Genomic DNA, 71,921 nt, shown 5'->3' on the forward strand with positions numbered 1-71,921 from the left:
GGTGGTAATTGTCCCCAGGGCCCAGCTGTCTTTTCTTCTATCTCTTTGTCTTGTGTCTTTATTTCTACGATCTCTCATCTCCACACACGAGGAGAAAAACCCACAGGTCCTGTAGGGCTGGACCCTATAATGAGACAATAACCAACTTAAGATGGACTATAATAAGTCAAAGATGCATATTATAATGTCTAAACCACTGATGAATCACGTAAAATATATCTAAGAATATAACAAAAGAAAATACGAGAAACATTTAACAAATCCAAAAGAATACAGTAAAGGAAAAGAAAGAAAAAAAACAGCTGGGAAAAATAAAAGCAAACAGTGAAATGGAAGATTTTAACCCAACTATATTAGTTCTCACATTAAATGTAAATGAACTTATTCTAATTTAAAGACAAAAAGTTTTAGGCCAAATAAAGATAATAATAAACTGGTCACAGCACTCATTTTAAAACGAAGGACACAGGCTAGACATGGCGGCTCATGTCTGTAATCCCAGCACTTTGAGGGGCTCAGGTCGGAGGATCTCTTCAGCTCAAGAGTTCAAGACATGCCTGGGCAACATAGCAAACCCCTGTCTCTAAAAAAAAAAAAAAAAAAAAAAAGTCACTGAATGAAAAGAATGGGAAAAGATACATCATGCTGATAATATTAGGCAGGAAATGCAGCTGAAATAAAAGGATATTTATAGTGATAAAAGGGTCAACACAACAGGACAATATTTTAATACTACATTTGTACATACCTAATAACATAGCTTCAAAACATTTAACCACAATATGACAAAGCTGAAAATCAAGGCAAATCCACAATCACACTTAGGTTTGTTTGGTTGGTTGGTTGGTTTGGTGTTTTTTTGTTTGTTTGTTTGTTTTTGAGAGGGAATTTTGCTCCTGTTGCCCAGACTAGAGTGCAATGGTGCAATCTTGGCTCACTGCAATCTCCACCTCCCAGATTCAAGTAATTCTCCTGCCTCAGCCTCCCAAATAGCTGGGATCACAGGCATGTGCCACCCTGCCCAGCTAATTTTGTATATTTAGTAGAGATGGGGTTTCTCCATGTTGGTCAAGGCTGGTCTTGAACTCCTGACCTCAGGTGATCTGCCCACCTTGGCCTCTCAAAGTGCTGGGATGACAGGCGTGAGTCACCACACCCGGTCAGGTACTTTAATACGAATCTTTAAGTAACTGATAGAACAAGCAGACAAAAAATAGAATACATGAATTTATACAAGATTATAAATATTCACATACTGAACATACATGGAATGCTGTACCAAACACCTGGAGAATCCACATTTCTGTAAGTGAATGTAGAACATTTGTCAAATGTGTCCCATGCTCAACCATGCAATTAATCTATAATTAGAAACAAAACATATAAAGGTTGGAAAGAAATAAATGCAATATGGAAAGAAAAAAGATATGATTAGAAAGGAAATGAAACTGTCATTATTTGCAAATGATATATTTGCATATGGGGAGAAACCAAAATAATTTGCAAACAAAATATACATAAATTTAACAGGGTTCTGAAGGTCAAGGTACAAAAATCAAATATATTCTATAGACTGACAAGGTAAAGTGAAATGTTAAAGACAATATCATTTATATTATCATCAAAACCAATAGAATGTTCAAAATGAAACCTAACAAGAGATGCAGAAGACCTCTATGCTGAAAAACCAAGAAAATACACATGAGGCCAGGCGTGGTGGCTCACGCCTGTAATCCCAGCACTCTGGGAGGCCAAGGCGAGTGGATCATGAGGTCAGGCGTTCAAGACCAGCCTGGTCAACATGGCGAAATCCTGTCTCTACTAAATATACAAAAAATTAGCTGGGCATGGTGGTGGGCACCTGTAATCCCAGCTACTTCGGAAGCTGAGGCAGGAAAATCACTTGAACCCAGGAGGCAGAGGTTGCAGTGAGCCAAGATCGCACCATTGCACTCCAGTCTGGGCAACAGAGTGAGACTCCATCTCAAAGAAATAAAAATAAAAATACACATGAGAAAAAAATGGAGATCTATATAAGGAAGGACATACAAAGGCATCTGTTGGAAGAGTTACTACTTTTAAATTGATGTATAGATTTGATGCAATCAGGATCAAAAGGGTATCAGGAATGATGATAATGATGACGATGTCAAAATTCGCCTGCTAAGTCTATAATTTATCTGGAAATACTAAAGTTTTAGAATAGCCGGGGCAATCTTGGAGAAGAACAAGGGCTTATGAATCACATGTCAAGATTTTCTGAAACTTTCTGTTGTTATGACAGCTTGGTATTGGCGAAGGGGACAGATAGCTGCTGAGTTGGGCCCGTCCCCTCCATTTATTAGCAGCACTTGATCACCAGGCTGGAACAAGTGGACTGGTTCTGCCGAGTTCACAGGGCTCCTGTTCAGAGCAAGCTTATGCAAAACATGAAGAATTTGTCCCACTTGAGTATGTTTAATAGTTGGCTTTCTACTAAGAGGCACCCCAGTAACCTGAGACAGACTAGCAGCAAAGGGTCTCCCATATATGATTTCATAGGGACTTAACCTGATCCCACTTCTGGGGGTCACTGTTACCCGGAACAGTGCAAGGCCAAAGCTCTAAATCCATTTCGGTTGAGTTTCCTGACACGGTTTGGCAAGAACTGTTTTTATGGTTTGATTTTTCCTTTCCATCGGTCCAGAGGATTGTGGTCTCCATGCTGAATGCAGCCCCCAATTTACTCCGAGCGCCCTGAGTACTTGGGACAACCGCAGGGCTCTTGTAAGGGCAATCAGTTCTGCCTCCTGTGCGGAGGTTCCTATTGGTAAAGTCCCCGCTTCTGTTACCTCGGAAACAGTTACCAAGGCATATGCAGCATTTCTTTTTCTGTTGGTTACCAGGCTGCTCCCATCCACAAAAAATATCCAGTCTGCATCTGGCAGGGCTGTGTCCTTTAAATTAGGGCAACTGGAAAACACCTGGTTGATAATTTCTAAGTGATTGTACGTAGGTTCTTTAAGCTCTTCAGTAGCAGGAAGTACATTTTCTGGGTTTAGGGCTCCAGCAGTCTGCACTTTTACTGCAAGGTCATCTGGGAGTGTGGTCTGGCATTTGCTCAGCATGCCCACTGTCAGCCAGTAGCCTCCCGTCTGTTCTAGTAACACCTGCACCTGGTGAGGCTCATGGATCATGATGCGCTGTCCCCAAACCAACTTTTCAGCTTCCTTTAACAGCAGGCAGGTGGCAGCGACTGCCCTTACACAAGGAGCCAGCCTTTGGCCACAGCATCCAGTAAGCCACTGGCTGCAATATTCTTCCTAATTTCTGTGTAAGGACCCCTAGTGTTTGACCCAGTCTCTCAGGCACGTACAGGGCTCATGAAAGGGTTTGTGAGAATTTGGGAGCCCCAGGGCTAGGGCAGAGGTTAACTTAGGTTTCAGTTATTCACATGCGTGCTGATGTTTTGTTCACAGTCGAAGGGGCCATTGTTAGCTCCCTTCAACAGTTTGTCCAGTGGCTTTACCAGTAGTTCATGGTTAGGAATCCAGATTAACAAAACCCTTTATGCCTAGAAATCCTCTTAGCTGCCTTCAGGTAGCGGTGGCTGAGATGGAAGCAGTTGCATTTCACCCTTCCACTGTTAGAGCTCTGTTTCCCTTCTATAGAGAAAACCTAAATATTCCACAGTTTGTTGGCATATTTGAGCCTTTTTACTTGAAACCTTATATCCACAGGTTGCTAGATGGTTTAGGGTTTTAATGGTGTTATTCTGATAGTCCCATTCAGAGGGGCTAGATATTAGTAAATCATCCACATATTGTAACTATACCCAGTTTTTCAATTGTAAGCTCCTCAAATCTTGAGCCAAGGCTACTCCAAATATAGTTGGAGAGCTTTGAAATCCTGGTGGGAGCACAGTCCAATGATACTGAAATTGTGTGTGGCTTTAGGACCTGTCCATTCAAAGGTGAACAACAATTGGCTTTCTGTGTCTGTGGGTATGCAAAGAAAGCTTCTTTTAAATCCAGTACTGCAAACCATGTATGATCTCCAGGAAGAGAAGCAGGCATAATATACAGGTTACCTACAGTGGGATGTATGTCCTCTACAACATCCTAGTTTGGGTCCATGTGGGGAATTGCTCCAGTCAGGATCTGGAGTGTCATCTGGATTTTCATCATGAAGGTGCTGTGCCTCTTCCTTTGCTTTATTTAAAACCAGCCGTGGCTCATCTGCAGTGAGCATAATGTCCCAGAGAGCCTGCACGTCTGCTCAGGTGAGATGGTGGGCAGCAAATAGTGGCAAATAATTCAGCCATCTTTCAGGGATCCTCTCTGTCTGTAGGGAGGGTTAGAGTTCTTCCAATTTAACAAGTCCTAGATGGAGCAGAGATTACAGGCCCAATCATTTCGGGCTGGAGCTGCTTGCTGATGGATGTTGTCATCATGGGAACACTATGCAGTGTCCTGCTCTGGACTCCATGACTCCTCAGCCAAAATTAGTACCTCGCCCAGTCTGCAAGGAAGACAGTAGCCCTGCTGCTTCCTCGTACTCTGGGGGTGACATTCCCTCTCTTTTCTGAGGTGGGGCGGGAGCCGCTATGGGGTTTAGGGTACTCACTGTCGGGTTTGGGAGGTTTTCTCTTCCTCCCCTGGGAGCAGGACAGACCTTAGCAGTGCCTCACACCATGAGCTCATTTCCCTTTTCTTCAGCATCCTCGTTATGCAGCCACATACATGCCTGCATGCAAGGTGTTCTGCCCCCTTTGCCTGACCTCTGGCAGAACAGTTTTAATGGATAAATGGTATGAAATTTTGAAGATCTTAAAACTGGCCACCGTTTCTCAGACCCCCAAACAAACATTGGCCAAGCTGTGTTGCAAAAGAAGATTTTTTTTTGTCATGGGTGGATAACCAAAGTGCTTCCAATCTGACAGAATTCTCCTCCTAGATGACTGTGTAGGGAGAGACACAGTATTGCCTGTACTGGAGCCGAAAGACTTAAAGACTCCCATGCTGGGCGCAGGACTTGTGTGTGGCCGGTTGTCTGTCTGTCTTTCTTTCTTTCTTTCTCCTTTCTTTCTTTCCTTTCTTTTTCTTTCTTTCTTTCTTCTTTCTTTCTTCTTTCTTTCTTTCTTTCCTTTCTTTTTCTTTCTTTCTTTCTTTCTTTCTTTTTCTTTCTTTCTTCTTTCTTTCTTTCTTTCTTCCTTCCTTCCTTCCTTCTTTCTTTCCAATATCCATTTTATTTTTCTCCCGAGAACAGTCCATCTTCAGTCTTTAAGGACTCAGTTCCTCACATGGGCTTTGGTAGGGGTCGTGGGGCAGCACCCACAGGTCTAAATCAGGGTGGGGGTGTTCAGTCCTTGTGGGCTTCACAAGATCCATTCCTGACCTACCTTGCTGTGAACTACACAACCCACACAAGAATGTAGCTTCACATACGGCTTGGGTAGCACATAGGCATCAAAGACGCTGGCTTCAGAAATGTCCATGACTGCTGCAGCCTCCACTATGTTTCCAATGATCAATTTCTTTTCCTTTTTTTTTTTCTTTTGAGATGGAGTCTAACCCTATCACTCAGGCTGGAGTGCAATGGCACGATCTCAGCTCACTACAACCTCCGCCTCCCAGGTTCAACCTATTCTCATGCTTGCTGAGTAGCTGGGATTACAGGCACCCTCCAACATGCCTGGCTATTTTTTGTATTTTTAGTAGAGATGGGGCTTTGCCATGTTGGCCAGGCTGGTCTGGAATTCCTGACCTCAGGTGATCCACCCACCTTGGCCTCCCAAAGTGCTGGGATTACAGGTGTGAGCCACCACACCCAGCCTCAAATGACGAATTTTTTAATGGCCTTGACCTTGGCCACACATCAGGGACTGTCTGTGCAACGAATCGGCTGCACATGGCTGTGGCCCTTTTTGGCATGACCACTGTTCCTTCTTTTCTTTGTCATCTTGGAGGCATAGACCGGAGAGAGGACAGTTGTCCCTTTCTTTTGGCCAATTTCTCCCTTTTGGAATGGGAATGTTTACCCAATGCCTGCATCCCCATTTTATCTTGGAAATAAATAACTTGTCTTTGAGTTCATAGGCTCATAGGTGGAAGGAACTCATTTCCAGATGAGACTTTGAACCTGGGACTGGAGGCTTTTGGTTGTGTTGATGCTGGGACAAGTTAAGACTTTGGGGAACTACTGAGAAGGGACGATCTTACTTTGCAATGTGAGAAGGACATGAGATTCGGGAAGCCCAGGGTGGAATGATATGGTTTAGATGTCTGTCTCTTCCAAATCTCATGGGGAAAAGGCCTCAAAGGCATTTCAGAAATCTCCGGAAGTGTAATCCCCAGTGGTGGAGGTGGGCCTGGTGAGTGGTGTTTCGATCATTGGGGTGGGTCCCTCATGAACGTGTTGGTGCCATCCTCATGATAGTGAGTGAGTTCCCACTCTGAGTTCATGTGAGATGTAATTGTTTAAAAGACTGAGGCGCCTCCTACCCCCAGCTCCACTCTTGTTATCTGAGATACCTGCTGTGGGGAAAAGAAAGAGAGATCAGATTGTTACTGTGTCTGTGTAGAAAAGGAAGACAGAAGAAACTCCATTTTGACCTGTACTAAGAAAAATTGTTCTGCTTTGAGATGCTGTTAATCTGTAACTTTAGCCCCAACCCTGTGCTCACAGAAACATGTGCTGTATTGAATCAAGGTTTAATGGATTTAGGGCTGTGCAGGGTATGCCTTGTTAACAACATGTTTGCAGGCAGTGTGCTTGGTAAAAGTCATCGCCATTCTCCATTCTCTATTAACCAGGGACAAAATGCACTGCAGAAAGCCACAGGGACCTCTGCCCCTCCACACCTGTGAGTATTTCTCGTCAGGTGGAGATGAGAGACTGAGAAAAGAAATAAGACACAGAGACAAAGTATAGAGAAAGTGCTTCCAATCTGACAGAATTCTCCTTTCTTTTTCTTTTTATTTCTTTCTTTCTTTTTCTTTTTTCTTCTTTCTTCCTTCCTTCCTTCCTTCTTTCCAATATCCATTTTATTTTTCTCCCGAGAACAGTCTATCTTCAGTCTTTAAGGACTCAGTTCCTCACATGGGCTTTGATAGGGGTCGTGGGGCAGCACCCACAGGTCTAAATCAGGGTGGGGGTGTTCAGTCCTTGTGGGCTTCACGAGATCCATTCCTGACCTACCTTGCTGTGAACTGCACAACCCACACAAGAATGTAGCTTCACATACGGCTTGGGTAGCACATAGGCATCAACGATGCTGGCTTCAGAAATGTCCTGGGAGTTGGAAACAGAAGTTGACCCATGGTGGTTCTGAGCTCCTGCTTCTGAGCCAATAGGCAAAGCAAGGGGCTGTGCCATCCTAGCTGGGGCTGTTTTCGACTCACCAAGGAAGCGAGCTGGCCCTGCGCCATGGGGTGGGGGGAATTGTCTCTGGGCTCAAGGCTCTCTGTCATCTCTTACGTCTCCCACATCCAAGAGAAAAAGTTAATGGGAACCAGAGCTCCTAGAAAGAGACAAGGCTGCAGAAAGTCCAGACGCTTCCACAGTGAGGACTTGATCACCCTGTAACTGAGTGGCTGGTCTTCAAAATGCATTTTTAAACTTGTTTCCTTTCTCTTGGGTTTCAAGATATAACCTTGAAGCAAACTGCAGAAGCCTTTTCCATTAGCCTTGAAATACACTCCTCATCCCTCCCTTTCTCACCGTAAATACTCCCTCACAGTTCTCCAACTGTCCATTAGTATCTAATTATGTGCCTTCTTAGAAGTGACACAGGCTAATCTTGAGACAGACAGGCCAAGCCTGGGGACCCAGCTGCAAAATTCCAGAGATGACTTCAAAGCAGGTAATTAACAGCCCGGCCACAGTTGCAATGATGCCAGCCCGCGCTCCAGGTGGACTGGGACCCAAGACAGCCACCAGGACAGGACACACAGGTGCCGTGCTCAGCAGGATTCCGGCATGCCTTCCATATCCAGTTTTCCATTTGTGAACCCTTGCCTTTCCCCCCACATTTGAAGTGGTTGCTCTGGGTCAGAATCCAGCTACTTCCTTTCACTAGTCTTGGCTAATGAAGACTCTTGCTTTCTACCGGCCCCTGCTCTTGTTAATTAGACTCTGCAAGCAGAGAACACCTGAACCTGTGGCGTCCACAAGCCCACCAGTAAAGAGCCCTTTCCTGAGGACAAAATACACGTGAATGAACAGGGGACAGGGGATGTTACAGCGGCCTCACCCAGCTTCGTGGGAAGCCCCAGGCATTAGGGTCCAGCAGTGCACTAGTCAGCTCCAGCCGCCAGAACGAACACCACAACTTGGGGCTTAAGCTACGGGAATGGATTCTCTTGCTGTCCTGGAGGCTGAAGATCTGAGATCAAGGTGTCAGCAGGGCTGGCTCCCCCTGGGGCACCTCTCCTTGGCATGCAGATGGGATCTGCTCTCTGCATTCTGTCATGGTTGCCCCTCTGTGTGTGTCTGTGTCCTCATCTCCTCTTATAAGGACACCAGGCATGCTGGACTAGGGCCCACCCTAACGACCCCATTCTACCATAATCACCTCTTTAAGGACCCTATTTTCAAATGCTATCACATTCTGAGGTAGTGGGGGTGAGGGCTCAACATGTGAATTTGAGGGGGGCACGGTTCAGCCATAACAAGTGCCCATGGGCTTTCTCCAGCTGATATATATATATATATATATATATATATAGAGAGAGAGAGAGAGAGAGAGAGAGAGATGGAGTCTTTCCCTGTCGCCCAGGCTGGAGTGCAGTGGCGTGATCTCAGCTCACTGCAACCTCCGCCTCCTGGGTTCAAGTGATTCTCCTGCCCCAGCCTCCTGAGTAGCTAGGATTACAGGTGCGTGTCACCACACCCAGCTAATTATTTTATCTTTAGTAGAGACAGGGTTTCACCATGTTGGCCAGGCTGGTCTCGAACTCCCGACCTCATGATCCACCTGCCTCGGCCTCCCAAAGTGCTGGGATTACAGGCATGGGCCACCGTGCCCGGCCACAGTTGCCCTATGTTTTTATGTATTATTTCATTTCTTCTCTCACTCCTCCTCTACCTTATTATTTTATACAAGGACTAATGTAAATTAACAGACTTAGTATTTATGTTACACAGTATTCTAACAGGATTGGCTGGCTTCCTAGAGCACACACTTTCACCCAGAGAGAGATCGTGTATTGATCAGAGTGTGGTGGGGAAAGGAAGGTCACTTGTTTTTACACATGATGGAATAAAGGGTAGAATATAGACTCAGGAGGAGGCATGGCTGGAGGAAGACCCGGCACCATGGATGTTGGGGAAGCTGTCCCCACAGTGAGAAGACTTGATGGTGGACATGTCAGCTAAGCACCCAAGAAGAGGTCTCAAACATTCCCCTGGCAGCAGTGGTCAGAGGGCTATGGGATAGAGGGGAGGGATGAGTGGGTGGAGCAAGGGGATTTTTAAGGCCCTGAAACGATTCTGCAACATTGTAATGGTGGACGCATGATGTTACGGATTTGTCAAAACCCGCAGAATATACGACACAAAGGGTGATCCTGGTGTAAGCTATAAACTTGTGTTAATAACCACGTATCAATATTGGTTTATCCATCATACCACATGAATGCAAAGTGTTAATAATAGGAGAAATGTGAGAGAGAGGAGGATACACAGGAACCCTCTGTACTATCTTCTCGATTTTCTATAAAGCCAAAACTGCTCAAAGAAATAGAGTCTACTGATAAATACATAAGTTTTCCTGGAAGCCGCTGCAATCCCCAAGGTCCCCAAACAGCTTCCACCCACTGTCACTCTCTATGGCAAAGTGCATCCCCACAAGCTCACAGGAGGACCTCTGTGAGGCTCTGGTCTACACACGTGCCCGGCTTCAGCCACCCCGGGAAAGGAGGGGCTCTGCTTAATCTTCCAAGTTCTAAGTGAGTTTCCCTTGGAAAACTCTAATTCAGAGCCACACAGGAGGGAGTCTGGTGGTTCTTCAGAAGAGGGTGTGCTGGGTTCAAGGTTACAACAGAAAATCCAGCACCATCCACCCCAAAGTCAACACACCATCTAACACAACCTCCCCTCACATTTACCCTCTGAAAAGAATGTGGCACCCCCATGCTTCCTCCTGACATTGCAGTTGGCAGCAATTCCTCTCAGCTTTTATTTATCTGAAAAATGCCTTTATTTTGCCCTCATTTGTGAGGGGAATTTTAAATAGTGTCGGAGTCCAAGTTGGCAATTTGATTTCTTACCAGTGTCTGCTTCTGTCTTCCAAAGTTCCTGTTTGAGAAGACAGCTGTCATTCTGGGGATATCTGTTTGACGAGACAGCCGTTGTCCTCGGGGTCCCTGTTTGAGAAGACAGCCGTCGTTTCATCCATTTTGTTCATCCTTTCCTCCATCTCATTTCATGTATTTACAACAATATGGTAAAGCACTTGGTCTGCTAATTCTTTCACATGGGTTATCTGTGCGTCTGCTTCTATTGCATAGCTTATCTCTTGGTTGAAAATCACACTCTCCTGTAATTCTTATAATTTTTGGTAGTGTGCTAGAAATTATATGCAAAAGAACCAAGAAACATCAGTCTCTCCCTGTAGATAGAGCTCTGCTGATGACTAACCCACCCTCAGCACCATTCAGCTCCACTGCAAGGAAGGGGCCCCCCCAAGACTGGCAGTTCCTTCAGATTTGCACCCACCATTTTCCAATGCATTTGAAAGAAATGATAATTTTTGTACATAATTCCATTTTTTCTCATTGTTGAAATAGAAAGGATGGCGTCACATGCCTTCCTCATGCTAACTGGACGTGAAACTCTTATATTTTTGCATTACAAAATCTGGGAGTTATTTGTCATTATGACGCTTTTTTTTCATTTACATTATTCATCTGTGGATCTTTTTTCCTTTTTCAGTCTTGCCAGATATTTGTCTAATTTTTGTTCCTTCAAACACGCAGCCATGGCCATGCTGACTTTACCTTGGTTTTCTGTTTTGTTAAAGGCATTCTCAGTCCTGTCTCTTGTCTTCAGTTGAGTTTTGGAATGCGGAGGTTGGACCCTGAGCTTGCTAACTTCAGGCTTCCCACCAGTTTCCTGCTAATAACTCCAGCATTGATCACCTAAGAAAAAAGTCTCCCTCCTACTCACCAAATATCACTCTGATGGCTGAGAAAATTATTAATTCAAAAATAAGGCCAGGCACGGTGGCTCACGCCTGTAATCCCAGCACTTTGGGAGGCCGAGGAGGGTGGATCATTTGAGATCAGGGGTTCGAGACAAGCCTTGGCAACATGATGAAACCCCATCTCTACTAAAAATACAAAAAGTAGCCAGGCGTGGTGGTGCACAACTGTACTCCCAGCTACTTGGGAAGCTGAGGCAGGAGAATCACTTGAGCCCGGGAGACAGAAGTTGCAGTGAGCCAAGATCGCGTCACTGCACTCCAGCCTGGGCAACAGAACAAGACTCCATCTCAAAGAAAAAAAAAATTAACCTTTCTTATTTCCCAATGCAAATATATAGGGTTAGATTTTTCTCAGGTACAGCTTTTACTGCAGCCCAATAGTTTTGATAGTAGTATCTTAGTTTTAATCATTTCTAGGTATTTTAATTTCCAATATGACTTCTTCGTTAACTGTGGTTTATTAGAATAGTGGTTTTCTATCTTTTAATATGTGTAACTATGTCACTGATGCTTTTGTTATGAACTTCTGTGCTGGGTCAGAGAATATTGTCAGTGTGGTAAATGTGCCAGTTTGAAAATGATAACAAAATCCTTGCTCACTGTTGCCTTGAAAAAAAATGAAAATGATAACAATCTGTACATTTAGAACAAAATGAAAGTACTGGACTCTCTGGTTCAAGGGCTCCCTGGTGCCTGTGTGTTTGACTGATTTTGTAGCATGAACAAGAAGGATTGTGCACCGGGGGGAGACCATTCAGGCTTACTGATGTCACTAAGCCCAAAGTCAGAAACAGAACACAATTGCACACACCTGTCCGTCTAAGAAAGCGAGCACCTGATGAATTGCTCAGGCACAGGGAGTGAGAGGCCGGAGTGTGAGGCCCCCACTGCTGACCCAATTCTCTCAGCACCTTCACGCCTCTCTGGGGTCCCACTGTTGCTCCTCCTGGGAGCCCTGTCAGCAGCAGAGAGGGGTCTCACTGGGGACGCCCAGACACCTGTCCCCAGATTAAGACAGGGCAAGGAGAAGACCTGTTCCCAGGGAGAGCTGTGCACGGGACCCCCAAGGCAGGGCCAGGAACTGGAGCGTGAAAGAAGCCAAGTCACCAAAACTATGTAGAGTCAAAAGGGCTAAAGGTCCACAGCCCTAAGAATCAGACACTCAAACCAGGGTTCCACATGGCAAGGGGAGGAGAAAGGCAAGCAAGCGATGACCTGGGCAGAGCCAGGAGGGGCGAGCAAGAAACCTGCCAGGCCCCACACCTGTGCCTGGGGCAAATGGTTACGATCTGAGCTTCCCGACAGCCAAGGTGAAAAGGAAAAAGGGTCAGAGGTATAAGTGTAGCGGGAGCACGATGATCTTCCGTGTCAACAATTCAGCCTGGCAAGAGCACAGGGATGGAGACTGTGGGACTCATTCAGGACACCACTCGGGGAGGCCTCTGGACATCACGCCAAGATCCCCTTCACTGGAAAAATTCCACAGTGTGTTTCTGTCCGTGCCTATGCCGGGGTTGGCGCACATACCCACACAGCAGCTTGCTGGCACCCAGCTCTCTGACGGTGAATACAATAAGGGCAGGAAGGAAGGTCGTCCACTTCATCTAAACAGGAAGCTTTCACATTTTCCTGATCGAGATCTACACTTTAAAAAGTTAAATAAATATATACACACCCAAAACACTGACACATATAACATTTATATAACACATTCACCTAGATTTATAACCGATAAACATATTTATAACATAAAACATAAATATAAATATGAAATAAAATACCAAACATACTTATAACATATATATTTGTATATCTAAAACATTATATACACACATACATACACAAGCAAAAACATATAGGCATAAATAAAACATTTTTATTTAAATTACTTTCTTCATTAAAATATATGTGTCCTAATTGTGCATAATGTACTCTGATTTTTATTATTCAATTCAATTCTATTCTTTCATCTTCTAGAACACACAAACATGGTTCCCATTTGCCAGCTGGGTTTTATGACCCGGGCTCCTTGGACAGCGCTGCTCCCAGTGCCGCTCAGAAGCAGTGCAGAGTGCAGGCCGAGGCTCCGTGCGGCTGAGCCGGGCTTGAATTCAGCCCTCTACCTATTACCTGGGTGATCCTGAATCAAGGCACCAACCATCCTGGTTTGCCCAGCACCGAGGGCTTCCCAGGTCGCAGGACTTTGGTGCTAAAATTGGGACATTGATCCCCCATTATGAAGCCATCTCCTCAGGTCTCTGTTCCATTTTATTATTTTTAGAATTGGACTCATTGTTCCCACCTCCTAGGATTGAAATCAGGCCAGAAATGAAGAATGTTGATAGAATAAACACTTGACAAACGTCACTGGGGCCTGTGGGCTGTGCTCCTACGGGCCTCTCTGCTGCCAGATGTACACTGGCTCACACACCTGGACAGGTGTTGGAGTCTGGGGCCGGAGGGCGGGGGCTCCTGACAGAGGCCACCAGGAACAAGCAAGCCCTTAACAAGGATGTGGCCCTGCCTCTCCTGGGCAACTTGGGGACCAAGTCAGGGAACCGTGGAGGCGAAGACCGCAGAGCCGTGCCCCCGCCCTCAGACCCAAATCTTTGCTCTGGGCTGTTTTGAAGCCTGTCCAAGAACTGTACTCATTCCAGGGGTGCCCCCAGGAACAGCAACAGGCTGTGCCTGCCGGAGAGCTGGAGTGATATGTGATGGGGATAACTGCATGACCCAGTAAAGTATCCTGGGAACACCAGGCCTGCACCTGCCCACCCTGCTGACCACAGGCTGACTGACCCTTTCCCATCCCTGGCTAGTCCCCACCACCTCCAGGGGCTGCTGTGTCTGGGAGTTAATTCATGAAGGAGGGAAGAAACAAGGCCAGAAGCACAGCTGGATGCAGTACTGAGGAAGTTGGTCAGCCCTGGGGACGGCCAGTCCCTTCTCGTGAGCGCTGAAAGCTGTGTGGCTCCAAGCACGGCCCTCTCAGCTGTGGCTGCCCCAACACCCTGTCATCAGCCACAGGCTCAGATGAGAGTCTCTGCAGATCCCTCAGCCACTTCCTTTGAGACCTGTGTGTTCCTTCCAGCCTCCAACTCCAGCTACCACCTGGACTCCTTTATTGCACGTGCTTCCAATGCCACTGTTTTGATTTTTCTTTTTGATTTTTGACTTTGCAGATTTCACAGTGCCAAATTCAAATCAATCACAGTGAGAATGGCAAATGAAAAAATGCACATGATAAACAAGTGCATATGGCCCCTCCCCTCCAGACGACTTCCATCCCGTGCCCTCTAAGCCCACCCCCAAAACAGCCCTGATCCACACACAGGCTGGGCAGCAGAAAGGGCTGGAGCATCAGAGGACAAAGGGAGCAGAGGATGCTGAGCCTGGACAGGCAGGGGTCAGAGGACAGGGCCCGTCTGGGGCATCCCTAGAGCATGCACCAGGGGAAACAGGAATGGGACAGTCCTGCCGGGTGGGCCGCTGTGTGGACGCAGGGGAAATGGCCCCACCTGGCTGCACACCCAATCTCGGGCCGGCACCTTCTCTCCCAGCAGCCGTTACTGGAAAGGCCACAGCAGAGGAGGGGCTTGCTGGCCTGCAGTGCGGAAGAGGATGTGGACGCCCTGGAGGTGGTGGGCAGAAGTCACGCTGGGGCCAGGGGCAGCCCTTCCCAACCACCTTATGGGTAGCAGTTACCCCTTTCTTCTTTCCACCACTTACCTCCTGCAAGACCCCTGAGGGCAGGTGACTGGGCCGGTTCACTGCTACAGACCCAGGGTCCAGCCCTGCTTGTCATCATACATGCTCAAAAGGATGTGATTCAGGAAATGAAGGCAGGAAGGAGAAAAGAGCGAACTTGACACGGGGTGAAAGCTGTGTGACCACCTGGACTGGAGGGAGGGGCTCCGAGGAGGAAAGTGGGTCCGTGGTCCTCCAGACTGAGGACAGCACTTCCTGACATCTCCTGGGTCCGGCAGGGCCCTGTGCCTCCGGTGAGGCGGGACAGGGTGTGACAGTACCTCCAGAGGGGAGAGCTGGGTGCCCACCAACCGGGATGTCCATGCTGTTGGGTTCCAGCGGCCCAGTGAGAACACGGGTCAACTCCCTTGGCTCCTGGGGAAAAAACAGAATAAAGAATAGGACAAAGGGAAGACTCCGTGTAGGAGGCAGATGAGTCTAGTGAGGAGGGCACAGGTCTGCGCTGTGACGGGGGCAGCCTCACACTCTGCATCCAGGACCTACATGGGGCCGGGCAGATGCTGCAAAAGAAATTGGAACCACAGCCTCCAACGGGCCCAGGGACGCTTAAGCACTGGGACAGACCCGGCTGGGCCCCAGCCTCACTTGTGGGAGGACGAAGTGTGGGAGGACAGAGCTGGCAGGCAGCCTGCACAGGAGCCGTTTTTCCAGGGCACCAGTCTTCAAAGGCCCGGACTCAGCCCCCTGCAGGTCCCAGAAACTTGGCAGGAGTCCTGGAGCTGCAGCCCCCAACCCCTGCGGCAGCTCCAGGCTCCTGTAAGGCTATGGGAGCACCCCCTGCTTTCCTCTGGGCCACTGAGCCCGCCTGAGGGGCCCCTGGAGGCGCCTGCCCTTCTCCTCCCTTCTCCCCTCCTCCCAGGCCACCCCTGCCAGGGGAAAGTGCTCCAAGCACTCTAGAAAGAACGAAGATTCTGTGCCTGTGGCCTAACCATCCCCGCCAACCTCATTTGCCCTTAACTATGCTCCTTCCTGGATCCGCCTGGCCGGCTCCCGTTCCATCTCAGCTTGTCCAAACCTCATCTGCGCCCCAGGGTCACTACTCCGCCTCCTCCATCTTCCTCCTCCTCCGCCTTGAAGCCTCCTCCCTCCCGTCTGCTTCCAAATCCAGACCACTCCCGCCCCACCCCAGGGAAAGGGTCGTCCCGCCCTTTGAGGTGCTCAGGGCCCTCTGGGTCTCCCTCAGCCTCCCTGGGTCCCTGAGTCAGGAACCAAATCTGGCCCCACGTTCCCCAAGCCGTGGAGCCCAGGATCTGTGATTGGGGTTGAGGCTGGCCTTGGGGGGACCTGCAGCCGCCCCCGCCTCCCCGGCCTCGGGCTATCTTCCGCAGGAGGCGGCTGCAGGCAGGAGCTGAGGCCCTCGGGGACCCCGGAGCCGCCCCAGTGCAAGCCCCGAGGAGGGGATGGACGGTCCCGCCCCCTCTGTCCCAGGGCTGACTCCTCCTCCAGGACGCAGATCCCCGCAGCCAGGCAGGAGAGAAGGTGCCCGGAGAGGGGTCCGGACTGTGGGCCGGGGCTGCGATGAGGGGTCGGGGGAGAACGGGGCTCCGAGGGTTTAGAGAGATTGGAAGGGGGACAAAAGGCAGAGGGCCCAGGGAGAGGGGATGCGGGGAAGGGAGGAGAGCGAACGTCGGGAGCAGGAGGCTGGGGGTGGTGGTTGCCCTCGGTAAAGCCCAGTCCAGGAGCGCAGGAGGCTGGAGGTGGGGTGCGCCCTGAGTGAAGCCCCATCCGGGAGCAGGAAGCTGGGGAGGGGGCTCTCTGGGTGAAGTCCCCCGCAACACCCACCTCACCCCAATCAGGCTGAGCCCTCTGGCATCATGGAGGGGCTCGTCCTAACCCTGTGCACCCTCCCTCTGGCTGCGGCGTCTGCTGGCTGCGCCAGGACGCCAGGTGAGACGCGGCCCGGGCAAGGCTGGGGGCGTCGGGGCTGGAGCTGCGGACCCTGGTCCACAGCGCCCCGCTTGCTGCCCACAGCTCGGAACCTGAGCTGCTACCAGTGCTTCAAGGTCAGCAGCTGGACGGAGTGCCCGCCCACCTGGTGCAGCCCGCTGGATCAAGTCTGCATCTCCAACGAGGTGGTCATCTCTTTTAGTGAGTCCCCCCCGGGCAGAGGGCAGGTGCCAAGTGCCGGGGAAGGGCCGGTGCCCCCGCGTCTCAGCGACTTAGCTATGAGTCCTCGGCGCTGCAGGGCCTAGGGCCCTGTGGGTCCGACACTGCCTCCTGCTGTCTCTCCCGTGCTGGGATCGGGCGAGCATCCCAGAGTGTGAATTTTGACTTTTCTTTTTCTCCTCCATTTGAAGTGTCACTAGGAACTGTCAGCAGGACAAAGGCTCTGATGTCACTGAATTTATAAAGACAGCAGGAACACACGGGTGGGGATCGGCAGCTGTTCGGGGCGATGGGTTATCTGCCCTTCCTGGCACAGCACAGTACACCTGCCATACAACCCAGCATCGGGCAGGCTGCACTGGAATCGAATACAGTGTATGACAATGTCATATAGTATAACACAACATAATGAATATAATGTGTATATTGCAACTTAATACGATGTAATATAATGAGACATAATACAACATAATATAATAAAATAGAATGCGACACAACACACCATAACGCTCTATGACACATAAGGGCGATTCCACCCAAGCTCTTTTCTCAACAGTTTGGGTTTTGAGTGTTGTGCATCCCTTCAGGGGTTCCGTGGTTGTTGACAGACACATGTCCGTCAGAAAGTCTCTGCCATGTCTTTAAGTGAGCAGTACAGAGAAACGATCCCAGGGCTGGGCACCCAGCCCAGCAGGTTCTCTGTGATGGGCAGCCCCTTCCCACTGCTCTGAGTCACCCCATTTCCCTACGCCGCACACGCCCCGGGGCTGGCAGGGGTGGTCCAGGCTGTGCCTGGCTTCAGAGGAAAGCCCCTTACAGCCAGTTGCCCTGGAGTCTGTATTTGCTGTGCCGCGGGGCGGAGGTGGCCTGGGCAGCCAGGCTCCCCAGCTCTGCAGCGCCTCGCCCAGGAAAGGACAGGAGAAGGTGGTCTCTTGCCCCGCCTCGCAGGGCCAGGTTCCCTGCTCTAGTTCTTTCTGGTCCCGGCTGCCCCTTCGGAAAGCATCCTTGCGCTTTCCGGATAACTGTGGATACCTCCTCGCTGGGGCTCTGGGGCCACCTGCCTCTCCTCTTTTCTGCAGAATGGAGTGTACGTGTCCTGCTCAGCAAAGGCTGTGCTCCCAGATGTCCCAACGACAACATGAAGTTCGAATGGTCGCCGGCCCCCGAGGTGCAAGGCGTGATCACCAGGCGCTGCTGTTCCGGGGCTCTCTGCAACAGGGCGCTGACCCCACAGGAGGGGCGCTGGGGCCTGCGAGGGGGGCTCCTGCTCCAGGTGGGCCTCGGCCTCCTCAGGGCCCTGTTGTGAGGGCCCTCCCCTTACACCCCCTCCTGGCCCTGTGGGTGATGGGAAGGACGGTGCCTCCGGTGTGGGTGATGGGAAGGACGGTGCCTCCGCTGTGGGTGATGGGAAGGACGGTGCCTCCGGTGTGGGTGATGGGAAGGACGGTGCCTCTGGTGGGTGATGGCCCCTTGCATGAGGCCCCTTGCCCTGAATGCTGTCCAGGACCCTTCGAGGGGCAGGAGAGCCCGGGTGCGGCCACAGCTGGGGCTCGCACTCTGCCTTCCCACTTCCAGCCCCCTCTGCCCAAGGGAAACCCAGGAAGGATAACACTGTGGGTGCCCCCACCTGTACATTGGGACCACAACCTTCACCCTCTTGGAGACAATAAACTCTCAGGTCCCCATGGTGCTCATTCCTTCCTGCTCCCTGTCCACCGGCCCCGCCCAGCCCTCAGCAAAGGGCTCTGTGGGTGGGTACCGGTGGTCACTGGCGCAACCAGATCTGCAAAAAACCTTCCAGATGGGGGGTTGAGGATAAGGACTGTCCCTGCAGCCTAGGGCCCAGCAGTGGGTAAGCAGTATGTCACAGGCTCGGGGCTGGGATCCTAAAAGGGCTGGGGCCCCTATGTGGATGTGGGGATGAGCCTGGAGAAAGGGGTCTGTGGCATGTGATCAGGGCTGGAGTGCCCATCTGGGCAGCCACAGTAGGATACAGGAGGTCAGGACTGATGGACAGTGCCAGCAAGGAGAGGGTGGGAATGGGAGGGCTGCCAGGTGAGGCACGGGTAATGTGCAGGCTGAGGCAGAGGGGACCAATGCCGAGCTCAGGACTGGCTGGGCTAAGCAGGGCACCATGGGACATCCCGGAGCTGTCCTGGGGCAGGGATGGCTGAGAATGAGGCCTTCTGCATTGGGAAGGGGGTGGCCTCACCAGGTAGCAAAGCCCCAGATGAAGAACAATGCTGGGTCTGCCGCCTGCTGCCCAAGCTCAGGTCCTCACAGCGCTCCTCCAGCCTGCACCCCTGCGCCTGTGCACTGCCCTCCAGCCTGCACCCCTGCGCCTGTGCACTGCCCTCCAGCCTGCACCCCTGCGCCTGTGCACTGCCCCTCCAGCCTGCACCCCTGCGCCTGTGCACTGCCCTCCAGCCTGTACCCCTGCGCCTGTGCACTGCCCTCCAGCCTGCACCCCTGTGCCTGTGCACTGCACCCCCGGCTGCCCTCCAGCCAGTCATTGTTTCCCCTTGGACCCAGGTGGCCATGGCAGCCCCCTCAGGTAGGTCCAGGATAACCCCGGGCCCTGGATCGCCTGTCCTCAGCGGGCTGCAGGCTCTCCAGAGGAGGGTCATCAGGTTCCCAGGCAGAGCAGGACCTGCTCCCCTCCTCTTGCGGTTATGAATTTTCAGGCTGAATTCCAGCCCCGCCAGCTAGGGCAGCTCCTCAGGGCAGGGCACCTGGTGCTCCTTGTAACGTCAGGAATCTGGGGTCCCACGCCTTGGGGCAGCCAGCAAGACCAGTGCTGGGTGGAGATTCCCCAGGACCCTGGCCCAAAAGCTTCTGTTTTTCTGCACAGGGGGGTGCTGGGAAGTGATCTGGCCACAGTGAGGGTGGCATGCAGGTCTTCCCTGATGCATTTTCCTAGGAAATGTGTGTGAATCTAATTGAGGGTGGCGTGCAGGTCTTCCCGCATGCATTTTCCTAGGAAATATGTGTGATTCTAATCTGGGCCCCTGTGCTGGCGTCGGGGGCCTACGGCCCGCCTCCCCACAGCCACCGGACCAACCTCTCTTGTGCCTTTTAGAGCTGGGGGCTTTGGCCTCTCCTCTGGACAGGGGAACCAGGATTCCAATTCCTTCAGGGCAACTGCTCAGCTGGAACTCAGAAACATTGCGTAATACATTGACTTAAAAAAATTATTATTTGAGACAAGGTCTTGCTCTGTTGCCCAGGTTGGAGTGCAGTGGCACAATCCTAGATCACTGCAGCTTTGACTTCTCAGGCTCAAGCGATCCTCCCACATCACCCTCCTGAGCAGCTAGGACCACAGGCACACGCCACCACTCCCAGCTCATTTTGATGTTTTGTAGAAACAGAGTCTCACTATGTTGCCCAGGCTGGTCTTGAACTCCTGGCCTCAAGTGATCCTCCTGCCTTGACCTCCCAAAGTGCTGGGATTACAGGTGTGTGCCACCAGTGCCACCACAGTCGGTCTGAATAAAATGATTTTTTAAAAAGAGGATGAAGGAAGGAAAGATGAAGATGACGGAGCATTTCACAGGTTAATGAGAAAAGACTCCTCGAGTGGTAAATAAACGCTTGCTGAGGGTGAGCATGTGAGACTGGGAAGTGGTCACAGAAGGGACAGTCAGGGTGGATGAGGAGGGTGGTGCGTGCCCTCCCTGCACCGCTGCCTCTGTCCCAGCCCTCAGTTTCCCCATCCTTCTGACCTGCGGAAATTCTGAGTCACTGTCCTAGTCTCTCCAGGGCAGTGGGGCCCTTTGCCCATTACCTGGGAGACCTGAGCCATCTGCGTTCCCCACAGGCAGCAGTCAGACCGGGGGCTGAGCCTCCAGCAGGGGGACAGGGCAGGGCAGGGACCTTGAGAACATGCGGGCAGGTGGCCCAGTGCCACCTGTACGAGGGAGAAGCACGGGGCAGGCAGCCAGGCCAGCCAGGCAAACGCTCAGGAGTGTGGGGCAACGCATAAAAACCAAAGCTGCCAGAACCCATATTTTTCCATATCGTAAGAATAATGGCAGGCCGGGCACAGTGGTTCATGCCTGTAATCTCAGCACTTCGGGAGGCCGAGGCGGGCAGATCACCTGAGGTCAGGAGTTCGAGACCAGCCTGGCCAACATGGTGAAACATGGTCACTACTAAAAATACAAAAATTAATCAGGCGTGGTGTCAGGCACCCGTAATCCCAGCTACTCGGGAGGCTGAGGCAGGAGAATCGCTTGAACCTGGGAGGTGAAAGTTGCAGCGAGCCAAGATCACGCCACCTCACTCTAGCCTGGGCAACAGAGTGAGACTCCATCTCATGTCTTCTCATGGCTTGTTACCTTATCTCTTTTTATCCCTGAATAATATTCCACCGTCTTCATGTAGCACTATTTGTTCAACCACTTGCCTATCAAAAAGCATCTTGTTGCTTCCAAGCATTGGCAATTATGAATAGAGCTATGGTAAACGTCCATGTTCAGGTTCTTATGTGGACATCAGCCTTCAACCCATCTGTTTAAATGCCACAGAGCACAATTGCCGGAGCCGCCGAGAAGCCTCTGTGTAGCCGTGTAAGAAACTTCACACCTGTCTTCCATGGCAGCCGCACCATTTTGTACCCTCACCAGCAATGACGGGGAGTGCCCGTCGCTCTGCGTCCCAGCCAGAAACTGATGTTGTCAGTGTTCTGGATTTCAGCCACTTAAAAAGCGGTGCTGGTGTCTCCTAGGTGTCTTCATTTGCAATTCCCTGTTCCCGGAGCCTTGTTCCGTCTGCTTACTTGCCAGCAGCCGCTCTTTGGTGAGGTGTCTGGTCAGATGCTTTCTTCATTTTTTATGTTCTTATTGAGTTGTTTGTTTGTTTGTTTTTAAATACAGACAGGGTCTTCCTATGTTGCCCAGGCTCGTCTCAAACCCTTGGACTCAAGGAATCTGCCTGCCTCAGGTTCCCAAAGTGCTGGGATTACACTTTGAGAGTCTGAGGCGGGCAGATCCTTTGAGCCCAAGAGAAACAGGTTGAGCCACCATGCCCAACCTGTTCGTCAATTTTTTAAATCAATTTTTTTAAAATTTTAGGGATTAGGTTTTCAGTGTTGTATCTAAAAACTCATCACTAAACCCAGGGTCACATCGATTTTCTCATGCATTTTCTTCTAGGAGGTTTATAGTTTTGCATTTCGCATTCAGGCCTATGGTCCTTTTTAGTTAGTTTTTGTGAAACGTATAAGATTTGTGTCTGGATTAGTTTTTTTTGTTGTTGTTGTTTTTGTTTGTTTTGCATGTGGATTTTCAATTTTAACACATCGTTATATATAAATTTATTTTAAAAAATAACAATTGCAGCAACATTGATAACCAATCACCCATACTCCCCCTACTGATTGATAGGGAAAAAAACCTTCTATACAGTTGAGTAACAAAGGAAAATCAAGACCTTTTATCAGACACCCTATAGCCAGAAATGGCGATGCTGTCCCCAGAGGGGTAGACCTGACACATTCAATGTCCCAGGGTAATACACAAGCCCATGGTGTAGATCTGACATGTTCAATGTCCCAGGGTAACACACCCACCCAGTGGTGTAGACCTGACACATTCGATGTCCCAGGGTAACACACCAGCCCAGTGGTGTAGACCTGACATGTTCAATGTCCCAGGGTAACACACCAGCCCAGTGGTGTAGACCTGACACATTCGATGTCCCAGGGTAACACACCAGCCCAGTGGTGTAGACCTGACACATTCGATGTCCCAGGGTAACACACCAGCCCAGTGGTGTAGACCTGACATGTTCAATGTCCCAGGGTAACACACCAGCCCAGTGGTGTAGACCTGACACATTCGATGTCCCAGGGTAACACACCAGCCCAGTGGTGTAGACCTGACACATTCGATGTCCCAGGGTAACACACCAGCCCAGTGGTGTAGACCTGACACACTCAATGTCCCAAGGTAACACACCAGCCCATGGTGTAGATCTGACATGTTCAATGTCCCAGGGTAACACACTTCCCATGCACCATGTTCTCTGACCATGTGCATTTAAATTAAATGTTTATGATGAAGATAAACTTTAACATTTCAAATATGGGAAATTTAATTAACATTTCAGTTAGTTCATCTGTTAAAGAAGAAACTATAATAGGCTTCTTAAAAATTCCTTGAGCTGCATGGTAACAAAAATCAGAACCAGCTTTTGTTTTAAATGAGAGTGGTGCTTTGAGGAAAACATATAGACTTAAGCCCTTGTGTTAGGAAGGAAGAGGGGCTGAAAATTAAGAAACCATGTATTCAGGTCTAGAACCTTGAGAAGAACAACAAATTAAACCCAGAGAGGTCTGAAGGAAAATGTCCCCCCAGAAGGTGTTATTAAAGAAATCAGAAACCAAAATAAACTAAAATAGAGAAGATCCACAAAGTCAACAGATGCACAAAATGGTGACATTCCTGGCAAGACTGAGAATGAGATGGAAGGGGAAACACAGATAAACGGCTTGAGTGGTTAAAGAGACTGAACCGTTCCAGCCACCCATTCATGCAAAATCCCAGGAAGTGGAGATTGAATCCAAGTGGTGGGAAGTGGATCAGTGGTTGCCTGGAGCCAGATGCGGATGCGGGGCCATGCCACTCATGGCGGGCGCCTGTTGGGGGAGGCAAGTGTGATGAGCATGGTGGTGGGTATGTGGTGTGTAAATTTGCCAACATTCATTGAGCTGACCACTTAAAATGGGTGCTTTTTGTTGTGTGTAAATCACACTTCAGTAAAATTAATCAAACTGTCACAAGAAGCCAGGTCGGGTGGTGCATGCCTGTGGTCCCAGCTACTGGGGAGGCTGAGGCGGGAGGATTGCTTGAGCCTAGGAGGTGAAGGCTGCAGTGAGCCAAGATCGCACCACTGCACTCCAGCCCAGACAGCAGAATGAGACCCTGTCTCAAAAAAATAAATAAAAATAAAATAAAATCGCAAGAGATATTTTGCATACCTATATGGAATGTTTGAAAACTTAGATGAAATGAAGTATTGCTAGTAAAAACATAATTTGCCAAATTGGACCCAAAAGGTAAAGTTTCCAAGTTCCTTTTACAAGGCAAGCGTGACATTGATGGCTAAACATGAAAAAGATGATACTAGAAAGGAAAAGATACCACTTTTCTATATCAGTGCAATAATCTTAAATAAAATACTAGCAAGACAAATTCAGTAGCACATTGGACAATAACATGATTGTGTGTGAGCACGTGTGCATGCGTGTGTGTGTGTGCATGTGCGTGTGCATGAACCCTGAAGCCAGAAACTCACTGTATGGGAAAGTACTGGATGCGGTCCCACTAATGCACTGAACAAGACCAGGACAGGCACTGTCATTTTTTAAACATTGCAGTGGAGAAACAAGCAAATAAAAATAGAAGAGAAAGCAACTGGAGGCATAAGATTTGAGGAAAATACAATCTATTTGCAGCTGACCCATCTACCTCAAAAACTCTTTTTAAAGAAAGCCCTGGCTGGGCGCAGTGGCTCACACCTGTAATCCCAGCACTTTGGGGGGCTGAGGTGGGCGGATCACGAGGTCAAGAGATCAAGATCAGCCTGGCCAACATGGCAAAACCCTGCCTCTAATAAAAATACAAAAAATTAGCTGGGTGTGGTGGCGGGCGCCTATAATCCCAGCTACTCAGGAGGCTGAGGTGGGAGAATCACTTGAACCCAGGAGGCGGAGGTTGCCGTGAGCCAAGATCATGCCACTGTATTCCAGCCTGGGTGACAGAGTGAGACTCTGTCAAAAAAAAAAAAAAAAAAAAAGGAAATAAGCCCTAATGGAGCAATGCTAAGACTAGAAAATTCAATAAAATCATTCAATGAGGTAGTAGAATATGAAATTAAAGTGAAAACCAACAGCCTTTTTATATAGAAGCAAGAACTAAATAGAAGATATAATGGAAGAGAAAACCTCATTTACAATTGGGGGGAAAATCCAATGCTTAAAAATAAATTGGATTTTAAAATGTGCAAAATCTAAGGGAGTAAAATTCAATGCGCTCCTGTGAGATGCACCTGGAGCCTTGAGCAATTGTAAAGCTGTTCCTTGTTCTCTAATGGCACCAATGTCATTAGACATCAGTCCTCCCTAATTTGTGAAATGTTTTCATCTAATGTGATTGCTATAAAAATCATGATTTCTTTTTCTTGAACAAGACAAGTTGAAAGATATGCAAACAAAAACATTCAAGATTGGTTGGGAAATTCTGAAAAAAAGTTGAGTTATTAATGGGTTAGTACTACCAGAGATTAAAACATACCAAAAATAAAACCCTCAAAAATTAAAATGGTGTGGTGTCTTCATGCTAATGAATAATCAAGTGAAGTAGAATAGAAAGACCAGAAATATACCCAAGAATGCATGGAAACTCAGTGTACGATACAGGCAGAATCTCAAATCTCTGGATCAAAGATAAACTTGTTAAAATAATTGATGTGTGAACAAATGAATGGATTCTTGGAAGAAGTCAAATAGGACCTCTACCCATGCATCCATATAGCACACATAAGAATTAATGTTAAACAACTGAAGTGTACAAATACCAAAAGAAATGATATGTGAATATCTTTTTTTTTTTTTCGAGATGGAGTCTCGCACTGTCACCCAGGCTGGAGTACAGTGGCACAATCTCAGCTCACTGCAACCTCTGCCTCCCGGGTTCAAGCGTTTCTCCTGCCTCAGCCTCCCGAGTAGCTGGGATTACAGGCACCCGTCACCACACCCAGCTAATTTTTTGTATTTTTAGTAGAGACGGTGTTTCACCAGGTTGGCCAGGCTGGTCTTGAACTCCTGACCTTGTGATTCGCCCACCTCAGCCTCCCAAAGTGCTGGGATTACAGGCATGAGCCACCATGCCTGGCTGTGAATATCTTTACAACCTGAGTGTGGAGAAAGACTTCCTAAGTTTAATCCAATCCAAATGCAAAAAAGAAAAGATTGACTAATTTGACTCTATAAAAATATAGATATTTTGTATGAGGTGCACATGGGCACACACACACACACACAAACACATACCAGGGAGTTATCAAGAACTCTTAATTGGGGGAGGTAGGCAAATGCCAAAAGCTTAATAGAAAATATAAGCAACATATAAAAACAATTAGCAACAATGATATAAAATACCACTTAAACATAAGGAAAAATGTTGCCCTTCCCTTGTGGAAGAAATGCAAAGGAAAACAGCCCTAGGGATGTTGGGGCGGCACCTGCTGCTGAGGGTAACGTGCAGCATGTAGAGGGCAGCACTCCCAGGGCTGGTTCAAGCTCAAGGTCAGGTGGAGGAGGTAATCTCTCCCATCTCTTCTGCTGAGTGCAGCTCTAAAACCTGCCTGAAACACGTGGAGAAGCTATCTGAACTGCCTCCAGAACACATGCAAATGGACACTCTGATCATAAAATTATCAGGAAGATCGAGAAATAAGACAAAAATGTGAGGTGCCACCAAACCAGTGGAAAGTTTTCCCTTTTCATTCCTCTGGCATTCCCTGGTCTTGACTCAAGGCAGCCCACACTCTAGAAGCAGACACCAGGGCACAGGTAGGGGACTCTGGGGGACCCCTCCAGGGCTTACTCAGTGAATGGGTTGGCAGCAGCCACAGGAGCCACCATGAAGCCTGCAGGGACCCACAATGCTGAGGGCAGGGATCTTGCCTCTAATCAGAGAAGCTGTGATTCCAAGAGGGTGGGGTAAATGCCACAGGTCTTTTTCTCTCTACATCTTCCCATGTCATGACCCCAGAGGGGGTCAAAGAGGGAGGAAGTGTGAGCACCGTGACATAATAAGCCACAGCCTTCTGACTAGATGCCCCAAAGAAGAATCCCAGGTGACCATACAGCATCAGAGAAACTCCAGGTAATGAGGAACTTTGGAAAGCAATCCATTGTGTTGTCAATAAAACTCCAGGCTCACTCCCGAGCTGGGCATGCATGGATGCAATCCTCGATGGCATAGACTATGAGAACCAGGTGAGGGGATCTACCTCCACCGAGGTGTCAGAGTGACCTGCATACCCAAACACCATGAAGCTTTAAAGACTGAGCTGATGTGGAAGCCACAGCCTCTGTAGGTGTGCCCAACCACATCAATTGCTGCTAAAACAAAACTAGCAGCATTCTCCATACCACTTAAATAAGACACAGAGTCTCGTACCATTCAAAACGCCCAGGACACAATCCAAAATTACTTCTATAAAAGATCAGGAAAATCTCAATGAGCAAGGAAAATGGTAATCAGTAGGTGCCAGTGCTGAGATGACATGAGGTTTGGAATCATCAACATCTTTAAAGTAATTATCATAAGCATTCTCTAGCAAGTAATGGCAAACACTCTTGAGATAAATGGAAAGATAAGAAGGCTCAGGGAGAAAGTGGAACGTACAAAGAATGGCCAAGTGGGAATTGCACCACTGGAAACATAATCACCAGGATAAAGCAATCTCTGGCTGGGCCAACAGCAGAATGGAAATGAAAAGGGAAAGAGTCCGTATGGCAGTTGTCCAATTTGAACAACACAAAAGACACTGATTTAAAAAAACATGAGGCAGGGCTCAATGGCTCATGCCTGTAACCCCAATACTTTGGGAGGCCGAGGCAGATGTATCATCTGAGGTCAGGAGTTCAAGACTACCCTGGCCAACATGGCAAAACCCCATCTCTACTAAAAATACAAGAATTAGCTGGGCATGGTGGCAGGTGCCTGCAATCCCAGCTACTCAGGAGGCTGAGGCAGGAGAATCACTTGAATTTGGGAGGCAGAGGGTGCAGTGAGCCAAAATCACACCACTGCATTCCAGCCTGGGTGACAGAGGGAGACTCTGTCTCAAAACAAAACAAAACAAAAAATGAATGGCACCTCAGGAACAATACCAAAAAGTCCAACAGCTATATAATTGGTGTCCCAGAAGGAGAGGAGAAAGAGTGGAGTACAGAAACAAGATCTGAAGAACTAATGACTGATAATGTTTCAATTTTGAAAAAGGACATAAAGACTATAGATTCAAAAGCCCAGTGAATTCAAACAGGATAAATACAGATGCAGATATATTATCATTAAACTGTTGAAATAAATTGATTTTGTCACAAGCCAGCATTGTCACTGTGGGAGAAAAGAGATCAAAAGTACACAAGAAGGAAGGAAATACAGAATATTATGGCCATGGGAAAGAGATGTCAGTGTGAATACATAGAACAGCACACTTAAGCAACAATCCCAAATGATGGTGCTTTCTACAAAAGAGTTGGCCTTTACTCTTCAAAAGTGTCAGGTCATGAAATAAATCCATGCTGAGGACCCATTCAAGGTTAAAGCAGACTAAAGGGGCTGGACAACCAAGTGAAATGTGTGAGCTTGGATTAGATGCTGGACTGGAGAAGGCTGTGAGGGGGACAATGGCTGAAATTTGAATGAGGTCTATAGATTAGATTATAAGTTGTATCAGTGCTGATTCTGTGGTTTTGATCATTGTACTATAGTTATGAAAAATGTTAAGACTTGGAAAATCTATATAAAGCAGACAGAATAATTCTTGTACTTTTTTTTGCAACTTTTTAATAAATCTGAAACTATTTCAAAATGAAGTTAATCCAAGCTGTCTTGAGTAGAAGTTAAAACAACAATAACAAAAAAAGAAAATTGAAAAGTTAAAAATGAACCCCCAACAGAACGTTCCCCTTTGTTCTTCTTTCATGTAAGCACATAGGATATGCATTTTGCTCAGCTACCACCCTTCGCTGCATCCCATTTTGAGAAGCGGTATTTTCTTCATTCATCTGTTCTAGGTTTTTTAAAAAATATTTAAGATCTTCTCTTTTTAAAGAATTTGTTCATTTGGAATGTACTTTTTGCATTTTTACTTGTGAAAATATGTATTTATCCTTTTTGTTATGAATGTATGACTTCACTGTGTCAGAGAATATGGTCTTAAGAGATACAGAAAACTTTTGAGAATGATAAGATCTGGACATCCTGGATGAAATCAAAGCCCTGGACATCCTTGTTCAAGCTTCCAGGGTTGAGTGCCTGAGTGCCAGGGGCATGCAGTGTCCATGACGCTCACAGGGTGAGAGCTGAGGGAGCCCAAGGGACCAGTTTGTTTCACTGAACATGAACTTGATAAAACAAACTGTGCTCTCCACATTTTCTCGGCCTTGGCCCCCTGTCCTTTCACGAGCTCAGAGACTTCTGGGTCTGCTCCCAGTCTTCATGGTCCCTGGTGTCTCCACGGTGTGGAGCCCCTTGCCCTGCTTTTGGGGAATGTTAGATAAAGAGGGGACCCATCAGAGCTGAGGCTGGGGCTAAGTCTGGCAGGGGGTGGACCTGCATCTCCCCCCGGGGCTGTGATGGCTGCATCCTCCTCCTTGGGCCTCCAAGGCTGCTGTGTAAGAACCCCAGGAATCCTCCCCAGTACCTCTGTCCTCTGTCAGGCCCAGCCCAGGTCTGAGAGAAGGGGCAAGAGCAGGATTCAGGCAAGGGTCCCTGGGATGCAGACCCCTGTGAGGATAGGGCTGGAGGGGCCAGGAGGACACATCCCAGTGGGCACAGAGGAGGCATCCAGGGGCAGGACCAACGGTTGAGGGGAGAGAACAGGGGTCGGGGCCCTGGCAAGGTTCTGCCTCTGCTCCCAGCATAGACCTGCTGCCTGTGTAATGGACAGGGACCTCCTGATCCTGGGGCCCACACTGGTGTATGCAGAGAAGGTGAAGACACTAGGGTGGGGTGGAAGGAAAGCCCAGCTGTGTCTCTGTGGTGTGAGGCGCATGTTTCCTTGAGGACAATCCAGGCCTGCTGTGCTGAGTGCATTTCGCCCTGTGACCCTACAGCAGAGTGGGATGATAGATGGCTTCACACCCACGGCGTGAACGCCGGCCCCAGGGTGGAGAATGTGTGCTCAGGGTTGAGGGTGTCACCTGAGGTGCTGTGAGCTCGGGGTCATTGGGCATCTCCACACGGTAGTGGCTGGGCCCAGACCCAGGTGTGTTCAGAGCCCACAGCTCTGCCCTCACCCCTCCTCCTGCAAACCAAAGCCTGTCGTGCTACCACTGCCCCCACACCAACACCAGTGGCCTACAAGCTGGTCTCCTGCAGTGCCCGGGAGGGCCTAGGTTTCTTCCAGCTTGCGGTGTTCCACACAGGGCAGGGCCAGCCTGGACAGTCCCTGGAGGGGGTGGGGGTGGGCTTATGAGCTCAGTGGTTCCCTCCACGGGCTCCTGCCCAGCTGTGAGCAGGGCCTGGGGGTCCAGGGTGGGGGGACCTAGACTTTGAGTTCCAGCCTGGGCAGCCTCTCCTCCCTTCATCCTCCTCGTCGACTCAACTGGGGACTCCATGCTGGGCCTCTGGATCCCTTGGGGAAAGCAGGCCATGGGATGCCACGTACGCCTGGAGGGGAGGGGAGCAGCCAGGAGTCCAGAGAGCCAATGAGACCCATCTCTTTTGGGGTGACCAGATAGAGAATTGATGTACATTCCAATTCCATGGGAAGACCCTGGGTAACAGGAAGTCCTTTCCCTGCTCTGGTTCCAAAGGGCATAAGCCACAGTGCAAGTCAACTCTCCACTCTACAGCAGGCACCAGCGGGCATCCCCAGGACACAGGCACCAGCGGGCATCCCCGGGACACAGGCACCAGCGGGCATCCCCGGGACACAGGCACCAGCGGGCATCCCAAGGACTCACCAGCCATGTGTCGCTGTCTTCTTTCGTTCATATTTATTTATTATTTTTATTTTGTAGAGCTGGGGTCTCACGATGTTGCTCTGGCTGGTCTCAAACCCCCGGGCTCAGTAATCCTCTGCCTCAGCCTCCCAAACTGCTGGGATTATAGGCGTGAGCTGCCGCACCGTCACACTCCTCTTTCTTTGTGATAATTTCTGAGTATTTTGGGGGCTAGCAGGTGCAGAGCTGGCTTGTTACTTTCAAAGACTTCAAAGCCCCGCCTGGCCAGGCCACCACCCTGCTGTACGTGGTTTTGCATCCTCTGTCACCCATCTAGATAAGAAAGGCACATTTTGAATTGTGGCTGCTAGCCACCTTCCCTCGAAAACTCTCTCACTGATAGGCTGATGGGCATGCAGCCCTCGGCACGCCCGTGGCCCTCCCGGCACCATGTCCTCTTCTCCCAGTGGTTTGGGGTGATGGCTGGTGGCTTTTTATTTATTCATTTATCTTTGAGATAGGGTCTTGTTCTGTCACCCAGGATAGAGTGCGGTGGCAGGATCATGGCTCACTGCAGCCTTGCCCTCCTAGACTCAAGTGATCCTCCCACCTCAGCCTCCCAAGTAGCTGGGACAACAGGCACGTGCCACCACACCTAACTTATTTATTTATTTATAGAATGGGGGTCTCACTATGTTGCCCAGGCTGATCTCCAACTCCTGGCCTCAGGGGATCCTCCCACCTTGGCCCCCCAGAGTGCCAGGATTACAGGCATGAGCCACTGCACCACACCAGCCAGCTGGGGCTTTGACAAGCACTGAACTCCAGCCCTCTTGGGCGGGCTGTTCCTGTCTGCCATCTGCCGTGGCCGCCTTCTCAGACAGCCACCTCACCGCTCCTTCGGCATCTGCTCCTCCTTCCTCCTGTTTTGAAGGAAGTTTTGTATAAATGGAGACTGCAGCTTCCCTGGATGCAGCTCATGCTGATTTCTGCCCCTCCCCTCTGTCCTTCCGGGTCCAGGTTTGGTGGCAGCAAAGCCCCCACCTGGATGAGCCCTGGGCAGGTCGGGAGGGAGGGGGGCTGCAGGGGCGACTCAGCCCTTGGGACTGACTCGGACTTTAAAGATCCTGTTTCTTCCCTATCCAGCTGCGCGGTGCTTCCTGGGGACGGGGACAGCAGAACCTCAGGCCTCCTTCAGCTGGAAGACGTTCTTCTTGAGTGTGGGATGTGATGTTGGCACCTCCTGCTGCGCCCACACCAGCCTTTCTTCTCCTTCAGGGCCGCTCCAGGTTTTCCTCTGTACCTTGTCAGGAGGGTCCCCTATAAACAGACACAGTGGCAGAGGCCTCTGCAGACATCTCTGTCACGTCTGTGCACGCAAGCAGGACCCAGCCAAGCCGGGTCGCACGCCCGCAGGCACTGGGAGACCACCTGCTGCTCTGAATTATGCCCCGAGGTCCAGGGAGGTCTGCGAATTCTGTCCTCCCTGGTCCTCACCGCCTCCGGGAAAGCCGGCTTCTGTGCTGCCCCTGGAGGCTCAGGGCTGTGAGCCTGACCTTCTCTCTCCCCAGGTTCAGAACAAGTGACAGAGGTCACCAGGGGCTGCACCAACAACCGCATCGTCTCGGCACCTCCCGGCTGGGAGTTCTCCTGGGACAGCGTCCTCTGTGCCAGCGTCTTGTGCTGCTCCGAGACCCTGGGTAACCGGGAAGCCATGGCAGGCAGCGCTGCCCAGGCCCTGCAAGGGGGCTGCAGCTCGCCCAGTGGTTAGCACCCTGCCTCCCTGATGCCCGCCCCCTCATCTGCATGGTCCTTTGATGCCCATCTCCGCGTCTCATCCTCCATCTCGGTTTGGACCGGTGGGGCCCGCCCTCCCAGGTGAGGCTCCCTTGACTCGCTGCCTCCCCTAACAGTGGAGGGAGACGCTTCCTCCTGAGCCTGTAAGTCTGGGCAGGTCCAGCCCAGACCTGGACCGAGAGGTGGCCAGTGCCCCGGTGTGTGCTTTCTGTTCCAGCCCAGGAGGGCGTCCCCTGACAAAGTCCCCCCTCTGTGCTGTGAGGTGGGAGGAGCCTCTGCCTGTCCACCGGCCCCAGATTCCACGCCCATCGGGGAAGCCCGGCAAAGGCACCAGCACTGGGAATGTGCCCCAGCAAACAGTGAGCAACGAGGAGGGTGAGGAAGGCGAGGAAGGCAGCCAGGACTCAGTGGCAGTGTGGACGCCAATGGCTGGATCATGAGCACCCGAGTGCTGTTCTCATGACAGAGTTCTCACGAGATCTGGGCATTTAAAAGTGTGTAGCACCTTCCCCCTCTCCCTCCTCCCTCCACCCCCTGCCCCCAGCTTTCTCCTGCTCCGGCCTGTGACGCACCTGCTCCTCCATTGCCTTCCGCCATGGCTGCAAGCTTCCTGAGGCCTCTATGCCTCTTTTCTTTATAAATTTCCCAATCTTAGGTTTTGTTTTGTTTCAGTTTTTTTTTGTTTTTGTTTTGTTTTGTTTTGTTTGAGACGGAGTCTTGCTCTGTCGCCCAGGGTGGAGTGCAGTGGCGCAATCTCGGCTCACTGCAAGCTCCGCCTCCCGGGTTCAGCCATTCTCCTGCCTCAGCCTCCAGAGTAGCTGGGACTACAGGCACCCGCCACCACGCCCGGCTAATTTTTTTGTATTTTTAGTAGAGACGGGGTTTCACTGTGGTCTCGATCTCTTGACCTCGTGATCTGCCAGCCTCAGCCTCCCAAAGTGCTGGGATTACAAGCGTGAGCCACTGCGCCCGGCCCTCGTTTTGTTTTTTGAGACAGAGGCTTGCTCTGTCGCCCAGGCTGGAGTGCAGTGGCACGATCTCAGCTCGCTGCAACCTCTGCCTCCTGGATTCAGGCGATTCTCCTGCCTCAGCCTCCTGAGTAGCTGGGATTACAGGCACCCACCACCATGCCCAACTAATTTTTGTATTTTTAGTAGAGATGGGTTTTCACCATGTTGGCCAGGCTGGTCTCAAACTCCTGACCTCAAATGATCCACCCACCTCGGCCTCCCAAAGTGCTGGGATTATAGATTACAGGTGTGAGCCACTGCACCCAGCCAGGTATTATTTATTTCTTCTTCTTCTTCTTCCTCCTCCTCCCCCTTCTCCTCCTCCTCCTCCTTCTTTTCTTCTTCGAGACAAAGTTTCACTCCTGTTGCCCAGGCTGGAGTATGGTGGTGCGATCTTGGCTCACTGCAACCTCTGCCTCCTGGGTTCAAGCAATTCTCCTGTCTCGGCCTCCCAAGTAGCTGGAATTACAGGTGTCTGCCACCACACACGGCTAATTTTTTGTATTTTTAGTAGAGACAGGGTTTCACCATGTTGGCCAGGCTGGTCTCGAACTTGTGACCTCAAGTGATCCACCCATCTTGGCCTCCCAAAGTGCTGGGATTACAGATTACAGGTGCAAGCCACCGCACCCAGCCAGGTATTTATAACAATGTGAGAACAGCCTAACACAGACATTATATAAAGAGAAAACTGCACACAATGTTCTTTATGAACACATAAAAATCCTTCACAAAATACTTGAAAATAGAATTCAGCAATATATAAAAATAATTAAAGACCATGACCAAGTGGAGTTTTATTCCAGGGATGCAAGTCTGGTTCAATATTCAAAAGTAATCAATGTAGTTCATCCTATTAATAGGCTAAAGAAGGCACATGTATACATATGTAACAAACCTGCACATTGTGCACATGTACCCTAAAACTTAAAGTATAATAATAATAAAATAAAATAAATAGACTAAAGAAGAAAAATCACATGACCATGTCCAAATGCAGAAAAAGCACCTGGCAAAATTCAACATCATTCATGAATAAAAAAAAAAACTCTCAGAAGAAGAGGAATCAAGGGGAACTTCATCAACTTGATAAAGATCATCTACAAAACACCCTCAGCTCACACGCTTGGTAATGAAAGACTAAATGCTTTCCCCTAAGATCGGAAACAAATGAAGAGCATCAGCTCTCACCACTCATGTTCAACACAACACAGTGCTGGAAGCTCTGGCCAGTGCACACAGCAAGACAAAGAAACCCTCGCGTTCAACACAGTGCTGGAAGCTCTGGCCAGTGCACACAGCAAGACAAAGAAACCCTCGCGTTCAACACAGTGCTGGAAGCTCTGGCCAGTGCACACAGCAAGACAAAGAAACCCTTGCATTCAACACAACATAGTGCTGGAAGCTCTGGCCGGTGCACACAGCAAGACAAGGAAACCCTCGCATTCAGCACAACACAGTGCTGGAAGCTCTGGCTGGTGCACAGCAAGACAAAGAAACCCTCTCATTCAACACAGTGCTGGAAGCTCTGGCCAGCGCACACAGCAAGACAAGGAAACCCTCGCATTCAACACAACACAGTGCTGGAAGCTCTGGCCAGTGCACACAGCAAGACAAGGAAACCAAAGGCATACACATCAAAAAGGAAGACACACCCTCGTCCCATAAGCAGATGACTTTGTAGCCCACTTAGAAAATCCTAAGGAATCTGAAATAAATAAGAGCCTCCTAGAACTAATCAGTGAGTTCAGAAAGGTCACAAGAAAGAAGATAAACGTTTGAAAAATCAATTGTATTTCTAGGTAGTAGCAATAAACACGTGGGCACCACAATGAAAAATATACTTCTATCTTTAACCACTCAAAAATTGAAGTACTTAGGTGTAAGTCTAACAAATAATGTACTGGACTTGTATATATGTTTTGTACACGGAATTCTGATGAAAGAAAGAAGATGAAGAAAGTAAGTGAAGAGGCATGCCTTGCTCATGGAGTGGAACACCCAACATCGTAAAGAGGTGAATTCTCCCCAGACTGATTTATGGGTTTAACACAATTCTTATTGTGTCTAACAAAATTCCAAAAAGATATGTCACGAATAAGTACAAGATTATTCCAAAGGACAGATGGAAAGTGATGGAGCTAGAATAGCCAAAATTGGGTAATTTTTAAAGAAAAGAGGTTTAATGCCTGTAATTCCAGCACTTTGGGAGGCCGAGGTGGGTGGATCACGAGGTCAGGAGATCGAGACCATCCTGGCTAACACAGTGAAACCCTGTCTTTACTAAAAATACAAAAAATTAGCTGGGCATGGTGGTGGGTGCCTGTAGTCCCAGCTACTCGGGAGGCTGAGGCAGGAGAATGGTGTGAACCTGGGAGGCGGAGCTTGCAGTGAGCCGAGATCACACCACTGCACTCCAGCCTGGGCAACAGAGCGAGACTCCGTTGCAAAAAAAAAAAAAAAAAAGAGGTTTAATTTGGAAAAAGAGAAAAATGAGGCTAATCCATATACCTGATTCCAAGACTTCTTATATATAGTAGCTATAGTGACCTAGAGAGTGTGGGGTTGGCAGAGGGACAGATACTCAGATTGATGTGGCACAACAAACTACCCAGAAATAGACCCACACAAATACGCCCTGGGGATTCCTACAAAGATGCAAGTGCAACTGAGTGGAAGACACATTGCTTTCAAAGTGCAGCGCCACAGCAATCGAAAATCCATAGGCAAAAAGCAACAACAGACAGCAACGAAACTCAACCTAGACCTTGCACAAAAGTGACCTCAAAACAGATCACAAACATGAAATCAGAAAAAAAAAAAAATTAGGGAAAGCAAAACCACAGGAGAACACCTTTGAGATCTGGGACAAGGCAAAAAGCTTTTTAGACCTGACACCAGAAGCATGATCCATAAAAACAAAAACTGATAAACCTGACCTCTTCAAATTTAAGACTTTTGCACTGAAAAAATAAACTGTTAAGAGGGTGTAAAGACAAGCTACGGTCTGGGAGAAAATATTTGCAAACCACTTATCCAGCAAAGAACTAGTGTCTAGACTGTATAAAGAACTCTCAAAATTCAACAGTTACAAATCAATCAATTAGAAAATGGGCAAAAGACATGAAAAGGCACTTCACTGAAGAGAATATTTATTCAAAGGAGGGCTTTCCTCATGAAAAACAAATATATAGATAACAAAGTAAATCCATAAAAAGATGTTCAACAACTTTATAAGTGAAAGAACTGAAAATTAAAATGCAACAAGACATTATACACACCTATTGGAAAGGCTAAAATAAAAAAATGCTGCTGGTGAGGATGTGGAACACTGGATCCTTCACACATTATTGATGTGAACATACAATAGTAAAAGCCCCCTGGAAAGCATTTCAACTGTTTCTTGAAAAACTAAACATACGGCCGGGCAATGTGGCTCACACCTGTAATTCCAGCACTTTGGGAGGCCAAGGCAGGCAGATCACGAGGTCAAGAGATTGAGGCCATCCTGGCCAACATGGTGAAACCTCATCTCTACTAAAAATACAAAAATTATCTGGGCATGGTGGTGCACCCCTATAGTCCCAGCTACTCAGGAGGCTGAGGCAGGAGAATCACTTGAACCTGGGAGGTGGAGGTTGCAGTGAGCTGAGGTTGCACCACTGCACTCCAGCCTGGGTGACAGAGCAAGACTCCATTGCAAAAAATAATAATGATAATAAATAAACATACAACTACCATACCACCCAATAATTGCACTCCCAGCCATTTACCTAGAGAAATGGAGACTTACGTTCACACCCAAACCTGCTGTATTAGTCCATCTTCACACAGCTGATTAAGACATACCCGAGACTGGACAATTTACAAAAGAAAGAGGCTTACCGGACTTACAGTTCCACATGGCTGGGGAAGCCCCACAATCATGGCAGAAGGCAAGGAGGAGCAAGTCACGTTTTACATGGATGGCAGCAGGCAAAGAGAGAGCTTGTGCAGGGAGACTCCCATTTTTCAAAACCATCAGATTTCTTTAGACTTACTCACTATCATGAGAACAGCGCAGGAAAGACCTGCCCCCTGATTCAATTACCTCCCAACGAGTTCCCCCGACAACGTGTGGAAATTCAAGATGAGATTTGGGTGGGGACACAGCCAAACCATATCACCTAAACATGAATGTTTAGCACAGCTTGATACCAAATACCCCAACACTAGAAGCAACCCAGGTGTCCCTCAGTGGTCAAATGGTTAAACAAAGTGTAACACATCCGCACCATGAAACACTACTGAGCAATAAAAAGGAATGAGCTCTCGACACACCCCAAAGATGGATAGATGTTAAGAGAGCTATGCTGAGGGAAAAGTGCCAATCCCAAGAAGTGACATTCTTTCTTTTTTGAGATGGAGTCTGGCTCTGTCGCCCAGGCTGGAATGCAGTGGTGCGATCTCAGCTCACTGCAACCTCTGCCTCCCAGGTTCAGACAATTCTCCTGCCTCAGACTTCTGAGTAGCTGGGATTACAGGTGTGTGCCACCACATCCAGTTAATTTTTTTATTTTTAGTAGAGATGAGGTTTCACCATGTTGGCCAAGCTGGTCTTGAACACCTGACCTCAAGTGATCTGCCCACCTCAGCCTCCCAAAGTGCTGGGATTACAGGGGTGAGCCACCGTGCCCAGCCCCAAGAGGTTACATTCTGTAGGGCTCTATTTCTATTTCATGCTTGAAATGACACAATTATAGAAACAGAGAGTTAGTGGAGATTAGTATTCCCCAAGAACAGATTAGTGTTACCCAAGAGTGAGGGAGGTCTTGGAAATAGGGGTAGGAGGCAGAGGGGGTGTGGCTATAAAGGACAACAGGAGGGACCCACATGCTGCCGGAAACGTCTGTGCCTTGACTGCATCAATGCTCATGTCCTGGTTGTACCATTGTACTTTTCAGCTTTACAAGATGTTACCATTGAGGGAAACTGGGTGAAGGGCACACAGGACCTCTCTGTGTTATTCCTCACAACTACATGTGGATCTACAATGATCTCATAATGAAAAGTTGAATTTTTAAAAAGTATCCCAGACTTGGTCCCTAGAAGCCCAATCGAGTGGGGTTCTGTGTGCTTTTGAGATATTGCTGTCATCCTCTGAACTGTCCCTTACTTTCCAACCATACGAGTCTTGGTGAAAAGCTAGAGTGACCAGACCGTTCCTGTCTTGCTGGTGAACATGGAAAATGCTACAACCACCTTTGAAAATGGTTTGGTAGTTCCTTAAAAAGTTAAATATATGCCTGCATATGGTGCAGCCATTCCACTTGTGGGTATTTAGCAAAAAGCAATGAAAGCCCACATCCTTAAAAAGACCTGTATGCGAATGTTCATAGCAGGCTTACTTGTAATGGACAGAAGCCGGAAAGACTCGAAACACCCACCAACATGCAAATGAGTAAACAAAGTTGTGCTCCATCCAAGAATGGAAGACTGCCCAGCAATAGAAAGGAACTAACTGCTGATACACACGGCCACACAGATGAACCTCAGAATAAGTAAGTCAGAGAAAAACACGTATCTTAACTGAATTATTCCAGTTGGATAAAATTCCCGAAAATGCAAACTAGTCTACAGTTAAAGAAAGTAAGTCAGTGATTGCCTTGTGGGGTAGGAAGGGAAGGGAGGAGGAATTACAGAGGGGCAGGAGGAGGTTTTGAGAGTGGTGGATCCATTCCTTACCTCTATCAGTGTGCTGGTTCATCACACACGTGTCAACAATTATCAGGCTGTACACTCTAAACTTTTACATTTTATTGTATGTCAATTATATCTCAATAAAGCTGTTCAAAACAAAAACAAGAACAAGTCTGAGAAATATGCAGAGAAGGGTGTGGTGATAACTTGACTTCCCAACATCCCAGGTCAGAGAACAACAATGCAAGAGGCCTGATGCCGTGCTCTGAGCTCCTCATGGACAAAGAAGTCCTAGCACTCTAGGCCCCGCGCTTTGGAGTCAGAGCCACCTGAGCTGGCTTCTGCTCCGCTCATCCCTTTGGGCCCAGGCACCAGGCTCCGCGGCGATGGCCAGAAACAACATCCCGTGCCCCTGTCCAAGGTGCTGAGCAGACGACACAGGCTCCTCTTGGGCACTGAGCCCCTGGACTTGGTGGCAACAGGCTTGGGACCCACAGTGACAGCTATGCTCCAGATGCTCACCCAGGACCCCCAGTGCCAGGCAGACCAGGACCAGGGAGGGCTCAGTCTGCGTCAGAACCTCCCCAGAGGCACAGCAAGTTTATGGAAGCAAGTGCTCATGTAGACAGGCACTGACATTTTGTTTCTCTGTTTCCATGGGACCGTGAGCTCCTCAAGGCAGACGGGGCCCGACGAGCACCTCCACTGCCTGAAGGGCCCCCTAGGGTGCCTGTGGGTCCTGTCCTGTCACCCTCTTTTGCCGACACACGTTAATCCTACAGTCCACCGTGTGAGGAGGTGATGACTCCGAATTGGGGTCTCTCTGACCATTTACAATCCCACTCGTCAGCAGGAAGGGTCTGCTGGGGTGAGCTGGGGCTCAGTCTGGAGAGTGGCTTGTCTGTGGACCAAGCACATGCTGGAGGCGTGAGGCAGAGAGGTCCCAAAGGGGTGAGAGGCATTTCTCTTAGTGGTGTCAGTTGTGCCCTCTTGGGATCCTGCTGTGAACACTCGAAGCTCCCTCATGTCCATCAAGGAACTCTGGAGCCCAAAGACTACCCAGCTAGTCCAGGATCTCAATGGCCTGGGGCTGGACCCATGGCATTGAAGGTGTCACTCCCCTGGCTAGGGAGACTTGCCAGCCCAGAGAGAGGTGTGTGTGTGCAGTGGAGTTCCAGGTTCCTGTTCTGGGCACCCAGACTTGGGTCTGGCCCCTGAGGAGCCCCTTGGGCTCTGCTGCAGCAGACGCCAGGGAAGAGCTAGACCTCACAGTGCAGCAGCCGTATCAGCACAACGAGTGCACCACGATGTGGAGCCGCACATCCCCTACCCCGCTATCGAGGCCGCCTGCACAATCAGAGACCGGGATGGGCCACTCTGGGGGCACCTTGTGCACTTGACTGGCGGGAGAGGCCTCTGCTGAGGCTGCACTTACTGAGCATGTAGCTGGGACACAAATATCTCCACATTTAGGCTCGTTTAGAGATGTCTACCCACTAGCTATTCCCTGAGACCTTCCAGCCCACAGGGTTCCCTCCCAGACCCTGGTTGTCCAGGCCAGCCCCTTCGGGTGCTGAATCAACATAGAGCTACAGCTCTGTCCCTTTCTCCTTCCAGGCAAAATCATACCAGGTGAATCCCACAGGTTCTGCTCATAAGGTGGACTTTTCCCCTCTCCCCTCATAATCACCTGATCAAGGACAGTTTGATAGCTAGGATTTTTCAAGGTTTTCTCCATATATTTCCAGGATAGTTTGGTGGGCAGGGGGACTAGGGGAATGGGTGCTGCTGATTGGTTGGGGATGCAATGATAGTCTGCCTCTGGGTGAGGAACACAGGACCAGCTGAGCCAAGAGTGGAGGGTCCCGGTGGGACCATCTGGTTGTCAGAAGTGCAAAAGACTGAAAAGACACCTCAAAAGTCCACCTTAGGTTCTACGATAGTGAAGTTATCTGCAGGAGGAATTGGGGAAGTTGCAAATCTTGTGGCCTCCAGAGCAACGGCTGGTAATTGTATAACTATGCCCACATCTTAGCAGAATTCAGGTCCCTCTCATCCTCCAAACCTGGCAGTTTTTGATTTTACAAAGGTGATTTAGTCTGGGGAAAGGGTTGGTGCAAAAGTAATTGCATTACTTTTAATGGCAAAAACCACAATGACATTTTCACCAACCTAATAATTTCAACCATAAACTAAATTTTTCCCAAAGTTAGCTTGGTCCAAGCCCAAGAATGACCAAGGGCAGTTTGGAGTTAAAGGCAAGATGAGATTAGTCAGGTCAGATCTCTTTCACCGCCGTAATTTTCTCACTGTTATAATTTTGCAAAGGCAGTTTCACCCTCTGCATCATTTAGGGCCACCCCTCAGAGGGGGAAGGGTGTGGCCATGCGCTTTTGGGTAATGCCAGTATTTCATTTAAAAACATCCAGAAATGAGGCCGAAATATTTTCTTCTCTACAGGGCTGGTCAGAGGGAACAACCTGTGAGGCCATCAGTGTGGGGAGAGAGACCAAGGAGTGCAACAGGAGTCAGCCGTATCAGCCGTGCGTGAGCCGGAGCCACATACCTCACCCCTCCTGGCTAGCGGGGTGCAACCGTGTCAGCCATGTGTGAGCCTGAGCCACACGCCTCACCCCTCCTGGTTAGCAAGGTGCAGCTGTGTCAGCCATGTGTGAGCCTGAGCCACATGCCTCACCCCTCCTGGTTAGCAAGGTGCAGCTGTGTCAGCCATGTGTGAGCCTGAGCCACATGCCTCACCCCTCCTGGCTAGCGGGGTGTAGCTGCGTCAGCCATGCACAAGCCTGAGCCACATGCCTCACCCCTCCTGGCTAGTGGGGTGCAGCCATGTCAGCCATGTGTGAGCCTGAGCCACATGCCTCACCCCTCCTGGCTAGCAGGGTGCAGCCATGCACATCTGGGGCATGAGTGCTGGGTGACACTCACTCATGGCAGGAGGCCAAGTCCCTTGACAACCTGGACTTTATGGTATAGGTTGTCTGTTCTGAATGTGTTCTGAAATGGAACATTCGTAGTGTTCACTGGCTTACTAGTTTCACCTCTAGTAAGTGGTGAACCTTCACTTGAGCCCAGTCGAAAGCCAGACTTTTTTTTTTCTTAAAAGGAGAACAGTTATCTGCTGAAGACTATTCTGCCTCCAAAATCCAGAACGCCCTGCCTGGCACTGTGCCCCTCTCTTAGTGATGGGAGGTACCAAGGCAGCAATTCTCTTTCCCTTGGGGGGAAATCAGAAGATGCTCCCAGCCGCTGGACCCCAGAGATCCCACCAAGACGGAAGACGCCTGGATTTTGTGTGGCTTATTTTCCAAGCTTCTGGCAAACATATCTGTCCTTTTTTTTTTTTTTTTTTTTTTTCCAGACGGAGTCTCGCTCTGTCGCCCAGGCTGGAGCGCAGTGGCGCAATCTCGGCTCACTGCAAGCTCCGCCTCCCGGGTTGATGCCATTCTCCTGCCTCAGCTTCCCGAGTAGCTGGGACTACAGGCACCCACCACCATGCTCAGCTAATTATTTTTTTGTATTTTTAGTAGAGACAGGGTTTCACCGTGTTAGCCAGGATGGTCTCGATATCCTGACCTCGTGATCCGCCCGCCTCAGCCTCCCAAAGTGCTGGGATTACAGGTGTGAGCCACCGCGTCCGGCCAAACATCTCTGTTCTAAGCATGGATTCTGAAATGGAATATTCGCCACATGTTGGTTCCTGGGCTTACTATTAATAGTTCCACTATAAGATGAAGCTGATCTCAAACGTTCTTTGCCATCTGACCTGCTTACCCTCACCCCCACCCCCTGGACTGAAAGAACGGTGTCATGTTAAGTCTCCAGGAATTATCGGGTCCAGTCATCCTGAAAATCCTGAAAAATCTGGTCATTCTTCCTCCTCCAATGCACAGTCATCCTGGCAAGAGGACGGCTAGGAAGATTTACACCCTGAATCTGTGCATGCAACGGCATTCTCCTTCAGCGGAACCCTGCCTATGCTTGACTTAGGGTGCTCTGGCTAAAATACGGGAATCAGGGGTGGATGGTGGGATCTCATTTGAGTCTTTCACTTGTGACATAAGCTGCCCAGGCCAGATCTAAGATTTTTTTTTTTTTTTTTTTTTTGAGATGGAGTCTTGCTCTGTCACCCAGGCAGGAGTGCAGTGGCTCAATCTCGGCTCACTGCAATCTCTGCCTCCTGGGTTCAAGCGTTTCTCCTGCCTCAGCCTATGAAATAGTTGGGACTACAGGTGCCTGCCATGATACCCGGCTAATTTTTGTATCTTTTGTAGAGATGTGTTTCACCACGTTGGCCAGGCTGGTCTCGAACTCCTGACCTCAGGTGATCTGCCTGCCATGGCCTTCGAAAGTGCTGGGATTACAGACATGAGCCACCACACCTGGACAGGCCAGGATTTTGTTTTAATCATTGCTTACACAAATCAAGTTAGACTGTCTCCCACTGAATTCTGGAAGCCAGGGGAAGCAACATTTTTGCAGTTCTGGAATACTCTTCTGTGGCACTTTTTTTTGGAGACAGAGTCTCGCTCTGTTGCCCAGGCTGGAGTGCAGTGGTATGATCTTGGCTCACTGCAACATCTGCCTCCCAGGTTCAAGTGATTCTCCTGCCTCAGCCTCCTGAGTAGCTGGGACTACAGTTGCATGCCACCACGCCTGGCTAATTTTTGTATTTTCAGTAGAGACGGGATTTCCCCATGTTGGCCAGGCTGGTCTGGAACTCTTGACCTCAGGTGATCCACCTGCCTCAATCTACCAAAGTGCTGGGATTACAGGCATGAGCCACTGCACCCGGCCGCACTTTTTATTTGTCAAAGTACAAAGGTACTGACACACATAAAAAACATTTTTTCCTTTGGCATTTTTTTTATTGTGGTAAAATGCACATAAAACAGAAAACCAAACGCCAAATCTCTCACTTATAAGTGGGAGTTGAACAGTGAGAACACAAGGACACAGGGAGGGGAACAACCCACACCAGGGCCTGTTGGGGGATGGGGAGCAACAGGAGGGAACTTAGAGGATGAGTAAATAGGTGCAGCAAACCACCGTGGCACACGTATACCTATGTAATAAACCAGCAAGCCACCATGGCACACGTATACCTATGTAATAAACCAGCAAGCCACCATGGCACATATATACCTATGTAATAAACCAGCAAGCCACCATGGCACACGTATACCTATGTAATAAACCAGCAAACCACCGTGGCACACGTATACCTATGTAACAAACCAGAAACCACCATGGCACACGTATACCTATGTAACAAACCAGCAAGCCACCATGGCACACGTATACCTATGTAACAAACCAGCAAACCACCATGGCACACATGTACCTATGTAACAAACCAGAAACCACCATGGCACACGTATACCTGTGTAACAAACCAGCAAGCCACCATGGCACACGTATACCTATGTAATAAACCAGCAAACCACCATGGCACACATATACCTATGGAACAAACCAGAAACCACCATGGCACACGTGTACCTATGTAATAAACCAGCAAACCACCATGGCACACGTGTACCTATGTAACAAACCAGCAAACCACCATGGCACACGTATATCTATGTAATAAACCAGCAAACCACCATGGCACACGTGTACCTATGTAACAAACCAGCAAACCACCATGGCACACGTGTACCTATGTAACCAACAGCAAACCACCATGGCACAAGTGTACCTATGTAACAAACCTGCACATTCTGCACATGTATCCCTGAACTTAAAGTAAAATTATTTTTAAAAATTTACCATTTTTATCATTTTAAAGTGTACAATTCAGTGGCATTAAGTACACTCATAGTGTGTGACCATGACAACTATCTTGTTCCAGAACCTTCTCATCACTCCAAATGGAAACCCCATGCCCCAAAAAGCAGTCACTCCCCATTTTTTCCACCCCCAGCCCCTAAGCAACCACTTTCTGTCTCTTGGACTTGCCTGTTCCGGACATTTCATATGAATGGAACCATACAGCATGCGGCCTTTGGTGCCAGGCTTCCAAGGTGCATCCACACGTGTCACATATCAGCTACATCCGCATGTGTCACATATCAGCTGCATCTGCACGTGTCAGGTCCATCCACGCGTGCCACGTATCAGGTGCATCTGCACGCGTCATGTATCAGATGCTGTAAGTCCTAGTCATTAGGAAAATGAAAACCAAAACCACAATGAGATAGATACCTCTTCACACCCACTAGGACGGTTATCATCAAAACCACAGAAAATAACAAGTGCTGGTGAGAAGGTGAGGAGATTGGAACCCTCAGACCCTGCTGGTGGGAATGTAAAATGCCGCAGCCACTGGCAACAGTTTTTTATAAAAGTAAACGTGCAAGTCCTGTGCAACATAGCGAGGGCAGTCCTAGGTATATACCCAACAGGACTGAAAACAGGCATTCAAACAAACACGTGTCCATGAATGTTCATAGCAGCTGATATGGTTTGGATGTCTGTTTCCTCTAAATATCATGTGGAAATGATCCCCAGTGTTGGGGGTGTGGGAAGTGACTGGATCACGGGGGTGGACCCTTCACGGATGCCTTGGTGCCACCCCTTGGTAACGAGTGCTTTCTCACGGTGAGCTCCCGGGAGATGGGGCTGTTTAAAAGTGTGCGGCGTCTCCCCCCACTCTGTTCCTCCTGCTCCCATCATGTGACGCGCCATCTCTCACTTCCACCATCAATAAAAGCTCCCCGAGGCCTCCCGAGAAGCCTCCGCAAGCCAATGCCAGTGCCGTGCCTACTGTCCAGCCTGCAGAACTGTGAGACAAACACAATTCTTATAAATTACCCAGTCTCAGGTATTTCTTTACAGCATCACAAGAACGGCCTAATATATGCAGCAATATTCACAAGTACCAAATGGTAGAAGCAACCCAAATATCCCTCAACAAATGATGGATAAACAGAATGTTTAAGCGTATACAACAGAACACTATTCAGCCACTGTCTCACAGTGAGCAAGTCCAAACACATCTACCCCAAAGTCCGAGGAAGCTGACCCGCCAAAGAAAGAGGCTGACAAATTCACTTTTTTTTTTTTTTTTTTTTGAGACAGAGTCTCGCTCTGTCGCCCAGGCTGGAGTGCAGTGGCGCCATCTCGGCTCACTGCTGCAAGCTCCGCTTCCCGGGTTCACGCCAGTCTCCTGCCTCAGCCTCCTGAGTAGCTGGGACTACAGGCGCCCGCCACCACGCCCAGCTAATTTTTTGTATTTTTAGTAGAGACGGGGTTTCACCATGTTAGCCAGGATGGTCTTGATCTCCTGACTTCGTGAAATGCCCACCTCGGCCTCCCAAAGTGCTGGGATTACAGGCGTGAGCCACCGCGCCTGGCCCACAAATTCAGTTCTTAAAAAGAAACATTTAACAGGGACTTAGAAGCCATGTCAGTCTCAGGATACGGTGAGTCAAGATGGCGGCTCCCTGCGCCTTCACCACCCAGGCCCAGGGCTTCTATGCCACAGTTCAGGGGCACACGCCTCAGAGGGGGTGGGCAGGAATTTCCCTAAGGCCAAGACTTATGATAAGGATGTGCTCTTACACAGGGAACAATAGATGAATGGGAACTCTCAGAAGCATTCCCGGAACTGAGGTTAATCAGAAGCCAACACGACGAACTACCATCCAAGACGCATCTGCTTCGGCCGCGCTCCGCGCTCCGCCCTCCGCCCTCCGCCCTCCGCCCTCCGCCCCCCACGCCCCGCCCTCCGCCCTCCACGCTCCGCCCTCCGCCCTCCACGCTCCACTAATCCAGCTCTTACCGTCTCACCTGCCCTCCTCTTCCGCGATGGTCCCTGAGCCTTAGGGAGGGTGCTTGGGGTTGTCTGGCTTTAGCAGCAGTGCCTTGGCGTCGGAAAACAGGTCAGGCCCAGTGAGAGTCCCAGTGAGGGAGGGTCACTGGCTGTTGAATCACCTCTAGTCTTCAGGATACCATGACTCCCGTTTTCTCAGAGAAAGTAAAACAACAAGAGATACATAACATTAATAATTTGCACACAAGGATGACAATCAAAAGGGAATTTGTATGCCAGAACGGTAACAAAAAAGAACCTATTTCATTAAGAAGCCAGCTAAAAGCATCGTGAAGGAAACTAAAACCCGGTTTTTCTTTAGACTTGTAGCCAGTGAATGATTCAGGATTAGCCCAAATTGTAAGCAAATAATAAAAACTCAAAAACAACGGTCAGAGCTAGAATCTAAATTTTTCTCTCTCCAGTTTCCCCATTTCTACCAAGGGTAAATCATAGTAGGACCAGTTTTTTGCAAAATAAATTTTGGTCTCATTATACTTGGCCTGTCTGTTTGCATAAAGTGTGGCAAGAATAGTTACTAGCCCTAGAGGCTTTTTTCTTTTTTTCCCGAGACAGGGTCTTGCTCTGTCAGCCATGCTGGAGTACAATTGTGCAATCAGAGCTCACTGCAGCCTCAGCCTCTCAGGCTCAAACACTCCTCCTGCCTCAGCCTCCCGAGTAGCTAGGACCCTTGGCACACCCCACCACACCCAGCTCATTTTTTAGGTTTTATAGAGACAGGGTCTCAGCATGTTGCCTAAAGTGGTCGGCTCTTTTTAAGTTGGCTTTGCTGGAACACTTTTTTAGGGAATTTTGGACTCAACTTATTAAAAGCCTCAAGGGTAGGAAGCCAAGCGAAGGATTCACTGAATGAAATTGAAGTATTTTACCGCAAATTGTGTTTCTTTGCCGTGTCTTGAAATAGCCTTGCAAAGCTGTCTCTTGTGGGGAAAAGCTGCATTCTGAAGAGAATCCTTTTCCTTTTTCAGGCCTTTTCCCTGATCCAGGAGAGAATCGACTCTGGTAAGAAACATTTACAATCTATTCTCTCTGAAGCTACCTGGAGGCTTCCTCTGCGTAATGGGAACTTGGTCTCCACAATCCCTCACTTAACCCAGACATTCCTTCTTTTGATTCCAGGTCTTTAGATAATAACTCTTTCAACCAACTGCCAATCAGAAAATCTTTAAATCTACCTATGACCTGGTAGTCCCTGTTTCAAGTTGTCCGACCTTTCCAGATCGAACGAATGTATGTCTTCCCTATATTGATTGATGTCTCATGTCTCCCTAAAATTTATAAAACCAAGTTGTGGCCCAACCACCTTGGGCACATGTTCTCAGGGCCTCCTGAAGCCGTGTCATGGGCCACAGTCTCTCATATTTGGCTCAGAATAAATCTCTTCCAACATTTTACAGTTTGACCCTTTTCGTTGATTTTTTCATGCCTTTGCTTTTGCAGTAGTAGGTAGGGGTTTGCCCATTCCACGTACAATACCCATTTTCCTTTTTTTTTTTTTTTTTTTTTTTTCTGAGTCTCCCTCTATTGCCCAGGCTGGAGTGCAGTGGCGCAATCTTGGCTCACTGCAGCCTCTGCCTCCCAGGTTCAAGCAATTCTCCTGCCTCAGCCTCCCCAATAGCTGGGACTACAGGTGCGTGCCACCACGCTCAGCTAATTTTTGTATTTTTAGTATAGACGGGGTTTCATCATGTTGGTCAGGGTGGTCTTGAACTCCTAACCCCAAGTGATCTGCCCACCTCGGCCTCCCAAAGTGCTAGGATTACAGGTGTGAACCACCGCACCAGCTTCAATATCCATTTTCATAAAGCATTTAGATAAAGGATGTGTAACTACCTTACATAAAGACTGTTTAAACATCTCCACTTTCATAATTCTATCATACAAGTCAACTTTCATAACTTGACATTTTTCTGTTCTGTTCCCAGGAACTTCTTTTTCCCACCCCCAGACCATTTTACCCTCTCTTGTGAAAAAGGATATGGGTGCCCCACAGGGGCTTGATCCAAGGGACCCTGGTCCTTTTGTCAATCTTATCTTGATTAACCCACCTCAACATTGGCCCCGGCAATTGTTGGTCAGTTTGCTCAGTGTAACTTTTGCCTTCCAATTTTTATAATTAGAGTGCCTTCTCCAATCTGCAAAAAACTGGTTTGGAGCTCTTTACTGTTGAGGGACCAGCGGGGGCTCCCTTTGTTCACCCAACTTTCGATAGTGTTGTATTAAGACCTTTGTGAATAACTCCCCATTATTCATTCCATTGCTTAACCATCTACAGATTCCACCCCGCTAGGATGCACCCCATGACTCTCTCCTTTCCTTTTTTCCTCTTGGTTTCACCCCATCTACTTTTTACCTTTTTTTTTGAGATGGAGTCTTACTGTGCTGTCCAGGCTGGAGTGCAGTGGCACAATCTTGACTCACTGCAAGCAATTCTCCTCCCTCGGTCTCCCAAGTAGCTGGGATCATAGGCGCGCACCACCACACCTGGCTAATTTTTGTATTTTTAGTAGAGATGGGGTTTCGCCATGTTGGCCAGGCCGGTCTCAAACTCCTGATCTCAGGTGGTCTGCCCACCTCTGCCCCCCAAAGTGCTGGGATTACAGGCATGAGCCACCACACCCGGCCCATTTTTTACCTTATTTAAAAATAATCGTTTGAAAATTGTCCCCTTCCTAGGATTAGTCCTTGGACTCCCTTTTGCCTTTCCCGATGCTTTTATTAATTAGCCTAATGTTTTTATTAGCATCTGGATGACCCATGAGGGGAAGTTGAGACCCAATGAGGTGCCCAGGCCAATGGGACCCCCTTAACCACAGCATTTACCATGATCTGGGCATGTTCAGCCGTGAATATCCCGGTCATCATAAAGTCAGTCCCACATGGCTTGCTTACGAAGCGCATCAGCTGCTTCATCGGGGGTGCTCCACTTGGCGTTTATGGGGAAAGTTGGGTGGTCCCCTTCTCTTACAGTGCCGTTTATCCAGTCCACCAGGCTGGCCATTCCCTCAGGAATAATCTGTGCATCTGGATCACACACACCCATCTGCCATTGTTCAGCAGTGAGCTGTGGGTCCCGCATCAGCCCACACGTGCTTTTCCACTCTGCTGCACTTGTGACTAGCAGAAGGGTGAGGCTGCTCACTGCTTGTAGAAAGAAGCCAAAATAATAACGAGGTGTGATAGAAAGAGAGCGAGACTTTATTGTCCGTACCAGCAAATGGATGAGCACAAAGCAATTCCACTCTTCCATTTGTGGAGGGAACACATGGGATTTTAAAGAGAGGGTTTGGAATGCAGAAGAGGCAGGGGGTGAGGAGGTGTTGGGTGGCAGGACCCAGTCCCATGGCTCTTCTCAAATTATTGTTCCATCTGGTGAAGGGGCCGGCGCCGTCGTGGCTGGAAGTGTCTGGTCCATACCAGGATCCGGCCACTGAAACTTCTAAGGAAATACGTCACCAGAGAAGTGAGCATGGTGTGAGCTTAACAAGCGTCCAGGTAAATACGTGTGTGTAAGCCGTGAGAGCATGGAATAGAAAAAGAAGGGGAGGGGAGGCCACAGCACATTCCCAGGCTGTGTTTCAAGATGAAAGGAAACATGTATGCAGTTTGACTCAAAGTTATATCTTGAGATTGGGGAGAAAGGAGAAAAAACAAAGTTTTAAAACATGGTTTGAAGCCAAGCTGCTCAGTTACACATTTAAAACCAAAAACACTGTTCCCAAATTAGTCATCCTCATAATTCATTTTGGTAGAAGTTCCTCAGGAAGCGAATCTACAGAATGGAGCAATTCCCCCACATCACGCCCTCTGGCTTCAATGCTACTCGATTTTGCCCCTTACTACCTTCCGGTAACCGCAGCTCTCAGCGTGCTTTCTTTCATCCCTGGCATCATTTTCCCCTTTGTGGGTAGCTTTGAGGCTAGTGGCCTGAGCTCAGACAGACCCACAACTGAGCATGGTCCAGGCCCGACCCAGCACTCTCTTATACTTTCATTTTAGCTACTGCAGGTAACAGTAACCAAGGGAGTGAATATTTTGCTTTTTGCTTATTAGTCTGCATCTTCTTATGCATCCATTGAACCAACTCCCCAAGGGTTTGTGCCATCTCTAATTCTACCAGTAGCTTTCTCCTTTAGCAGCTGAGGATGGCACAGCTGCAGCTCCAGACCAGGGGTGACGTGTGGCCACTAAGGAATCAAAGGCTTCTTGTTGCCCAGCCGTTTATTCTTCCTCTTTATATCCACTTACTCTCATCCATGTCATCTTTCCTTGGTTCTGAAACAACCTGTAAATAGCTTCCAAACTAGAGTACTTTTCCTTTAAGCAGAAACCATATCTTTATGATTTTTATAACCTTTACCAAAAACACGTCTTACATTATGGCCAGGCACAGTGGCTCACCCCTACAATCCCAGCACTTTGGGAGGCGAGACGGGCAGATAACTCAAGGTCAGAAGTTTGAGACCAGCCTGGCCAATATGGCGAAACCCATCTCTACTAAAATATAAAAATTAGCCAGGTGTGGTGGCGGGCGACTGTAATCCCAGGTACTTGGGAGGCTGAGGCAGGAGAATCACTTGAACCCGGGAGACAGATGTTGCAGTGAGCCAAGATCGTGCCATTGCACTCCAGCCTGGGGGATAGAACGAGACTCAGTCTCAAAAAAAAAAAAAAAAAAGAAAAACCCACATCTTACTTTTCATACACTCTGTATGTCTGTATGTAGAATAGTTTTGCCTATATCTAGCAGTTTTAATTACATATGTAAACTATTACTATAACTCTTAGTAACCCCTTATTTCTAGAAAATCCTAGGCTTACTTAATTTAGCACGACTTTTAGATTTTATCTTATAAAGACAATTTTGAAACTAGTTTTACTTACCAAAGATTACCAAAGTCACATGAACTAAAAGGCATTTGAGCTAGCTTCTATTATCCTGTTAAGATATTTAAGTGTTTAAATTTCCTTTAAGCCCATTAGAGTTCTTTCATACAATCTGGTATTGACCGGTCACATACACATGACCCATGTAAACATATATGAGATAGAACGGGAGTGGGACCTGGCTCCTCCTCCACAATCTCACCATGCCTTCTACCTAACCCTGTTCCTACTGAGAAAAAAGAAGGTGCCAGCGCTCAATTTTACATGAACACGTTCTTTGAGGCTGAAGCAAATCTGACTGCTTTTCAATGTGAAAATAAAATATAAGAACTGTTCTTGGAATTATTTCTAAACAGAACATCAGAGTCATCTGAAGCATCAGAATCATCTATTTCTGAAAAATCGGATTCATCAAATGAATTTTCAGCCAACAACTGTTCGAAAATGATGTTAACATCACAGGAACACTACATTTTCTAAGATTTGACATTTTCAGTGGTTGACAGTTACTATATGTTGTAACTGGAAATGCCACTACTGAAAACAGAATGTATAAATAGAATAATGTCTTTTGTTGCCAAAGTCAATCTACCAGAGCAATGCAAAAATAGTCAAAAAGTGAGATATTTCGTGGCAAAGTTGTCTCGGGGTAAATGCTGCAGCCACAAGTGCCAGCGGCGAGTATTCTTGAGGCAAACGGGAAATGGGTTAAAGAATTTCAGGATCTGGCCTTAGGAAATCCAAATATCACACCAAGGTTGTGGTCTGATCTCATTACTAAGCCTGAATAGATTTCTTTAGCATTTCTCATAGTGTGTATGTGCTGATAATAAATTCTTGTGGTTTTATTTTATTTAAAAATGTATTTACTGCCGGGCTCAGTGGCTCACATCTGTAATCCCAGCACTTTGGAAGGCTAAGGCAGGCGGATCACCTGAGGTCAGAAGTTCAAGACCAGCCTGGCCAGCATGGTGAAACCTCGTCTCTACTAAAAATACAAAAATTAGCCAGGCATGGTGGCGGGTGCCTGTGATCCCAGCTACTCTGGAGGCTGAGGCAGGAGAATCACTGGAACCTGGGAGGCGGAGCTTGTAGTGAGCTGAGATCTCACCACTGCACTCCAGCCTGGGCGACAGAGCAAGACTCCATCTCAAAAAAACAAACAAACAAACAATAATATTTACTTCACCTTCCTTCTTGAAGAATATTTTCACTGGATATAGAATACTGGATAGATCTTTATTTTTCCTTCAGCACTTTAGAGACATTGTTCCACTGTCTTCTGGCCCCATTCATTTCTTTTTTTCCTTTTTTCTTTAGACAGAGTTTCACTCTTGTTGCCCAGGCTGGAGTGCAATGGCGCAATCTCGGCTCACTGCAACCTCTGCCTCCTGGGTTCAAGCAGTTCTCCTGCTTCAACCTCCCGAGTAGCTGGGATTACAGGCATGCACCACCACGCCCGGCTAATTTCGTATTTTTAGTAGAGACACGGTCTCTCCATGTTGGTCAGGGTGGTCTCGAACTCCCAACCTCAGGTGATCCGCCAGCCTCAGCCTCCCAAAGTGCTGGGATTACAGGCGTGAGCCACCGCGCCCGGGTGGCCCCCATCATTTCTGATGAGAAGTCAGCTCATGTTGGGGTTGATGTTCTAATACTCCGTGGGAATGTGTGTTTTCCTCCAACTGCTTTCAAAATGTGTCTTTGGCCGCCGGCAGTTTGACTATGGTGTGCCTAAATGTAGTTTTCTTTGTATTTATACTCTATGGGGTTTGTTGAGTTTCTTAAATCTGTAATTTTATGCCTTTCATGAAATATGGAGGTTTTTTGGCAATTGTTTCTTTAGATAATTTTTTCTGCACAATTTTTTCTCTCCTCTTCAGGAGCTCCTATTACATTTATCTTAGGCCTTTTAATATTGTGCCACAATTCTCTGAAGCTCTGTACATATTTTCCTTTTCCTCTGTATTCTTCAAATTGGTTAATTTCTATTAATTTACCTTCAAGCTCCTCTTTCTTCTGTCACCCTCAATCTTCTTTTAAGTCCAACTGGCAAATTTTTACCTCAAATATTTTAACTTTTTGGTCTAGAATTTCCACTTGATTCTTCTTATAGTTTCTATTTCTCTGTTGAGATTTTCTATCTTTTCATTCATTAAAAGCTTATTTTCCTTTACATCCTTGAACATAGATATAATTCCTGCTTAAAGCCTTGATGTGATCATTACAAAATCTGAGTTATCTCAGAGATTGTCTCTATTCATTATCTTTTCTCTAATGTATGGGTCATAGTTTACTGTTTCTTCTTGTGTCAAGAAATTTTATTTTAGTTTTTTGAAACAGAGTCTCGCCCTGTCGCCCAGGCTGGAGTGCAGTGGCATGATCTCAGCTCACTGCAACCTCTGTCTCCCAGGTTCAAGTGACTCTCCTGCTTCAGCCTCCCAGGTAGCTGGAGTTACAGGTGCATGCCACCATGCCTGGCTAATTTTTTTGTTGTTTTTTATTTATTTATATATTTTTTTAGTAGAGACGGGGTTTCACCATGTTAGCCAGGCAGGTCTGGAAGTCCTAACCTCAGGTGATCCACCCGCCTCGGCATCCCAAAGTGCTGGGATTACAGGTGTGAGCCACCACACCTGACCAGGTAATTTTAGATCGCTTCTGGACATTGACAGTGATGTGCATGGAAACTCTGCATTCATTATATTCCTCTGAAGGGCATTTTTTTTTTTTTTTGAGACAGAGTTTTGCTCTTATTGCCCAGGCTGGAGTGCAATGGAACCAACTCAGCTCACTGCAACCTCTGCCTCCCGGGTTCAATCGATTCTCCTGCCTCAGCCTCCTGAGCTGGGATTACAGGCATGTGCCACCACGCCCGGCTAATTTTTGGTATTTTTAGTAGAGACAGGGTTTCTCCATGTTGGTCAGGCTGGTCTCGAGCTCTCAACCTCAGGTGATCCACCTGCCTCGGCCTCCCAAAGTGCTGGGATTACAGGGGTGAGCCACTGCGCCCGTCCAGGCATCCCTTTTTTAATCAGGCTTTTCAACTTGGCTGAACTCAGCCTGTACACTCTGTCATCCAAGCTTGGATGGTAGCTGAAATTTCAGCTCAGTTCTACTTGGTTCAGTTCACCCTTAGCTGGGCTACTTGGAGTCCACACTTGCTGAATATTGTTCAGAGAATAAGTGAAAAGCAGGTTCGTTGCTCACCGCACGCAGAGTCCAATTAACAAGAGCAGGTTCTGGTACCAGGGAAGCAAGCTTACGCTGAAGCTAGCTCGGGGGAAGGGACACACAGCATCCTGCCTTTGAATGTGCTGCTTCTCCTTTAGAGCTGAATGTAGGCATTTTTATAGGGTAGGGAGGAAATGAGCAAGGGCAGGGGTGCCTCTGCTACTGGGAAGTTGGTATCTACCAGGCAGTTGTTATCTAGAGTCGGAGCCTTCCTGGGCAGAGTGGGTTGTAAAAGTGGCCAAATGGGCATGTTTTCGACATGCCATCTTAGTGGGTGTGAGTTCCAGTTTCAAGGCAACCTCTGGAGGTGAGAGTTCCGTCTTGGAACACGCAGGTAGATGAACTTGCTCTGTAGGGAATATCTGGTTATGTTTGCCTTTCTAAAGAGCTAAGTAGGAAACAGGGAGCCGGGGAGGAGGAGAACAGGAAAAACAATTTTTAAAAGTTTAACTATCTCTTAGAAATATGGGGATACTAGGTTCCAAGAGGTTAGCCAGAAATAGGAGGACATTGTGTGCACAGAATGTTGGCTCTCCCTCTCCCTCTCTGTCTCTGTCTTGGATTTTCTCCCTCACTTTCCAGCTGCTGCTGGAAACTGTTGTCTGGTTCTTCAAGTCAATCAGGCTGTGGGTTTTCTACCTGAGTTTTAGCCTCTCCACATGGTGCAGACTGGAATCCATCCTCAGGCTAAAATCCATGACAACAGGAACCCGCCTGCCACCCCGGGGTTCTCCTGTCGCAGGTGTTGACTGTCCCCCAGGCCTGGCCCACTTCTGTCACACTCCAGTGACCACCCTCAGATAGTTGTTATCTAAGGGAAGGTTGGTATAATACGAGCTTTTCAGCCATTATCAGATGTAAGTTGCAGTAAATATAGCTCAAAGTTCTAAGATCCTGGAAGTACCAGAAATATGAAAAAAGGAATTGCATATACTTCCAATAAGTCAAATTTTATGCTGTAATTCCTAGGGCAACTAGTTAAAAGTAAAAGTCATGTGACTGAGTAACAGAAAAAGTGGAATAATAAAAATATTTGATTAATATAAAAAATGAAAGATGAGAAAAGAAACACAAAACAGATGAAACAAAATACCAAAAAAAAAAAAAAAAAAAAAAAAAAAAAAAAAAAAAAAAAAAACAAAGGTAGCTATTACCCTACTATCAGTAATTTTACTACATCTAAACAAATTAAGTACCGGAAGCAGAAGAATAAGATTTTCAAAGCTGCTTATGAGAAAACGTAAGAACTCAAGAAAGAGCAAGAGTAAAATCACAGAGAAAAGCAGACCATGAAAACCAAGAAAAAACTAGCTCCACTCACACCACACACACGGCATTCCTATCACAGAGAGAACTGCTGCAATCGCTCCACTCACCCCACACACAGGGCATTCCTATCACAGAGAGAACTGCTGCAATCGCCCCACTCACCCCACACACAGTGCTTTCCTATCACAGAGAGAACTGCTGCAATCGCTCCACCCACCCCACACACAGTACATTCTTATCACAGAGAGAACTGCCGCAATCGCTCCACCCACCCCACACACAGTGCTTTCCTATCACAGAGAGAACTGCCGCACATTCACACATGTATGCACAACTCACACATGTATATATATGCACACCCTCACATGTGCGCACACCCCAACACATATGCACACCCCCTCAAACACGTATGCATCCTCACACATGTACGTGCACACACACCCTCAAACACATACACCTCACACATGTACATGCACCCTCAAACATGTACAGATCCTTACACGTGCACACACACCCTCACACATGTATACACATGCACACCCTCATGTACGCACACCTCCTCAAATGTACACATCCTCACACATGTACATGCACACACATGCACATACGCATGCCCTCTCGTACACACCCTAAAACATGTACACACATCCTCACACACACATGCACTCTCAAACACACATCCTCAAGTACACACCCTCACACATGTACACACACCTCCCACATGTATACATATGCACACCCTCACACGTACACACGCCCCCTCAAACATGCACACACATACGCATGCCCTTGCATGTACACGTACACACACGCTCAAATGTACACACACCCTCATGTACACACCCCAACACACGTACACACCCCCACACATACACACACACGTACACACCCTCACACATGTACACACCCTTACACACGTACACACGCACCCTCACACATGTACACAGCCTCACACATGTACACACCCTCACATGTGCACACACCCTCAAACATGTACACGCCCACACATACACACCCACATGTACACACCCTCACATGTACACACACCCTCACATGTACACGCACCCTCACACATGTACACGCAGCCTCACATGTGCATGCATCCTCACACGTAACACACCCTCACAATGTACACACACCCACACATATACACACATGCACCCTCACACACGTACACACCCACACACATATGCACCAAACGTACACAACTCACACATGTACACAAGCACCCTCACGTACACATCACATACACCCACACATACACACACACACCCTCACATGTACACGCCCTCACACATACACCCTCACACATGTACACACCCTCACACATGCACACATGCACCTCACACATGTATACATACACACACCCTCACATGGACACGCACCCCCTCAAACGTACACATCCTCAAGTGTACATATACATGCACACACATACATACACATGCATGCTCTAGCATGTTCATGCACACACCCTCAAACGTACACAATCCTCACACGTACACACGCATCCTCACACATGTACACACACCCTCACGTACACCCACACATGTACACACAGGTACACACCCCCTCATGCATGTACACACATGCACACTCACACATGTACACACGCCCTCACACGTACACACATGCACCCCCATGTATACATATGCACACCCTCACACGTATGCACACTGCCACAAACATGTACACACATCCTCACATACGTTCACACACACACATGCCCTCACATGTACACACTCTCAAATGTACACACATCCTCACACATGTATACACAAGCACCCTCACATGTACACACCCTCAAACATGTACACACACGTCCTCACACACATACACATGTACATCGTCACAAATGTGCATGCACATGCATGCACACTCGTGCATGCATGAGCACACACCCTCAAACGTACACACATACATCCACACACAGGCATACACACATGCCCACTCACACATGTACACACACGCCATGTACACCCTCACACACCCTGATAAATGTACACACACATGCCTCACACCCTCACATATGTATACACACACCCTCACACATGCACACATGTGTACACAATGTACACACACACATATGGAAAGTGTTACCATTTGCAACCCATCCATCCTCCCCTGGGGATGCTCTCGGAGAAAGAAATCAGACAAAAGAAAAGAATGTCCTCGTGAACACGCTAATGAGAGCTCCTGGGGGTGTCGACGGTGAGCACAGAAGAGCCTTCTGTTCAGGATTAAACACATCTGGGCTTATGGCACACGGCCCACTGGAAAATGTCAGTGCCTCTGGCAATTTCTGGAATTTAAAGGGAAAATGTTTCATAACGGAAAGAGCCCCCTTTGGGTAAGAACTGCCCCTTGTGCACCACGGGGAGCTTCCTACCCTAAACCTTGATGCAGGGTGCCTCCCTGTGTCAGGGACGGTGGGGGTGGGGGTGGGCAAGTGGGCAGTCCCAGTGGTCCCCTGGCTCCCAGGCAAACGAGACCATCCCATTCCATGTGCTGTCTCCGGTGGGCACCACAAGCAGCATGGCTGTATATTGTCAAAGCTGAGGTTCTCTGAGGCAAGATAAGGGGGTGTGGGAGAAGCTTGCTGAGGACCAGGCTCCAGGTGGCTGTCAACCTGTCCCTGATACAAAACGCTGACAGCCTTGAGGCTGGGCACAGGGAGCGCGCCTTACCGAGGGGACGGAGAGGAGGCCGACCTGGGGCAGGGAGCTGGCCAAGGACCGGCACAAGGGAGGCGACAGAAACAGCTCTTCCGTGGCGAGTGCCACTGACACCCAGGCAGAAACAAGGCCACTGGAAGCAGCAGCTGGGGCACAAGAAAGAAACCAGACCCAGCCCTCGGGTCAGTGCAGTCTCCTCTCTCCAGTGGCCAATTAAACAGATGTGACATTCATCCGAAAAGTAACTCAGCTGAGAAACCTGACTGGCTGCAAACCCATGCTGCAGGTGGAAGAGCATGGCAGGCGGCCGCGGAAACCCGAGGGTCCTCTGAGAAGAGCCAGGACATTCGGGGAGAGTAGCAGGCAAAGTCCGATGGCTCACGATGGGCACAGGTTCCTAAATTATCAGTGGGAGGGGCGGGCACACCACTGATTCTAGAAACCGCTGAATGGAAGTGATGGTCAGGGCCGAGAACCAGTCCCCAAGAGGCTGCAAACTGTTGTGGGCAAATGCTTCCAGGTGGGTCCATACCTCACTCGCTGCGGGGGGCGAAGGTGGGGTTTTATCCTGAGAGAAGTGACTGCCCCCCACCAACCCACAAATGGCATCTTGTTTCCAAAGCTGTTGGGAAGTTACAAGTGCAGGTGACCCTAGGCTGGCTTTACGGTGAACAAGGGGACACCTAATTTAATGCCATCGACACCAATGTTGCCACTAAACAGAAGCCCCTAAGACTGAAACTCTATGGGTTTTTGCAAAATTACATTCCTCATCCAGAAATCCTGTGATTCTAGTCACAGTGTCACTGGGGGAAAGACGTCGATGTGAAAGGGCCCTGCCCAGAAACAAGCTGGGACATGGCCCAGGCAGCCCACCGGACCACTCAGGTGCTACTGGGAGGGCCCAGGTCTTGGTCAGAAAAGATGGGCTTTTGGCAGAAATGCAAATCAGGTTTCGGACCCAGGGGCTACCTGATGCATTTCTTTCATGCTGCCTGGGAGACCACTGTGAGATGGCAGCCGTGCTGGGGAGACGCCCGTGCTGAGGCCCTCGCTGCACTACGAGCCACAACCCCACAGTGTGGGGTCAGCGTCTGGTCACTGCCCGGCAGCTCCAGAGGGGTAGGAGTGCGAGGGCTCGGCTGGGCGGGGTCTCACAGACTGCAGTCGAGGTGCGACGGCTGGGCTCCTGGGTGGAGGCCCAGGGCTGATGGATGGCAGGCTCTTCTCCCGGCTGTAGAGCTGCATTCTCCGTCGCCTTGCTGGCGGTCAGCAGGACCTGGTCTCCACCGTCCAGGCTGCCATCGCGCACGGCCCCACAGCATTCTTCCCTGGCCTGACTATTCTTCTGCCTTTAAAGGGCTGGCGTGATTCGACCAGGCCCACCTGCATCCACGCACCCTAAGGTCCGCGGACCTGGGACACGGCACATCTGCAAGGCCCCTTCCCAGCAGCACCCACGGGTATTCGAGGAGTCGCAGGGGATGGGGGGAGGAAGCTTGGCGGGGGAGTCACTGGAACTCCTGTGCATGGAAGAGCATTAAATGATACCGACACCAGAAAAGCTGGCCACGTCCCAGGTGGCGTGAAGAAGCACTGGAGAAAGAGGGGCAGCCCATGAAAGCCCTTTGGCGGGTGCAATGTCCAGCGGCAACAGTGAGGGGCCCGGCGGGGCATGGGCTGCACAGGGACCAGGTTGCCGAGGGCAGGGCGGGGAATGGCAGGGAATGGGAGGGGTATGGCGGGGAATGGCGGGGCATGGGAGGGGCATTGGGAGGGGAATGGCGGGGCATGGGAGGGACATAGGAGGGGCATGGGGGGGCATGGCAGAGAATGGCGGGGGAATGGGAGGGGAATGGTGGAGAATGGCATGGCAGGGAATGGGAGGGAATGGGAGAGGCATGGCAGGGAATGGGAGGGAATGGGAGAGGCATGGCAGGGAATGGGAGGGAATGGGAGAGGCATGGCAGGGAATGGGAGGGAATGGGAGAGGCATGGCAGGGAATGGGAGGGAATGGGAGAGGCATGGCAGGGAATGGGAGGGAATGGGAGAGGCATGGCGGGGAATGGCGGGGCATGGGAGGGACATAGGAGAAGCATGGCGGGGGATGGTGGAGAATGGTGGAGAATGACGGGGAATGGCGGAGAATGGGAGTGTATTGGTGGGGAATGGCGGAAAAAGGCGGGGGAATGGGAGGGACATGGCAGGGAAATGGCGGGGTGAATGGGAGGGGCATGGCGGGGGAATGGGAGAGGCATGGCGTGTAATGGCAGGGCATGGGAGGGACCATAGGAGGGGCATGGTGGGGAATGGCAGGGAATGGGCTGCACAGAGACTAGGTTGCTTTTCTGCCCAGAGGGCTGTAAAGCAGCCCCCGCGGACCTCCTGGCCTGGCGCCTGCATCAGGTGGTCCCCCAGCCGGCAGAGCAGGCTGCCCGGCCTGGACACTTCCCATGCCGGGGGCCCTTCTGCTGTTTGTAAATCAGCTTCCCCACGCCACACAGGTGGAGACAGGACAGGCAACCTCCCTAATGCGGGAGCTGAAAAGGAGTGAAAAAGGAGTCAGGCCCCTGCTCCGGGGGCGTTTAGGGATTTGCCAACTCGGGCTGGACAACGGCCCCGCAGGACGCCAGGCAAATGCACCCCAGAGAACTGGACAATTGGAAAACCCCCAGGGTGCCCTCAGGAATGGGAATTCCTGCCAAAAACTCCTGTTGCCAGCTCAGAAGGGGTTAAATGGTAGCGCCTTGGTCAGATCCCAGAATGCGCCCAGCAGGTTAGGGAAGGAGCCAGCAGGAGGGAGCATGGGGTCCCCTTGTGCCCAGCGCGACAACTAGCATGAGAAGAAACCACATCCACCGCTGACCAGAAAACGTTTGCAAATAGCTTTGGGTGGCACCCCCGAAGGACAAAGCCTGGCCACTGCAGGCAAGGGGGTCCCTGGGTACCTATGGCCTATTGGGAGGCCCGAAACCAAGGGAGCACTCACGGGAAGTAGCACCAACCATACAGGACACACCAGGGAGCTCTTCCCATCCCAACACAGCCACAGGCACTCCTGCACCAGATGTGGGCGGGGCCGTGTTTCCTGCACACCAAGCGGTGCTGCAGAACACTGTCAGAGCGTCCTACAGTTTAAGTCAATTCCCACCACATCCGCCTGGAGGTGGCGTCAGATCCCACAGGTCGAGGGCTCAGTCCCGTGCAAGGGGCCCCGCTTCTGATGCCAGTCGCAAGCCCCGGGTGTGGCTTCTGAGGGAACTGCCATGAATCAGGGTTCCCACAACCCCCTCCTCGGGTTTGATGAATTGCTGGAGTGGTTCACAGGACTCAGTGACACGCTGATCTGCGTGTACCCATTTATGACACAGGCTGTGATGAAGGTGCGAAGGCACAAGAGGTGGAGGAGACAGGCATGTACGTGCACAGCTTCCAGACAGCCCCAGGCCTCCACCCAACATCCGCACATTGGAGATGGGAAGTTCCTTGGGTTTTGCAAGGCACAGGGGAGAAGGGCAGAGCTCCTGTGCCCTCCCGGGCGCCATCCTCCAGGCACCTGCATGCGTCCAGCTGTCGAAAGCTCCTTTTGGGTTTTTATGGAAGCTTCATTACATATACATGATTGATTGCATCGTTGGCTATTGATGATCAACCCAACCCTCATCACACTCGCTACAAAAGAGACTCTTGTCACTCCAGAGATTCCAGGAAGGATCAAAGCTGTAGCTCACACTCTCACGACACTCTATTCTGGACTTGGCTTATTTGTAACAGAAGCAACCTTGGGAACAGCGTGAGGTGTTTGGAACAGTGAGTCCTCTGCCAATTTCAGCCGACTTGGACCTAGTTCTTCTGATCCAGGTGCCCACTCTTGCTGGCACCAGGACACTGAGACAGTCCAGGAAACAGGGCAAGCATACATGGGCACCAGCCCAGGAAACACGGCAAGCATATGTGTGTACCACACTGCTCGTCGCCGTCCAGCTGTGGCCATGCTGAAAATTGCAATGGGCCACTGGAAGACAGGTTATTCAGGCAGGTGTGAGAAACGTGACCAGTTTACTGAGAAACAAGTCACTTAACTGGGGTGTCCTCAGACTGAGCCTGAGGGGAAGGCAGGCAGGCCACTCACAGACTTCTGGGCTAGGAGAAGGAGGAGGGCGTGTGTCTGTGGGCGGGTGGGGGGGGTGGTGAAATTGGACCCTCTGTACCTTCCCCACCTCCCGAATGTTTGTCTTTTCTGCCTGAGCCAGTGGTCCCAGGACCCCATGCCCAAGCACTAAAGTGGGTGGCACAGGCTCCAGAGGGACCTTAGACTGGGCATGACTGGACCCCATGGCGGGACTTCCTGCAAATGTGGCCAGCAGGAGGGCTGCCCCGTGGCTCCTCACCGGCGAGTCCCGTGGCAGCAGCAGGCCGAGAAGCAGCACCACAGGGCTGTGCCGGGTGCCTGCTCGAAGGCAGAGCTGCAGGGGGGGAATCCAACGGGAACCGTGGAAATGGAGGGCTCCTGCAGGCAGGGGGACACCCACAGGGTCCCGTGATCCTGCAGGGGTACAAGCGACTCCTTCCATGACGGCCCTAGAGCAAGAGGGTAATACTCTTGCCACCTCTCCCAGACCTGGAGCCAAGTAAAGGCTGACGATAAAGAAGCCAAAGGTGCTTTTCCCAGAGATGGGAATCGGATTCCTGCTGACTTCACCTGAGTAATTCAAAGCACGAGGGAAGCTGCACCTCCAGGGGCGCTCCTGATGGGTAACCCACTGGAGCTGCTATTCCGCAGCAGAGGCATCAGTCAGAAAGAGAAAGATCCGAAAGAAACATTTTCAAAAGCGGCCCAAGATGGCTGCAGTTTGGCCACATGGGTAGTAGGAGGCAGGCCGGGCCTACGAGGCTGGAACCTGTGCATTATCTCACTGACGTGTCCCAGTCACTGCTGTGCCTGTCAGATGAGGCAAGACAGAACAGTCGCCCCTGCAGACCCCGAGGCTCCACATAGATGCTAGCTTTCCACCCTGTGCACCAGCCGCATGTCCACTCCACCTGTGTACAAGGCACCGAGGCCAGGTAGGACTGCGAGGGTCCCCCCGAGCGCACTGCCCCTCTCAGGCTGCGGAACCGCCCCTCCTGCCTCCTCAGCTGATGGAACCTGTGTTCCAGGTTGCCACTCACTCTTGGCTCAGAATAAAACGCACTTTGGCTTCTCTAAGTCTGCAGTGCCCATGAGTTCGGCCTCCAGCCATCACTGCTGTCTGCCCCTCTCGGAGGACCCATGAGAACAGTGCAGGGAGCCCAGGGTGGGGAATGCCCAGGAGCCTGGCCTCCGCTCTGGGGTGGCCCCGGACCTGCCAGGCGCTGCCTGCATGTGGAGGGGGCATTGCTGCCTCCTCCCTGCCTCAGAGCTTGATTTGCCAAGTCCGAATATGCCAAGTGTGAATCAGCCCCAGCCATCTCCAGGCAGAAACAGATGCATTGGCCTCATGAGGGTTGGCTCCACCCTGCTGAAGGTTTGGGGAGATTTTAGAATTTGGTCTTGGGGCCCTGAGTGCGGCAGAAACAGTGTCCCTGCACGCTCATCATGAAGAGCAGGCTCGTTATCCCCAGTAGGGACAGCAGAGGGCGACCTCTTCCAGGACCCAGACGCAGGCCCTGGAGGCTGAAGAGGCCACTCATGGGAGCCGATGGAAATCGGACACTCGTCCACAGACCTGGCCCAGTGTGCATCCTTCCTCACCCAGGAGGGGCTACTGGACACTCTCATCCCTGGCATCTGATGCCATAGAGGTCAGAGGCCAGGTTGGGGCCGGGCAGTAGCCTGAGTCCTGAGGGAGCAGCGCTGACAACAGCCCCCCAACCCATTGCTGTTCTCCTGTGGCCTGAGTGCCACCAATGTAAAAGGACAGCTGTGTGTGCCGCATGTGCCCGGAGTGAGGCCCCTTGCTGCCTCAGCCGCGTTCTCAATGGTGAACAAAGACGGTGATGGAACCCACCTGAGCCCCTGAGGCGGCTGGACTGGATTATCCTCACTATGCGTGGATAATCACAGCCGGGATTATTCCCCCTAAATATTCCTCTTCCCACTGGCAGTTCTGATTCTCTTTCGACAACTGTTAGGAAACTGAAAAACCTAACAGTGTGTCCTCCTTTCCTAGCCAAGGAAGAAACCACCGTTTAGCTTCTTCATGCCCCAGCCAAAGAGCAGGCGATGGAGGCCCAGAAAACCAACCCCACGCGATCTGCCACGGCTCTCAAGCCCCGGTCATCTAGGGCAGCTGTTTGCAAGGGGCTCTCCTGGGTTGCACCTGCCACCACTTCTCACAATCCACCTTAGCTCCAGTCTGCAGAGCCCCTGCGAAGGCTGAGTTGGAGAACACTGAGCCCCTGCAGCTAGCAGACACACAGGGTTAGGGTCCCGCGAGCGTCTGGCTCCATTTTCATCAGCTGATCAATATATCATCTCATTCTCTGTGTTTCTATTTAAAGATCCCTTACTGAATGCACGTGGTGGCTTCATTAACACTGCAATCGCTGCCAAGCACTGTAAGCCTGGACGAAGCTTCCCTGACCCAGGCATTCCTTGCCTAGGACACGAGGCAGCATCTCGGGACAATGCTTGGGGACATTGCAAACAGCAAAGTCACCCACAAAAATGCAAAAAAAAAAAAAAAAAAAAAAAAAGGCACCAGATAGACCATGAAAAGGGCTCTTGATTGCAGCACGAGCTGGAGCAAGAAGGCCGCCCTGCCTGACCTCAGCCAAGAACGCACTCCAGTGACTCGGAATTGTCGTCCCTCCATGCAAGTAAGTGTTGATTTGGGGATTACAGTTTTTTTGTTTTTTTTTTTTTGAGATGGAGTCTAGCTCTGTTGCCCAGGCTGGAGTGCAGCAGCGTGATCTTGGCTCACTGCAACTTCCACCTCCCATGTTCAAGCGATTCTCCTTCCTCAGCCTCCCAAGTAGCTGGGACAACAGGTGTGTGCCACCACGCCCAGCTAATTTTGTATTTTTAAGAGTGATGGAGTTTCGCCATATTGGTCAGGCTGGTCTTGAACTCCTGACCTTGTGATCAGCCCGCCTCGGCCTCCCAAAGTGCTGGGTTTACAGGTGTGAGCCACCGCACCTGGCCTTACAGCTACATTTTAGCAAGTAGAAGAATCGCATACAGTCTCTGGGAAGGACAAGGATGGACTGTTAAGGAAATCTCAGTGGGGCACAGCACAGCGGCACTCTGGCACCTCCGAGAGTGCTTTTCAGGACACCAGCCAGTCCTTGCACACCAAGGTCACGAAGATAATTAACATTTGGAATAATAATTAATATCTAGAAAATGATTAGGAGAATTTATCAAAATTAAAGTCTTAATATATTTTACTATTTAACCCATATCCCTTCTTTCCGGACACACTCAGCCACACCAGCTGTGCCTTGTTGAGACTTCTGGATCAGGATGCCGGGCGTCTATCTCGTGTCCATTATAATTTTACAAAATGCACCTGTGCAGCCCTCCCCAGCCCCACCGTCGCCTGGCATCAGCACCCAGGGTCTCCAGCCCACTCCACTCTTCAGACTGGATCTGCAGTGACCTTTCTGAAATACAGGTCAGGTCATGCCACTGATTAAAACCCTTCAATGGCTTCCCCAGCGCTTCAGTTAGTCACCAAACAGTCCAGCCGCCCTGCAAAGCAGCCAGCACTGGGGACCCCTGTGGCTCTGTGCTCCAAACACCCTCTGCCTCCAGCCGCAGCCGCAGAGCCGTATCCTCCAGCGCTGCTCCTGCACTGGCCCTTCCTCAGAGGGGAGGACGCTTCGGGCAGCCACCTCCCAATCCCACACTATTGCTTTGCCTCCTACCTGCCCCTGCAGCACTCACTGACCTGGCCCTCAGGACACACAGAGGAGCTCCCAGCCCGCAGTTTCAGTGGTGCCCGGCGAACAGCTTCTAGTGGCTTCTGAGGGCCTTGCCAGTGTGGACAGCTCCTTGCCAGTGTGGACGGTTCCTGCCGCAGCTCCCAAAGGGCGCTCTCCTGCCAGCCTTGGCTGAGGCGCTGCTGCTCCAGTAGGGTCTGAAGCTCAGCCTTGAAGAGGGACCTCTCCCAAACTTGTTTGGTCGCAGGGGGCTCCACCCAGCCTTCAAGCTGTGGTTGCTTCTGGGCCCGCCCCTCCTGCCTCTTAGAGGGCTCCGTGCCTCTTCACAGCTGTTCCCAATATCCAGCCCCTACTACCTGTTAATAACTCCAGTAAACTTCCCCTGCCTGCTGGCTGTGTGGTTTCTGTCTCCTGGTGGCCCTGAGGGAGGCACAGCCCTGTGCGGTCTGGGCTCCAGCCACACGGGCCCCTGTCCCGCTCGTGTGGGTAATATGGTAGAGTTTAGACCAAAATGTCAGTCACATTAACACAAATAAGTGGGCTTCACTCACCTGTTAAAAGAAAAACTTTTTTTTAGGGCCAGGCACGGTGGCTCACACCTGTAATCCCAGCACTTTGGGAGGCCAAGGAGGGCGGATCACGAGGTCAGGAGTTTGAGACCAGCCTGGCTAACACGGTGAAACCTCGTCTTTACTAAAAATACAAAAAATTAGCCGGGCGTGGTGGCGGGTGCCTGTAGTCCCAGCTACTTAGGAGGCTGAGGCAGGAGAATGGCATGAACCCGGGAGGCGGAGCTTGCAGTGAGCCGAGATCACATCACTGCACTCCAGCCTGGGCGACAGAGCGAGACTCCGTCTAAAAAAAAAAAAAAAGAAAAACATTTTTTGTTTGGGTCATAAAACAAGACCAACTATATGCCAAATAAAAGATATACACCTAAAAAGTGATTCTGACAGGCGAAAACTAAAAATGTGGGCAAATGGACAATAAGAAAGCCAGAGTCATGACAAATAAAACATTAAATGGGACAATAAATATTTTAATGCAAAAATCTGCAATTCATAATGTAAAAATAACAGTTATGACTATGCACCAAATAATAAAGCAGCCACTTTTATAAAGCAGAAACGCCGGAGACAGAAGGAGAAATAGATACAGAAACACTAGTCATGAGAGACCTTAACACAGCACTGTTAGCATTATAGCAGTGAGGCCAAGTGGACGAAGAGTAGCTGAGAGCTTAGAAGACCTGTGTATCATACAGACATGAAAGATAAATGCAATCCTAGGCTGGGTGCGGTGGCTCATGCCTGTAATCCCAACACTTTGGGAGGCCGAGGTGGGTGGATCACTTGAGGTCAGGAGTTCAAGACCAGCCTGGCAAACATGATGAAACCCCATCTCTACTAAAATAAAAATATAAAAATTAGCCGGGCATGGTGGCACGCACCTGTAATCCCAGCTACTCGGGGGTGCTGAGGCACAAGAATCGCTTGAACCTGGGAGGCAGAGATTGCAGTGAGCTGAGATCGCGCCACTGCACTCCAGCCTCAGTCTCAAAAAAACAAATAAATGCATCAAAAACACACTATCTCATGTGCACAGAAAACACAGACTCTCACTGACGCGGGATAGGTGAGGTGAGGAAGCCACATGGACTTGTCCCTTGTGTGACGCCTCTTGGGCTCCCCGTCCCTCACCCCTGTGCTCAGCACCCAGCTCTTTTGCAAGGTCAGGAGCCCTGCCGGACACCAGCAGATGGCAGATGCTTACAAGTTCCTGATACCTGATATGGCGGGAAAGAGAACAAAAGCCCCTTATTCCCGATGTAGCTACGCCAGTCTCCAGCCAATCAGCACCAAAAGCCCATGAAGCCATCAGCGACACATTCCTGCCTCAGGGGTCCTGCACGCACAGCTAGGCTCAAGGTGCACCTCGTATTCAGTTGATGTAAAAGTAACTGGGTTTTGCCATTGAAAGTAATAGCCAAAACAGCAATTACTTTTGCACCAACCTCATGGTAACCTTTCTCTCATTTTTGTAGTAAAAAGCACACCCTGGATGGAGATGTTAGATGCTAGTGATCCATGTGATGCGTTTGCCAGCTGCAGGTCCACATTTGCACACCTGACTCACCAGGACTGTATGTACAGCTCCCACAAAGGGAATTTCCCCTCAAGGCACCAGGGACTGCTCTCCCACCGAGCAGCCACTCTGTCTCTCAGGGTGGACTTTTGCTCTGCAATAAACTCTTGGCTGGGCGTGGTGGCTCACGCCTGTAATCCCAGCACTTTGGGAGGCCAAGGCTGGCGGATCACCTGAAGTCAGGAGTTCAAGACCAGCCTGACCAACATGGAGAAACCCCATCTCTATTAAAAAGACAAAATTAGCCAGATGTGGTGGCGCATGCCTGTAATTCCAGCTACTTGGGAGGCTGAAGCTGGAGAATCACTTGAACCCAGGAGGCAGAAGTTGTAGTGAGCCAAGATTGTGCCATTGCATTCCAGCCTGGGCAACAAGAGCAAAGCTCCATCTCAAAAAAAAAAGAAAAAGAAAAAAAAAGAAAAAAAACTCCTTTGCCTGCTCTTTCTGTGGACTCAAGCTCAAATTCTTTTGTGCAGCGAAGTTGGGAACCTGACCCAGCCACCCACAGGCAGCATCGGCACAGAAGGTCACAAAGAAGACACCAGGAAACCCCATAAGCGAGAAACTGGAAACCGCACACTCTGGTCACGATGAAAAGATAATGAGAATTTATCAACGGTACTATTGTAAAGGGCCCTTCCACCTGGAAGTTTAAAAACAACTCTTGGGTGAAAGGAGAAGTCCAAACTGAAATTACAGAATGTCTTTTGAAAGTGTGATTGATTGTAATAAAAACTTGTGGTTGCTGCCTGCTTTGCTGACGGTGGCTCATCCCCTGTGGCCAACCTGGGCTGGCCCTGGTGGGTGTGCACGGGCCTGACGCCCCCGGCTCTGCACCGCCCGCCCGGCCCCTGCACTGCTGCTTCCTGCCCTGCTGTTGCCTGTGACCCCCCAGCTCTGTTAGCCTTTGTCCATAAAGTCACACGGCGCCCCTCAGAGAGGCTGTGGCTGACCACACCAGAGGGGTAGCCTCAGTCCTTACCATGAGGGCTATTCTTTCTGTCCTTTTCTTTTTTCTTTTTTTTTTTTTTTTTGAGATGGAGTTTCAATCTTGTTGCCCAGGCTGGAGTGTAGTGGTGTGATCTCAGCTCACTGCAACCTCTGCCTCCCAGGTTCAAGCAATTCTTGTGCCTCAGCCTCCCAAGTAGCTGGGATTACAGGCACCCGCCACCACACCTAGCTAATTTTATTATTATTATTTTTAGTAGAGATGGGGATTCACCATGTTTGCCAGGCTGATCTCAAACTCCTGACCTCAGGTGATCCACCTGCCTTGGCCTCCCAAAGTGCTGGGATTACAGGTGTGAGCCACTGCACCCGGCCTATTCTTTCTTTTATAGCATGTATTACTTTTTAAAATTGTGGTAGAATATACATAACATAGAATTTACCATTTGAACCATTTGTTACGTGTACAGTTCAGTGGCCTTAAGCACCTTCACACTGTTGCACGACCATCACCACCGTCATCTCCGGCTCTCTTCATCTTTCCACACTGAAACCATCCCCATCAAACACTCATCCCTACGTCTCACTCCCCAGCCCCAGCAGACACTATTCTACTCTCCGTCTCTATCGATTTGACTACTTGGCTGGGGCGCGGTGGCTCATGCTCGTAATCCCTGCACTTCGGGAGGCCAAGGCAGGAGGATCACATGAGTCCAGGAGTCCCAGACCATGCTGGGCAACATGGCCAGACCCCATCCCTACAAAAACTACAAAAATTATCCGGGCATGGTGGTAACTGCCTGTAGTCCCAGCTACAGGTGGCTGAGGTGGGAGGATCACCTGAGCCCAGGAGGTTGAGGGTGCAGTGAGCTGTGATTGCACCACTGCATTCCAGCGTGGGCAACTGGGCAAGACTTTGTCTCAAAAAAAAAAAAAAAGATCTGACTACTCTAGAGACTCCTTAAGGTGCATCCCTGTTGTAGCAGGTGTCAGAATGTCCATCCTTGTTAAGGCTAAACAGTGTCCCATTGAATGTATATTCCATGTTTCATGCATTCATCTGTCAGTGGGCACTGGGTCGCTTCCTTCCACCTCTTGGCTGTTATGAATAATGCTGCTATGACCATGGAGGTACAAAAAGCATGTATTGCTTTATTTTTTTAAGACAGGGTCTCACTCTGTTTTCCAGACTGGAGTGTGATCTCGACTCACTGCAGCCTTGACCTCCCCAGCTCAAGCAATCTTCCCCACTGAGTAGCTGGGACTACAGGTGGCGCCACCACACACGCTAATTTCTCTATTTTTTATAGAGACGGGGAGCTCACTATGTTGCCCAGGCTGGTCTTATACTCCTGAGCTCAAGGGGCCCTCCCACCTTACCTCCCAGAGTGTTGAGATGCAGGCGTGAGCCACCACACCTGGCCCATGGATTAGTTTTTAAATTACCTCTTTATATGTTTAAATACTGTATTTGTATCTCCTAGCAACCCCCCAGAGTGAAATCAGTGGGGGTGAAGCCTTCGTCTCCTGTTTGTCCGTGATATGATGCATGTGATATGATAGCATGTGACATGATAGCCTGTGATATGATAGCCCATGATATGATGGCCCATGATATGATAGCACATGACATAGCCCATGACATGATAGCCTGTGATATGATAGCACGTGACATGATAGCCTGTGATATGATAGCACGTGACATGATAGCCTATGATATGATGACTCATGACATGATAGCCTGTGACATGATAGCATGTGACATGATAGCCTGTGATATGATGACTCATGACATGATAGCCTGTGATATGATGA

General features: G+C 49.4%; 1 protein-coding gene and 1 long non-coding RNA gene across 2 annotated transcripts; one reads left to right on the top strand and one right to left on the bottom strand.

The window, feature by feature from the left end:
• The first annotated feature begins 16,767 nt into the window (after positions 1-16,767).
• LY6L (lymphocyte antigen 6 family member L) lies at positions 16,768-18,365 on the top strand. The gene is made up of 3 exons (XM_055287487.1): positions 16,768-16,840; positions 16,925-17,041; positions 18,139-18,365. The coding sequence occupies exons 1-3, from the start codon at positions 16,768-16,770 to the stop codon at positions 18,363-18,365; spliced, it is 417 nt and encodes a 138-aa protein (XP_055143462.1).
• Positions 18,366-31,639: 13,274 nt separating this feature from the next.
• On the bottom strand, positions 31,640-39,341 carry LOC134737181 (uncharacterized). Its single transcript, XR_010121827.1, has 3 exons — positions 39,281-39,341; positions 31,932-32,069; positions 31,640-31,672 (listed from the first exon to the last, which is right to left on the bottom strand). It is a non-coding gene; the product is annotated as an uncharacterized lncRNA (long non-coding RNA).
• Between the last annotated feature and the right edge of the window lie 32,580 nt (positions 39,342-71,921).

The sequence above is a fragment of the Symphalangus syndactylus genome, chromosome 7 (assembly GCF_028878055.3).
Source record: "Symphalangus syndactylus isolate Jambi chromosome 7, NHGRI_mSymSyn1-v2.1_pri, whole genome shotgun sequence".
Classification (NCBI taxonomy): Eukaryota; Metazoa; Chordata; class Mammalia; order Primates; family Hylobatidae; genus Symphalangus; species Symphalangus syndactylus.

Excerpts from the sequence above, each read along its gene's own strand:
- LY6L (XM_055287487.1), top strand. The coding sequence starts at position 16,768 with ATGGAGGGGCTCGTCCTAACCCTGTGCACCCTCCCTCTGGCTGCGGCG. Across the intron at positions 16,841-16,924 it reads TGGCTGCGCCAGGACGCCAG|CTCGGAACCTGAGCTGCTAC; the intron begins GTGAGACGCGGC and ends TGCTGCCCACAG. Across the intron at positions 17,042-18,138 it reads CGAGGTGGTCATCTCTTTTA|AATGGAGTGTACGTGTCCTG; the intron begins GTGAGTCCCCCC and ends TCTTTTCTGCAG.